Source organism: Pseudochaenichthys georgianus, chromosome 21 (genome assembly GCF_902827115.2).
Source record: "Pseudochaenichthys georgianus chromosome 21, fPseGeo1.2, whole genome shotgun sequence".
NCBI classification, from domain to species: Eukaryota; Metazoa; Chordata; class Actinopteri; order Perciformes; family Channichthyidae; genus Pseudochaenichthys; species Pseudochaenichthys georgianus.
In genome coordinates, this window is record NC_047523.1 from 4,095,718 (window position 1) to 4,165,155 (window position 69,438).

At 45.0% G+C, this 69,438-nt stretch overlaps 3 protein-coding genes across 5 annotated transcripts; all 3 read right to left on the reverse strand.

Annotated features, from left to right (window-relative positions):
* Positions 1–5,686: 5,686 nt before the first annotated feature.
* Positions 5,687–15,520, reverse strand: inhbb (inhibin subunit beta B). Its single transcript, XM_034109441.2, has 2 exons — positions 14,570–15,520; positions 5,687–7,986 (listed from the first exon to the last, which is right to left on the reverse strand). Exons 1-2 carry the CDS (start codon positions 14,955–14,957, stop codon positions 7,145–7,147), a joined length of 1,230 nt encoding a protein of 409 aa, XP_033965332.1. The 5' UTR covers positions 14,958–15,520; the 3' UTR covers positions 5,687–7,144.
* An 18,380-nt stretch (positions 15,521–33,900) lies between these two features.
* klhdc3l (kelch domain containing 3-like) lies at positions 33,901–60,549 on the reverse strand. Of its 3 annotated transcripts, XM_034110429.2 has the most exons (9): positions 60,482–60,530; positions 60,238–60,364; positions 51,974–52,164; positions 50,618–50,700; positions 50,405–50,513; positions 49,618–49,664; positions 47,920–48,031; positions 46,402–46,591; positions 33,901–36,673 (listed from the first exon to the last, which is right to left on the reverse strand). In XM_034110429.2, the coding sequence occupies exons 3-9, from the start codon at positions 52,140–52,142 to the stop codon at positions 36,070–36,072; spliced, it is 1,314 nt and encodes a 437-aa protein (XP_033966320.1). In that variant the 5' UTR covers positions 52,143–52,164; positions 60,238–60,364; positions 60,482–60,530; the 3' UTR covers positions 33,901–36,069. The 3 variants fall into 3 exon arrangements, with proteins under 3 accessions (XP_033966320.1, XP_033966322.1, XP_033966319.1); XM_034110431.2 differs by lacking the exon at positions 60,238–60,364 and having other exon boundaries at positions 50,405–50,483; positions 60,482–60,549; XM_034110428.2 differs by lacking the exon at positions 60,238–60,364 and having other exon boundaries at positions 60,482–60,549.
* A 5,069-nt stretch (positions 60,550–65,618) lies between these two features.
* slc10a2 (solute carrier family 10 member 2) lies at positions 65,619–68,488 on the reverse strand. The gene is made up of 6 exons (XM_034110722.1): positions 68,084–68,488; positions 67,488–67,606; positions 67,312–67,400; positions 67,026–67,201; positions 66,733–66,890; positions 65,619–65,880 (listed from the first exon to the last, which is right to left on the reverse strand). The coding sequence occupies exons 1-6, from the start codon at positions 68,473–68,475 to the stop codon at positions 65,687–65,689; spliced, it is 1,128 nt and encodes a 375-aa protein (XP_033966613.1). The 5' UTR covers positions 68,476–68,488; the 3' UTR covers positions 65,619–65,686.
* Positions 68,489–69,438: the final 950 nt, after the last annotated feature.

The following is a 69,438-nucleotide window of genomic DNA, read 5'->3' on the forward strand; positions in this document are numbered from 1 at the left end:
TGTTGTTATATTCCATGGAATGCTCTTAACATCCCGATAGCAATGAATATCTTAAGTGCTTTGACAAAAAATCCATAACAAATTTCATCTGTAGAAGCCTGTACTGTAAAAAGTACATCCAATCCGTTTAGCCGGCCCGGCTAAACGGATTGGATGGCCTACCTGCCTGTCAGCCTTCCATCGGGGCACAAACTTATCTCGTGCCCTCATTGGTCATGTGCGCGTTCGTGTGTGTTGGAGGAGGGGCTCTGTAAGGAAGTGGCAGATTTTCTCCGGTTGTGTATTATCAAATTATAGCGATCTCGAGCCGGTTTCTCAAACTTACCTACCCCACCTTTAAGCATGGTTTTGAATGAAAGATTTCACATTGAGTATTTCGTACTTACTGGGCATCTACACTGCATCTCCCAGTGTTCATCATTGGCTGGAGTTTGCTCAGTTGTCCGACACATGTATATGGACAAACTGTCTTCATCACAACTGAGCATGTCTACCTGCAGAGGAAGACTGAGTTATGGAAACTCTGGATGATGCTGGTCCTGTTTTCAAACTCAAGTTTGGAAGGACAACAATTAGTTTGCAGTTTATCAAGATTAAGTGTGGATGATGAGCAAATAATAAAAAGAAACAAGTGTCATGTTGTTGTTTCTGTTGGTTTGTCCGCAGGATTACAGAAAAAGCAACTGGCCTTTCAGAGCAGATCTGATCGTGGGACAGATTCAGGCATTTGTTTTCACGTCTGGAACTGGCGTTTAATAAGGTCTGTGCTCTATCGAAAGGACTCACTATCAGCTCTGAACACACGGGACGTCATTACTGAACTGGTTAGGATATATTGACTGATAGCATGTTGCTACATTTTTGTGGTGTTTTCTCTTCTTTTTATTTTGTTGACTGCATCACAACGGCTCCCTCATTAAAAAGCAATGGGACTTTATACTTTAGCTTTAGCAGAAAATTAAGCTCTGAGGCAAACACACGTCTGTGATACGTACACATGTTGATCTCCACATATAAACACCACTTTATGATTTTTGAAGTCAAAAGCTAATGTTATGCTATAGGAACGACGTCAGGTCACATGACTTCACATCATCACTGCTAAGCTGAAGGCAGCTAATGTTCGGGGTGTCTCATTTAGTCACTTGTTAGCAACTACAGTTTTTATGACAAATTGAAGCTTCAGACATGTACGGATGGGAGAACTGACATATTCAAAGTTGCAGAACAGAGTGTGTAAATCTCTTCACCTTGTGTTACCACACATCTTAGTTCAGGCTTCTAAGCAAAAACAGACTTAGAGATCAGGGAACCGGAAGTCATACAATGTTTAGGCGCTTCTGGGTTTTAGGACCCATTACTGCACCACTCTTTTTTAAATGTATATTTTTAAAATATTTAAAGAGTGCCAAATAAGTTAACCCTTGACTCTTCTGCACAAGCCTTGATTCAAATCAAGGTGCAGAAATGTGTCTGCAGAAAAGAACACAAAGTGACATTGAGCTTGCAGTCTAGAATCAGTAACAGGTTTACACACGAGGAGTTTGCTTTGGTGTATATGGTGCATACTTAAACACAGTACAATACAATACATTGCAACTGACTAAATAACCAAACAATAATCATAATAACAAAATCTATTAAAAAAAAACATCATATCTTTAATATATAGAGTCATATTTACATGAAATATAGATATACCAAAACACTACGCACTGTATAATATGACAAAAATAATAAAATAGAATATGTGCAGAATTATTGCAAAAAGTGGAAAGACACTGACAATACTTAAATGAAATAAATAAAAACAACATATTGTTCATATTGTGTGCATTAATGTAATGTCCATGGAGTGGCTGGGGGTCCATCATGGCCCCACCTTCACTGCCTCCTTCCACTCCCAGCACCCCCTGATGTAGGTGAACCTCATACCACACCAAACAACACAAATGAAGGCTTTGTGGCCCCTGAGTGTGCCTTCAGTGCTTTGGGAGCCATGGGGTCAGCATGGTGGAAAGTGGGGTGAGGAGGTGGGAGGTTTAGGGGCTGAGGGGGAGACATGGTTTGGGGGGCGGGGGGTTTGGTGACAAGGCTTCAGTTGTGTTGCTAAAACGGGATGAACAACCCTGACATTATGACATTGTGGACTCACAAAAATACACACACACACCATCCAGTGTGGCCCGCTGACCCCCTCACCTCCACAGCTACGACATGCGGAGAGAGGAAATATAATTACTGATCTGCTAAGAGCATTTAGGGCCAGTGTCAATGGTGTTTTCTCAAAGCTGGACATATGTACAGGTCTGGTGTCAGTCAGCTCCAATGCTGCTGAGAATGATCTGCAGAACATGTTCAGTGTCCCTGTTGTCAGTGGAATTGTATTGACAGACAGAGGTAGAAGAAGTATTCAGAGGCTTCACTTGAGTAAAAGTACCAATGCATTATTGTCAAAATACTTCATTACATGTAAAAGTCCTACATTCAAAATGGTACTTAAGTAACAGTACCAAAGTATTATCAGCAAAATGTACTTCAAATATAAAAATGTAAAGTAATCATTGTTCAGAGAAAATGGCCTTTATGTGTACATATTACGTAATACTATTGCTTTCAACTAACCTAATACAGTTATATACATTTGTTGACTTAATACATTTCATTTAAGTCAACGTTTCAGTTTTTTCAGTGTAGCATTTGACTTTTACTGATTTACTTTTTGTATAATAATGAAATTGTTTTACTCTTTTATGACTTAAAGAGTTTGTCTAGTTTAAGTTTTAAAGATGAATGTTGGTAAAAGTAGCTAAAGCTGTTAAATGAATGTAGTACATTAGTTCCCTTAAAATGTTGTTGAGAAGAAGTATTAAGTTAAACGGAAATACTCAAGTAAAGTTCAAGTATCTCAGAATTGTACTTAAGTACACTTGAGTAAGTACTTAGTTACTTCCCACCTCTGCTGACGAACACGATTCCTGTGTGCAGAAGTCAATAACAAAGCGGCAGCAGCATCATTAACCTGGCACTGATTACAGAGTCTGTGTGGTGAAACACACCCAGTATATGTTCTGATGCCGTCTATTAAAACGAAACAAGAAAGCAGAGAGGAAATGCAGCAACACTGAGCGCAGCCATTAAGAATGATTGGATTAATGACGTTTTTTCTCATTAGTGCTCACAAATATGCTTTCAAGTTGCAAAGCCCCTTTTACTCCTGCAGTAATCCGCCCGTGAGAGAGAGCTTGCAGGCACCTCAGTCCGAGTTGCTCCAAAGGTCAAAATGTCACTTTAGGTTGTAGGGAGAAGTAAACAGGGGTGGAATAAGCCTCCTGTCTTAGGGGCCCACACCATAAATCCTTAGAATAAGAGTGCCTTTACATGGTCTCTAGGGCTGAAACAAAGGGTCACGCTTTAATCGCCGGTAATCGAAAATCCTGTTGTGTTAGCTCAGTGAACTTTAGCAACGGGCTGCGGTCATAGGTTAGGGGGGGGGATCTTTGATCGAGTCAGAAAATGAAAAATAAATCCCTAGAATTCCATTGGTGGAGGATAAGCAAAAAAAACATCAACACACGCGTCACATTTCTCCACGGAGCCAAACGCCAGCGAAGAGGAGGAATGCCTGGCCCCGGGCGACGAAGAGTCATACATTCATTAAGTAAATGTGGACCGGGCTGGTTTTGGAAGAATGAATGCTATTGCATTGATAAACCAGGTTGACCCCATCAACTTGGCAGCTGTCATGACCTCAACCTGTGGCGGGATTAGATGAGTGAGGGCAGAAGGACAATATTTGTTTAAGCTGATAACTAGGGGTTGTGGAGGTTGTGTGTGCGTGTTTAGTGTTTGATTCCTAGTGCATATGTGTGACTTTGGGAAAAGGCCCGTGACAGTGCGTGATAAAGTGTGCTCAGCGGTGGATCCGTAGTGATTATTGATAGAATGCATGCAAGTGTGTGGCCCTGAGTGCAGAGCATGCTTAATGGCCTTCAGCTTTTTGCTCAGCGTCATTAACATTCCAGCTGTGGAGATGTTGGCGTGCATTAGGCAGCGTGACGAGACAGCTACACGTCTCTCTCCCGCTCCCAGCACAGACTGTCATCTGTGTGCAGGCTCCACCAGAGGAGCCTCCAGATCAGCTCTGACAGCACATCTATCTTCCTGTCAGTCACGTGCACCGCCACACTGATTTGTGTTCTGCATCTGAGAGGAACGTGTGGCTCCTCCAGCCAAGTACGGGGGAAGAGGTGTTCACTCGGATGCCTCCCTAACATGCTATTCACCCCGCAGCCGAACACATCTCGTTGCACTCCTTGGCAGATCCCACAGATATATTTAGAGTAATTATCCGACTGATTTCACAGACTCGTGGAGCCCTGCAGAAACACTCCATGGATCCAACCCGTTGGGAGGTGTCGGCACAGGCAGACGTTCAGCCGGGCAAGCCTCGTGCTGTTACACAAAGTGTTGACACTCACGGCAACTTTAAAGCTACCTTGGGAAACACAAACATGGTGACTGTTGATGGGGCGAACCACTCTGATGAAACACACAACAACAGACACTGTTACACTACTGTCTGCACGAATGGTGGTGCAAGTAACTACGTAACCTTACGCAAGTACTGTACTCAAGTATAAAGTCAAGAAACGGGTTCTTTCTTTCTCTGGAGATTAGATTAGATCAACTTTAGCCATTGCACAGAGAACAACGAAGAGCTGTGTGCATCCAACCAGTGTGCGCACAGCAATACACTCACTAACAAACAATGTGTAGTAATGTACAGAAAAGTATAGACAGGAAGAAATACATTTGGATAAGGTGCAGATTTGGAAACAAATGTACTACATTTATCTGACCACTTAAATGTATTGTTTTTTATGATTATAGTTTGTAATCACCTTCCTGTCCAGTAGGAGCCGTGTATGTCCTAATTTGAGTGATAATGGATAAAATGCTTCTTAATGTCTTGATAGTCTCCTAATTCTTCAGTGATAGATACAGGCTTTAAAGGGCCTGGACAACGCATCATTACAAAGCAAGCTTTGGAGAGACAGCGACATGTGAAGATCTCATCACATGTGACCCATTGCTGTCGGTTCATCTAGTATACACTTAATATGTTTAGCAGCACAACTCTAAACAGCCTCAGCAGCAACATGCAACGAGGAGGCAGTATTTTTTTTTTTTTTTAAATATACTTTCAGTTTTAAAAGCAGGATTTGACATGTAGTGTTTTCTGTGAGGTTTTAGAACTTTAGAATCAAGGATCTGAGGACTTCTTCCCAGTGATGCGAACACACGTCAGATAGGAGTCAGCAGGTATGTGAGGCTCTGCAGGCTGGCAGCTGAGGATGCCAGGGAGCTGTTAATCATGGTTGTAATTACTGCTCTACAGCTCAAAGAGACACTCCTGACAGACAGACGTTTTATGTTTCAACCAGTACAGACGAGGACCGCGTGTGTGACGGGCGGTACCCAACTATTTCTGCCTCGCCTTCTTGTGTATTGAGCTACACGCCCATAACATCAGGATTACAATACAGGCCCGACCTCATCAGGAGAAGAAACCACACACAGGACACAGGAAAGAATGTAAGGTTACAAAATATTTAAGAAAACATTTTATTTTACATAAACTGTACAGATGACATTTATTTGACTAAATGATTCTTAGACGGGAACTAAAATAACTGTCTTATTAAATAGAAAACTGAAACAAAAATAGAATTAAAGATGAAAAAATGAAGTGTTGCTTATTGTACAAAACAGAGAATGGAAATAGAGCTAAGAGATGAAGTCATACATCGTACCCTGATACAGTGGTAAGCCTATTGCAAAATGATTAAACAGTATTGTACACAGTAACTCAATGGCCTCGCCATCTTAGTACAATAGCTCAAATATTGGCCTCTTTGGTTCCTTTAATTAGGTAAAATACATTTGAAACTAAATTCAATTTACTTCTATAAAAATAACTTTTCAATGGCAGTTTGTGTGTCACTAATCCCGCAACTTTTCAGTGCAAACGTCACAACAATCATTCGCTTAGGAAAGGAAGCGATAGATTACATTTCAAGTATTGATAAAGAGTCGAGGATTGAAGCGAGAGAGAAGGAGAGAAGAGGGTTCAGTCTAATAGAGCAGGCTGGTATGGGGATAGGTTACTATACATTGCATAGCTCATGTGGCACTTATTAAGCGATAGGACAGGACACTCAGTACCCTTGGAAGGCATGTCTTTATACAAGTGCTATCAGGGTGTGCATTTCAGCTTCTAGAAGTGCTGCACTGCACTGTGGGGGGGGGGGGATCCTACTGAGCCTAAGCGGGCTGTTCTCTCTCCGTCGCTGCAAGTGCTCAAGTGAAGTGCACTTATGAGGTCTACCTTCACCTGGTTGTCATGGTAGCAGGGCCTGCACCTCTCTGGACAAGCAGGAAGTGGAGGCCCTTAGTCAGCAGGAGGGCAGCAGCTCTGTGGAGGACTTTCTTCTGCCTTTCTCTGGAGGTATAATCCTGCAAGGCATTAAGCGCTGCCCGTCTGACTCCACCAGTGGGACTGTGTCTGTGGGCAGAGTGGGAAGTGCTGGTGTTCTGAAGTGGAGAAACTGATGAATTGTCAGTGCTTTATAAAAAACTAAAGTTTGTCATGTGCTTAAATTACTTAAGAGGGTCCGAGGAGCGGGGTCTGGAGTGTTGGGGCGACGCCAGTAATGTCCTCGGCGATGGCTGATCCTGTCACTTTCCTTAAGCGCTTGTTATCGTCATTCAAGAGGAGATGATGAGCCATTCTTTTTGACTAGAAATGGCAAACTAGGGCAAAGTATCATTTGGTGATATAATCGTTCCCTTCTCGACCCATCACTGACCAGTCGTCGCTGAGCGGACAAAACACGGACGGCAAGCATGTCACTCAGTCTGATAAATACACACACTCGCACGAACACCTGCAAACACACACATGCACACGTGGACACTGGACTGCGCTGGCGCTTGCATGTGCGAGGCGTGCCAGTGTGCGTGTTGCTCGCACACACGGTAGGTTTAGATATATTGTATATGTGTACCGTACAATAACGTCCTGTTTGTACAAAAGGCCATTCTGACTGTTCCGAGTTCAACAACAGTGAAGGGAGCGGACTCAAGCACAGCCACACTCCTCCACGATCATGTTGGGCACGTCCCTCTTCACGATGTTGTACTCATCGTCGAAGTAGAGCATGGACATAGTACTGAGCTTGGTGGGGATGCAGCAGGAGTTCACCGAGCCCGGGCTCATCCCTCTCATGCGGTACTGGTTCACCACGGCGGTGTGGAAGGATGAAGCCGAGCCCGGCACACCCGCCATGTAGGCCGGGCAGCTGCCCTCGCAGTAGTTGCCGTAGTAACCAGCTGGTGCAATGATCCAGTCATTCCAGCCAATCAGGCGGAAGTCTATGTAAAACTGTTGTCGGCAGCAGAGGCCCCCGACGGAGCCGTCACACTCCAGCCCCCTCTTGCGGATGCGATGCTTTCCGTCCACCTGTCGTGCTCGCACCACCAGGAAGGGCCGGTGGGAGGGGTCCAGGGGGTCCACCAGCACCGGGACCACACCGGACGTCTCACAGCCCTCACACTGGACCTCCAGGTCCTGCCGCCGGTTGCCTTTCCCGAAAACAGCTCGTATTGCCTCCGAGAGGGGGAAGGTGTGCCAGCCGCTGCGCTTCAGATCCACGCGCTTCTCCACCAGGGCCCAGCGACCGGTCCCTCCCCCTCCTCCCCCGGGGCCTCCCCCTCCTCCCCTGGGGCCTCCCTCTGCACTGCTGGTGGTCCCGGCCTCCTGGTAATGAATCTTGACCGTCACCTTCCTCCGGAGGCCCTTCTCAGGACCGCCTGGCAGCACGCGGAAGTAGAGCCACAGGTTGGCCTGGGACACGTACAGGTTCTGGTTCCCCTCGTTGGAGACCACGAAGTACAGGGTGGACTTGGCAGATAAGCGATCATCTGTTGGAGACAATAAAAACAGGAATGGTTCATTCTCTATCTGGCATCCATCCAACATAACGATACAACATCAAGTTCAAAAGCTTTATTGTCCTATGCACAGCTACAGTGTAGTTATCTAAATCTTAACTCTCAGGCTCCTCCAATAATAACACATACATATTTATAAGACGTAAACAAAGGAAAACACTATAAAAAGAGTGCAAAAAGACACACTAGAAATAAAATAGTGCAAGGCAATGTTAGGCTAATATGCAAGTGAGGATAAGATGAGCCAAAGAGTAGAATGCTGCACAGTGAAATAAAATACTGCTTATGGTAATAATAGATAAATATGTGAGATGCAAACAGAACGTATAGATAGCATGTTTCAAATGATTTATACACAATAGTGAGTTCTTGTGACTTTAGAAATAGTGATTTGACAAAGAACACTCATTCTAACAGCTGATCTGAGGACAGGTGAGGATGAGCTCTGACCTCACGTTTCCAAAAGTCTTTACTTGATTAAACTTCAACCATCACCATGAAAACTGAGCAAACCGTATCTGCTGTTGAGGGCCATAAGAAAGCTTGGGTTCATTTCCAGTAAATGCACGTGCATGTGGGCACATGCACGTGCATGTGCCCACATGCACGTGCATGTGCCCACATGGAAAGCAAAAGAAACTCCCAAGAAGTGAACAGCTCTGGCTCTAAAGGGCTGGTTTCCCCTTGCTTTCTCTGTTAGCCCTCAATCACTATCAGGTGACCTCGTGGCTACTCCTGATAGGCCAGCTGTGACGGGCCGGTTCTGGGATCAGGCCCAGTTGGCCCCAGGTCCAGCTTTGTAAGTGACGGGGGCCAAAAAGACAGAGAGCGAAAGAGGGATAAAGAGGAACAGAGGAGAAGACGAAGGACAGCAGGAAGGATGCAAGTGGGAAAGGTGGGAGGGTGGCGGACATGGCCAAGGCCCCCAGGGGGTTCATTGAGTTCGCTGTTAGTACCCCCCCGCCGAACCCCACTACCACCCTACCCCGCCCCTTCCCCCTTCCCCCTTCCCCCTTCCCCCTTCCCTCCAGTGTGAGTACCCTGAGAGTGACAGCACAAAGCGGGCTGTGAGGCACGGGGAGACAGCCGCGCTGCAGCCGCCTTTCAAGCGCGTGGCTTTCCAGCAAAAAGCATGATGAAGCAAAAATAAAAGCCATTTACATGACACTGGCTACATTCTACAGCCGCACAATGAAGAGATCCCGGGAGTCTTAAGGTGGCCATGGGCTCTCCCTGGCAGTATTTTTTTTCTAAGCCTAATGATGTCTTCCAAATTCCCCCGAGGTAACTTGAAAGGTTTCCATTTCAGGAGATTTGGTACAATGTGCTCAAGCGGAGCAGCGCCTTTGAAAGCAGCTAAATGACTTTGTTTGCCGACTGATTAGTGTGTGTCAGTGTCAACAGGTGGCCACCAAAGACGGGGCCCCCCCTCTCCAAGGCGCCTCACGCCTCTTCCTCCTGTAAACCGCGGCTTTACATTCAGGCAGGGACCTGTTGAGACCGGCTCTCCACTATGTAGCATGTCAGCTGGGAGCTCAAGCACTTCACACACATTTGCACCCAGCCATGAACACACTCCCAACCCTACGGTTAGCAATACATCAACCATCAGCCTTCTCAATACCCAGCCTTTGGGCAATGTATCAAGTGCACAGTGGGAACGTATTGAAATGCATCTGAAGTGAGCGATATAAAGGAATCAGCGGAGCAGCAGCTTCCACGGCGTAAAGGCGCCTCAGGGCTACGAGTAACTAACCTCACCTAATTTAGCACCGTGCCTTCCTACTTGCCTCGACAGCTCCGAGCTCCAACACCGCTCATACAGCTGGGGGGTAAACTGATGCACGGTTAACAGTTGCTCGCGGTGTGAAGGAAACCTTCAGACCTTTATGTCGTTAATCAATCCACCATTTAAAGAAAGTATTCATTAAATGTCATAAAATAGTGCAACAATGCCAATCAACAATACATAGAGTCTTCACTAGATACGTTTTTCTGACTGACTGAATACGACTACATCTTAAAACCTCATGACATCAATTATACCATCATATAGGCTAGGACAATGCATTACATTAGTCCCGCAACATTCTCTTGCCCTTTTTGTTGTATTGTTTTGTGTCATATATTTATGTGCATTGTTAGAGGAGCCTGGTTCTTAAGATGTTCATTGCCATACCTACACTGTAGCTACTGCATATGACGAGGAAGCCTAAGTCTTTCAGCGTGTTGATTAAATGATAGGAATCACTGCTGGAAAAGGACGGGTAAACAGTTGTGTTATCCCCATATGACAGCCCTTTGTGGACCAAACAGTTATCAAAAGAATCATCGAACAACACCCAGTGCTGATGCTTGGTACCAGAAACCAAGACTACAGGTATGAACGCTTTACCTCCACAGCAACAGAACAGTCAATCTCAGTGTTTAGGATAAGACTACTGCAGCAACTATGAGCTGCAGCCAGGCCAGCCTCGTCACAGGACGCTTCAGTCGGGGCTCTGCAGCACACGGACTTGAATCAGAATGAAGTGACTCAGTTTAAATATCTACAATCCCAAGACGAGGGACCAAAGACGTGATGAAGGTCACGTGGTCAAAGGCTACTAAAACAGACGTTGAGGAGTCAGCTGAGGAGAGCTGACATGTTTTAGTCTCCGTCAGAACCAAAACAATCTTGATCTTTCGGCTCCATTTGTATCGACAGCACGCACACACACACACCCAGGGTGGGAGGGTTACTTTGTAAATGTAGTTAGTTACTGAATACTGAACACATGGCTCTGAAAGTAATCCGAATACAGTTACGTGTCTTAAAAAAGTATTCAGATGACTTTTAGAATACTTTGAACAGGAGACACGTATTTTACTGTTTTAATGGCTTATCAAGAGCTCAACTCAAACACGACATCTTGGTGTCCTTCTGGACAGCCCTCTCATCTGCACCCACATAACAGACATCCCCCGGACTGCATTCTTTGTCCTGTCTTCAACCTTTCCTTAGGATATGTTATGAATTGTAAGGTGCTTTGAAAGGCGCGTCTAAATAGAATGAATCATCATTATTATTTATTATTATTATCTGAAACGATGTAATAACTTTGTTTTACTGTTTCCAGTCACTTGCCCCATCATTCAGCAGCAGCAGGCTTCACTTTGATTCATCCCGTTATAAATGTCATCATTTCAACAATAAAGAAATGCTACATAAACATTATCTTGAACATCTTATCGAACCATCTCCGTTTCTAACTTTCAATATATTTAAAAATAGATCTCTCTCTCATCTGGGTGCGGGGGCGGGGCCTCACAGACACGCTGCAGCTCTCTCTCTCTCTCTCACCTGTCTCTCTCTCTCTCTCTCTCTCATCTGGGTGCGGGGGCGGGGCCTCACGGACACGCTGCAGCTCTCTCTCTCTCTCTCTCACCTGTCTCTCTCTCTCTCTCTCATCTGGGTGCGGGGGCGGGGCCTCACAGACATGCTGCAGCTCTCTCTCTCTCTCTCAACTCTCTCTCTCTCTCTCTCTCTCTCTCTCGCTCTCTCTCTCTCTCTCACCTGTCTCTCTCTCACCTGTCTCTCTCTCTCTCTCTCTCTCTCTCTCTCTCTCTCTCTCTCTCTCTCTCTCTCTCTCTCTCTCTCTCGCTCACAGACACGCTGCAGCGCGGTGCACACAGATCTGCCGGTAATGACAACATTTTGTGAGGAAACTTTTCCACCAATAATTATTTAAGTATAAGTATTCCAAAATGTATTCACTTCAGGTTTACTCGTTCTTTAAATGTAACGCAAGCTGAATACAGTTTGCCTACTTGATGTTTGTATTCTGATGACCTAACACCGTTACATTCCGTTACAACCCAACCCTGAACATACCACAAGACTTTCTCCACTGAGGTCCTTTGAAGGAACAAATTGTTCTTTGCGTGCAGTGTTACAAACAATTTCGAGCTGCCCGGACACGCCTCGCCTGACCCCGCAGTGGAGAAGTTCCTAGTGAGTATCAGCAGGCAGGACACCTGGGTGGGCTTGTGTGGAGGATAACGAGCTGCTTCAGCATGTCCCCACCTGTGCCACCAAGTCAGGGAGGAGGCCATGGAGGCAGGCCGCCCCACAGTCATTAGTCAAAGCTGCTGTCGACAAGACCACACGCCGTGGAAGGACCAGGGTGCAGCGTGAAGCATGCAGGGCTGGACCATGAGCAGACGAGTGCTCCTGTCCAGCACTCCAGGAATTCCACATAGGGCGAGGGGGTGAGGGGGTGAGGGGATGGAGAGGCAAGGATGCGTAGGTGACGAGAGGTTGAGGCCTCCGCAGCAGCACTGGCTCTGTTGTTGTCAAAGCTTTTTGAGGGGCATTTTTAATAACGTTGCATACATCATTTATTGTATCACAATCTATAGAGAGGCAGCCAGGCCCAGTGAGGACTGAAACACACACTTGAGGGTGAATGTGGAAAATGTCTGGACCAGGTCCAGCAGGACCCTGACTGACAGCTCCTCATGAATGAGTGGTGTCCTGAAGTAAACCTGGCCAACCCGAGTCCTCTGGAGGAACCGGGCCGGAGTTAATGACCTTCCATAATGAAGTCAGCGTCTTGGACCGCTCACCGCGAGTTCACTGGGTCCGAACGGCAATAGTGAGCAATCAAGAAGTGCCGATCTGAGCTTCTCCATCGACCCCTCTCTCTTTCGTCCTCCCCTCCACTCCTGACTGTGCTCCCCGCTCCGCTCCCGTGGATACGGGACACCAAATCCCTCAGCGAGGACCCACGGGACCATGTCAGGAGAGAAAGGCGATTGGCATCGTCTCCCTCACCTGCCCGGGGCCGCTTGGCAGACCTCTCCCCTCTGTGCTGCCGCAACCAGAGATAAGAGGCTGCCTGGCTGACAAGCAGGCAGTTAACCCTGTGCTGAGGGGGGGCCAGCTGACCCACACATACACACCTATCCACATCCCTTCACTGGCTACTGTTGGCTATACATGTGCCAACCTCACCCCCCAACCCGCCTGGGACAACAACAATGCAGGCTCCCTTATGCTTTGGGGGGACAAGCTCCCCTGGCTGCAGAGTTTTCTGGAGACCTTTCCTCTGAGCCGTGCCCCGGCTGGCAGCATCCGATCTGGGGGGCGTGAGCCAGCTGGCCAGGAGGCAGACGGGGTCCAGGGAGCCCAGCCAGCTCCATGCTACAATGCCACACAAAGGCTCAAAGGTGTGAGGAAGAATGGAACCAGAAAAAAAAACACAGAAGTAGAAGAAGTAGAAGAAGAAGAAGAAGAAGAAGCAAAGGAGCCCAGCGAACCTTTAGAACGACAAAAGCATTCTTTACAACACTGCAATATGGGCACACAATATCCCCCCCCTTCCACCATCAACCAACACCATCCACCCACACTCCCCCGATCCAACCCTACAAACTCAAATGTCTCATGCATTATTCTGAGCAGTCTCTTTTGTTTTCCTTGCTTTCCCTCTGTTCCATGTTGACATGTTGGGTTCACAGGAACACACAGTGCTCTTATAATAATAGCCCGGCTTGTGTTCCCTTGTCATGAAGAGCTCAGATCATTCCCATCGCAAGGTGGGACCAAGCAGCCCATTCAGGCAGGGCCAATGGGAAACTACAGGATGGGTTTACGTGTGTGTGTGTGTGTGTGTGTGTGTGTGTGTGTGTGTGTGTGTGTGTGTGTGTGTGTGTGTGTGTGTGTGTGTGTGTGTGTGTGTGTGTGTGTGTGTGTGCGTGCGTGCGTGCGTGCGTGCGTGCGTGTGCGTGCGTGCGTGCGTGTGTGTGTGTGTGAGATATCCTATTTGGTGTATTTAATTGTATGTTTTCTTTTTGTTAAACTAACAGTTTGTGTTGGTTCTTCTCACACTGCTAACTGACAATTATTGGATTCTGTCAAGCGCAGATGATTTTAGTGTGTGTGTGTGTGTGTGTGTGTGTGTGTGCGTGCGTGCGTGCGTGCGTGCGTGTGTGTGTGTGTGTGTGCGTGTGGGGGTGTGCGTGTGTGCGTGCGTGTGAGAGGAAAGGGTGTTCTCTTTGGACTTGTGAGAATTAGTTAGATACACATTCTTAGAGCGAGGGATAAATGGCCAATTGAGGGACTTTGTCCGTCTTTAAAAGAGGGCTTTATACATTGGAGTATTGAGTGTGAGCACAGCTTTAGTGATGAAATTGGATTCAGAGGCTCTTTTTATCCCCTAGACAACACATGGTGGTAATTTAAGGACTATGTCTTTAGTTTGATTCCTTTTTGAAATGCCAGTGGGCTAAAACAGGAGGATTGAACACAGCCCAGGCAGGGCTGAATCGCGATGCAATAAGAAGATGAACAAATGATGAGAGGATCCATTAGTTGATGGCTTGTGTGTTCATCTCATCTCTGCTGCTCAGTCATTGCAGCATGATAAGCTCTGCAGAATGACATTTCATCTGAGTGATGTTCAGTTATTAACTCACCTGCTTCCCGCGGCTACCTGTTACATCAACCCAAAAGGTGAGTGGGTTCACCGAATGGTCGTTTCAGTGTGTGTGATGAATGATTGATGATTACCTGATTCTGCGAAGCTGATGATCTCCGAGTTCTCCGCCTGAACCTCGTTGTTGTACGCAGCCTGTCCGTCAAAGCTGGGGATCTCCACCCGGCCGTCCTCGCGCACTTTCCCGGCGTGCAGCCTCCTCAGAGCCGTCACCATCGCAGCCTTCGGGATGGGGTGCGTGATGTTGGGTCTGTCTCTCATCTGCAGCCGGTTTAGGATGTGCCTCTTGACCGCCTCCAAAAAGTCTATATTTACCCGCTCCGCCTGATCCGGAGCCCTGAGGCCGCAGGACGCGCACGATTCCAGGGGAGAGCTCTGAGCCTCCACCCCGGCCACCGAGCTGCAGCGCACGGACAGAACGCACGCCACCAAACAGGACAAAGTCACACCGTAGATGCTCATTTTCCCTAGTTTACAGTCCGAATTCAATACAACAACAAAAGAAGGGGGGGGGGGGGGATATTACACTCTTAAGTTAAAGCTGTTCTTGTTTCTTTTCAAGTTCCGGGGAGAACATCCACTTCCAAAACAGAGATATCCAGAGAAGCCAATGAAATATTCCCAGAGTGCTGCTGAAACTTTGGGCTAATTAACTCCAGGCAGTCATTGTGCATTCAGGATCCAGCAATGCGGCTTTTCTCTGCACACAAGCAACGTTTCATCCCTCTCAGTGACACAAGTTTGGATAGTCGACGCGCTTCTGTCATAACACGCTCCCGTCAGACGCGTAATCTACCAAAACAAAGCAGATAAGACTAAATAGAAACAAGAACCAAAAGTCCAAAGGTGCTCAGTCCGCTCTCTCCCATTCAAACGTGCACAGCTGCAGCTCCACGGAGAACAACAAATCTCACGGAGTCCCGTGCCTTTTGTGTACGCGCCTGGCTTGGGTACCGTGTCCGGTGCGCAGCTGTATGTGCAGCTCCGTGCTTCCTGCGGGATGCTGCTCACTGAGACCCTCTGCTCCTTTGAGATCGCGACAACGGGGGCTCCGCACATCCAAAGTTTTTATACAGGAGTCGTAGACCACGTGGGGATTTCCACCAACTGGACGCAGGGGATTATTCACTACTACGCCTCAGAGCCACGACGCACTGATGGAACAAGGTTGTGTTATGGTGACACGCCGGCTGTAACGCAAACCTCTTTGAATCAAGTGATGTCGTCATGCAACTTTAGGATCCTTTAAGCTATGGTTGTGTCTCTGTGACTCATGTAAGATCACTGTTCCTACACTCAACGAAATATAACTTCTGAAACAAATTAAAACACTTTTTATATCATTAATTCAGAATATTCAAACAAAGTTCAAAAATTATAATAATTACAATAATGAAAATAATAAAGAACAATTTGAATTAAGTTAATGTTTATAAAAACTATAGTTTACAATAAAAAAAAGAAGAAAATTACAAAAAAAAGCTTGAAGGAGTATGCTGCTGATTAATACATGCATGGCGCCATCTACCGATGTAAACGTGTCATTACACACTGACAGGGCGATGGATAGAAAAGTTAAGTTATCAGAGCCATCACTATGAATTACTACAGTACACGATTAAATACTACACTATGAATTACTACACTATGAAGTACTACACTATGAATTACTACACTATGAAGTACTACACTACTACACTATGGACTACACTATGAAGTACTATACTATGGAGTACTACACTATGAACAGGGGTGCACATAACTTTTTTGCCCTGGTTCTCAAAGGAGCACCTGGAGATGTTGCTTGGTGCTCATCCTTAAAATGAAATAAACCGTAACTTTTGAGGGGTTCTTGACTTTATTTGCCAGACACACGGCACTGAACACACATGCAGAGGTGAACACAGAACACACATGCAGAGGTGAACACAGAACACACATGCAGAGGTGAACACAGAACACACATGCAGAGGTGAACACAGAACACACATGCAGAGGTGAACACAGAACACACATGCAGAGGTGAACACAAGACAACATTAGCACGACCAGTAATCATACAAGCTGTCATCACTACCCTCCTGACTGTTCTCCTCACTGTCTTCCTCTCTGTCAGACATGGTAGCTGATGATGTAGGCCTACTACTTTCTCTCTGGGTGAGTCTGTGATTAGCTGCTTGCATCCACAAGTCAACAGCTGGGTTTGGGTCGAAAGTCTCTGTTGTGATCTTAGCCAAGTGGATGTAATCAAATAAGCATGTGAACATAACCAATAACCTACCATAGCCAATAACAAATTAATGTAACTTATTTTATTTGTGTTGTTCATTCATATCTTATTTTACCTTAACATTTATTTATTTATGCATTTTTTTTTTTTTTATCTCTCCAGTTTTAAAGGATATTTTTGGTCACTGTCCTCTAGTATACATTGGAATGATTTAAAACCTGTTTATCCCAATTATTATAAAGGAGTGCCTTATGTGTTTACATAAATTGTGACCAAACTGTTTGAACTTAGACTAAAGTGAACTATCTCAACACTCAGAGTCCTTTACCTCACTGAGCTGTAGTATCAGCCTCTCAGTCTGACTGGAGAGGACTCTCCCTCCACATTATTGTAGAAACATCTTCTTCTTATATCCGTTAGAGCAGCTAGCACCAGATTCTAATAACAACACCGGGCGGTGCGCCCCTCTCTCTCCCTCGCTCACTCGCATTTTGGCTGTGAGCTGCGGTTGCCAGATAAGCCAACATCCCCCATTTTCATCACTTACAGCGCCCATCGTACAGGGCAAATGAAACGTGTAACCGGGATGAAAAGGGTGTTACATTTACTTAATTATGAATATTGTTACATCAAGGCCGAAAATTAGGATGAGCACCAATGGTCAAAACTGTTTGTTTCCCTCCCAGAACTGCCAGTGCAGCGTCTCCCCAGATCTGGCGCCCTTTCGGCGAACATCAATAACGCCAGTGCTACGGGCCGACCCTGAGTTCATAATGCAACTCGCAAATATCTTTCTCTCTCTCTCTCCTCTCTCCTCTATTTTCTCTTCTCCCTCTCCCTCTCCCTCTCCCTCTCTCAATTTTGGTACGTAAATGCGCCTTTTTTCAAATGCAGGCGGAGGTGCGCATGCGCACCTGCGCACCAGTTATGTGCAGCCCTGACTATGAAGTACACTATGAATAACTACAATATTAATTACCAGTGGCGGCGCTAGGGGGTGGCTACTTGGGCTCAAGCCCCGGATGTTTTCTGAAAAGCCCCGGATGTTTCACTTAAAGGTCCCATGTCATGCTTTTCCAAATTGACCAATCCACGGACTTCCTCACACACTCAGTGCATGCAGCTCTGATGATTTCTCCTCCCTGGCTGCAGGCTGATAACAGACAGTTGGGATCGCGGCGAAATTCTATCTGCTGACCCATTGTCCCAGCGTTTATCAACCTTTTTCTTACTCAATATCAAGCCACACTCATTGTTTTTACTTCGGCTGTGACTTTGTGTGTGCTCAGGGTGAGTTTGGCTGTGTTTGGCTGTGTATCGCTAAACAAGGAAATCGCACCTCCACGGAGCTCAGCGCGATTCACAACGTCCCGACTGGTCCCGACCAATCGGAGCACACTGGGCTCACAGGGAGGGGGGGGGGGCAAGAGCTGCAACGAGCCGTTTAGTGGAGAGAGTGAATAAACATACTTTACAGAGATGCTGTATGCGAAACCAATGTGAGTTTGGAAAATTGCACAGTATAAATCTATTCTAGTAGACCTCAACAATGGAATTATGATCAGTGGAAATGGCCATGACATGGGACCTTTAAAAATAAATAAAAAAAGTAAAAAACACCAGAGTCCACCAGAGAGGCAGCCACTGTGGGACATTAGCCTGCGTACTGCGTAGCCTGCCCTGAAGAAGAAGTGATCCTTCCTAGTGCCTGACGAGTTTTAAGCTAATAGCCTATACAGTTATGGATATTAGAAAGTTATTGTCATATTGTCAGGTTCCACAAGCTGCAGCAGCAGCAGTATCAGCAGCAGCAGTATCAGCAGCTGACAACAATGTCATCACCAGCAGTCAAGAAATGGATGATATTTCAGGTTTGTGAATCTAATGGTGATATATGCACTCTGGCTGACTGAGTATGAAGTAAAAAAGAGTGATGTAACGTTAATGTTATAGCTCGTAAACATGGAGTAACCACACTAAGTATACCCTTATATGTTAGTATGTATACAGAACATGACTAAACATTATCCTAAGATGTAACGTTAACCCTTCATACCTCAGTCTACTTTTAAGACACTAAAATAACGTATTCCAATTTGTAATTTGTTTTCGCGCGTGGAATTATACCGGTTCTCGTTTCAGTACACATAACAACAGAACTGACAGGCAACCCTCTGAATCAGACTCCGATTGGCTGTGACTGCATCCACTCAGAGTGTCCGATTCAGAAACGTGACTCTTACACTCTTTACGTCACAAACAAAGATGGTGGATGAGAATAGATCTATAAAACGATAAGCAATGCGCCAGAATCAAGGTGAGACTATCCTTTAAAACTCTACGCACATTCGTTTCACCTTAATAAGTAAACGACTATTTGAGTGAGTTAAGGCATTAGTTTGCTTCATTAAAGGGGGTTAATGAGTGTTCTCCAGTGCCTTTTGTCCGCTTTAAGGACAAAAGGTAGGGTTAATGTTGCTCTCAAACTGCACCAGATTGATGCTTTCAACTTCAATATTTAAAACAAAATCTTCCCAGGGGAGCATGCCCCCGGACCCCCCGAGAGGAGGCGACGACCCCCCCTAAAGGATGTTCGGTCCACCCCCCACTTATAAAAAAATAGCACTGTACCCCTGCACCCCCCCCCCCCCCCCCCCAACCCAACAACTCCTGGGCTAAGCCCCGGAACTCCTACAATCCTAAATCTGCCACTGTTAATTACTACACTGTGAAGTACAATTACTACACTATGAAGTACTATACTATGAATTATAAGGGTATTATTTATATGTGGTATTGTCCACAGTGTTTAATGTATTACATGTCTGCTATATGTAATATAATATAATGTAAAAAAACTAAATAAATATAATGAATTATTATAATAAAAGCAATCATTTGTAAAACATACTCAGTCACAAGACCTACATTAAAAAAAGTAGTACTCAATATGTGTAATGGACCATTCCATGATTATATCATTTTGATGAACGGATTATGATTATTGATGCATTAATCGCAGCTGGTAAAGATGGAGCTTATTTGAATGACTTTGATGGATATCTTATACTGTATGTATACTGTATATCATAGTTAATTTAAAGTTGATTTATATTTCTGTTGGCTGGTAATTGGAATTAAGTAAATGAAGCTACTGTAAAGTAATACATCTATTGCAATAAAAAGTACAATACCGGCTTTGAAATTGGGGTGGAGTATAAGTATCATATCATAAAATGTAAATACTCAGGAAAAATACCACAGTTAAGTACTTGTACTAAAGTACTTGTAGAGAACATGTATTTTGTTACAATCTCTACCATAGGATAATTGCATATGTTGTAAAGCAGGGTGCAGGGTTGGCTTGCATAATTACAGATCTGTTTAATACAGGGGTAGATGTACTGTATGCTAAATCATTATATATTATTTAAAAGTAGTATAATTGAGAATCAGAGTTAGTGTGTGCACAGACAGGAATTTAAAAGATATACAAAAAGATTATTTTTAATACAAATTGTAAACATACATACACAGTGTGCAAATGCTGGATACATATGACATAACAACGCAACATGTTTAACAAATGATGGAGAGCATGTGAAGGCAAACCTTCATGTTGCACATGCAGCTTTGAGCGGTTTCTGTGAGAAGGCCATAACAAAAAGAAAGAAAAGAAAAAACACATATCCCACTACTTGGAAAAACACCAGAAGAAATTGATGAATAAATACATTTACTGATTCCTAGGGACCAAAGTTTCAACACATTACATTGGTTAACCCTCCTGTTGTCTTCAGGTCAAATCTGACCGATTTACTTCTTTCATCAATCATAACTTTTTTGTTTTACATTCGATTGCATTAAGGCTTCATGATATCCTTCACAGTAGACATTTGAACATATACAATTGCTGATCACCACTTTCATTGAATTTTGGATGATTTAGTCAACTTTGTAGCACCCATGGTGTGACCGCCATAAAGAAAAGGAATTAGTAACCATCCGGATCAGATAAAACACAACACACACACACACACACACACACACACACACACACACACACACACACACACACACACACACACACACACACACACACACACACACACACACACACACACACACACACACACACACACACACACACACACACACACACACACACACACACAGAACAATTTGACACATTTCCCACTCTTATGTGCCCATCCCCCCACATGGATCACACCTGGCACACACAATATTACATTACATTACATTGCATTTAGCTGACGCTTTTATCCAAAGCGACTTACAATAAGTGCGTTCGACCAACAAAATACAAACTTGAAGAAAACAGAATCATATAAGTACATCAGGTTTCATAGAGCTAAAACATTTCAAGAGCTACTCAACTGGCTTCTTTAGATAAGCCAGTCCTTTATTGGTATATAAGTGCTCTGTTAATAGTTCTTGTTGTATATATAAGACTATGGACTACGACATTTAGGTTGACCGTTTATTAAACACGTTGTTGCATACGCTTCCATGACAACACCACAACAACTCAACTGTATCCGGTTCACACATCCCAAAACTCCCGGTGCCATCTTAAAGGCACAGTCACACCTGATCTGACACATACATAACATTTACCCCTCCCTACAAGGAACCCAATTAACTTTTAGATATCTACTCTAGATGAACTGGGTAGACTGCCAGTCACCAGCATAGCCATGTGGATTATTCTGCCACGCAACAGACTATGCTCTGAACATTACCCCTGAGAGTCACAAGCTCACAATATAGTCTTCCAAGTATCTTGGTCTGACCCGGACACGGGCCGGATGAGCTTCAAAACGAACCACTGGCTCAACCGGCTCAGCTGGGAACCCGGCTGGACCCTGCAACTGCTCATCAGGAAAAACAAAGTCCCTGTCCTCCCTGGGCCCTGGGTCCACGATGGGGGGCGGTGCCACCTTCCGAAGCCGGCTTGCATGCCACCGTGATCCGTCGGCCAAACGAAAGGTGGCTGACCCCAGTTGAGCGGTGACCTTCATCGGCGCCGTCCAGAAGGATAGCAGCTTGTGGTCCCGGTTAGGACGGTGAATCCTGACCCAGTCCCCACTGTGAAGGGAGGCGCTCTCACCCTCCGTCTCTTGTCGAACCGCTGCTTCATGCGACGCTGAGCCTCTGCAACCCTGGCACTCTGGCAGGGTGTGGCTGTTGGCGTGACGGCCGCCGGGGCCCGTAGCCGATCCAAAGGGAGCTGCAGCTCACGGCCCATCATCAAGAGGGCTGGGGAGCTGCCGGTAGTTGAATGCGGCGTCGCCCGGTAGTGAAGCAAGGTGCGAAGCAGCGTGGCTGAGAATGGAAGACCATCTGCCAGGTGTGCTCTGATCCCGTTCTTTAGGGTTTGGTTGAACCTTTCCACCCCCCCATTTGCTTGCGGGTGGTAGAAAGCTGTACGGATGTGTTTAATCCCCCTCTCTTCCACAAAGGTGGCGAACTCAGAGGAGACAAATTGTGGGCCGTTATCCGTAGTGATGGCGTTAGGACTGCCCCACCGAGCAAACAGAGAGGAGAGGAAGTCTGTGACCACCCGAGCCGTTACGGACCCTGTGGCGACCACCTCTGGCCATTTCGAATGGAGGTCGTAGGCCACCAGGAGGAAGCGTTGGTGGTGCGGGACGCCATGCAGCTCCCCACAGATGTCCAGCTGCATGTGCTCCCAAGGCGCGTGTGGCCACTGCAAGGGCTACAGGGGCGGTGGGAGTGGCGGGCCAGTTTTGCCACTGACCAGGCAGGCCGTGCACTCCTTCACCATTGTCTCTATACCTCGATCTATGACCGGCCACCACACCAAATCCCTGCAGCGCTGTTTTACCTTCACGATACCCAGGTGGCCCTCGTGCGCCATAGACAATACCCGTCCCTGAGGTCGATGGGAACGAACGTGCGGAGTCCCCGAGCCACGCAGACACCGTTCCAGCAGGTCAGCTCGTCCTTGACCCGATGAAAAGACGCCAGCTCCTCCGGGAACTTCGCAGGCCATCCCTCCCGGATGTAAGTGCGGAGCCGGGAGAGCGTGGGGTCCTCCTCCGACGCGAGCCGAAGGTCATCCAGGGAAACCGCGGCCTGAAGCGGGGCGTGGAGCATGAGTATGAGCTCTGACTCTGTTGCGTCCGGGCCCTCGCCGGGCACTGGGGTGGGGGTGGCGCGGGAGAGCAGGTCAGCCACCACATTCTCCCTGCTGGGAGTAAACACTGTAGTGAAGTCATACGGCAGGAGTCTCTCTGACCAGCGGTAGATCCACAGCGGTTTGTGCCCCGACCCCATGTAGCAAGCAGGGCTGTAAGAGCCTGATGGTCAGTATGCAACGTAAAATGCCGCCCATACACGTACATGTGCCACCGCTCGCACGCCCAGAGGAGACAGAGGAGGCCAGCACCTCCCGCTCCCCCACTGAGTATTTCTGTTCGGCCGAGTTGAGGGACCGAGAGGCGAACGCCACCGGGCGTTCTGTGCCCCCCTGGATCTGGGACAGCACCGCTCCTATTGGACGCGTCACAGGTCACAAACGTGGGGCTCTTCAGGTCAAAGAATGCGAGCACCGGCGTTGAGGTGTTTTTCTTGAGCTGGTGAATAGCGGCAGAGCAGGCCGGGGTCCACTCCCAGACCGCGTCCTGTTTCAGGAGTTCACGTAGTGGGGAGGTTGTCGAGGAGTACTGAGGAAGGAAGCGCAGGTAGTAGGCCGTCATCCCCAGAAACGAAGAGATCTGAGCCGGACAGGACGGCTCAGGCAGGCGCAGCACCGCCTCTACGTTGGAGTGTAACGGGCTGAGGCCATCGGCGGTCAGGCGGAACCCCACAAACTCGATGGCTGGAACAGCGAAGGTGCACTTTTCCCCATTGAGTGTGAGGTTGTGACTGGCGAGGACGTCCAGCACCCTCGCCAGGCATTCGTCATGAACGGCTGGTGTAGCACCATGAACCACTATGTCGTCCAGGAAGACGACCACGCCCGGGATGCCGGCGAAGATGGTGGACATGATTTTTTGAAAACAGCTGGGGGCCGAGCTGAGGCCAAAAGGCATGCGGGTGTAGCGAAACACTCCGACATGAGTCACGAAAGCTGTAAGGCTGCGGCTGTCAGGGTGCAGCGGAACCTGCAGGTAGCCTTGACGAAGGTCTAGTTTCGTGAACATGCAAGAGCCGTAGAATTGTGCGGCTAGCTCCTCCACTGTGGGCAGCGGATACCTGTCGGGTATCACGGCCTTGTTCACCGGCCTGAGGTCGATGCACGGGCGCAGGCCCCCTGACTTCTTCTTCACCACCACCAGGTTTGAAATACACGGGGAAGCATCAATGCGTTCGATGATGCCCGCGTCCAAGAGTTTTTGCAGCTCGGCGGTGACGTCGTCACGCAGGGCGAGAGGCAGGCGGCGTATGGGCTGAATCACGGGGTGTACCTCAGGCTTGAGGAGGGGCTGGTGGTCAAAGGCGGTGAGGCAGCCCACACCACTGAACAGGGCAGGCCAGCGCTGATGCCACGGCGAGCCAACAGACAAGATAGCGGCCCCAGAATTGTCCACAAGGGTGAAACTCAACTCACAAAACAAATCAAAACCCATGAGGTTGGCCCCCTGGTGAGACACTTGAAAGGTGAATGCGGGGAGAGTCTTAGTCCCGTAACGCACAGCCAAGGTGATTGTGCCCGCCATTCCAATTTTAGTCCATACCCGTACAAATCCTCGGCGTCGGCGGTGATTGTTCGGAGCGGAAAGAGACGCCGGACCGTGGAAACATTCAGGAGGGACTTGGAGGCCCCCGTATCCAGCAGCAGCGGGAGGCAGACCCCGTGCAGCACTTTAGCCGTCGGGAGATGGAGCCCACGGAGTGGATGGTCGTCGGTGCCTGTGGCCCAGGCGTACGTGGAGGTGGGCCGTCGGCTGCAGGAACAGAGCGACAGACCCGTGCAAAATGGTTCTGTCTGCCACAGCGTTGACACCTCTGTCCATTGGCAGGGCAGTTCGGAGCTCGACTCTGGTGCGATGATGAGCCACAATTACCACAGGGCCGGCGTGCTGCCGTACCCTGGCGTGCTGCAAAGTTCACATCAAAGTTGTCCTCAGGGAAAACCTCCCCGTGAGGCTTCATGGGTAGCGCCACCGTTTGAGTTAGTAGCATGGGTCTGTGGGGAAAAGAACCGGAGGAGGGAGCTAGCTGGGATGCTAAGGCTGCTGCTGACTCAAGCTGGAAAGCTACCTCCACTGCTCTTGTTAAAGTGAGCTTGTCTGTCATCTTTTCTCTGAGAGTCGAGCTGTTAGTGTGCTCAGCCAGCTGATCCCGTATGCTGTATTAGTTAATCCTCCAGCGCCCCGAATTTACAGATCAGCCACGTAATGGTGGACGGACTCACCCGCCTTTTGCCGGCGTTGCTGAAAAACAATCCGCCGGAGCATAACATTTTGTGGGGCAGCAAAGTGTCCAGTGAGCAGTGTAACACAGTCCGCATATTTCTGAGCGAGTCCGAGAGTCTGAAAAATCCGCTGTCCCTCGCTGCCCAGTGAGTGTATCAGCAGGGCTTTCTTCCTGTCGTCGTTAGCTTCAGCTAGCCCCGTGGCTACTATGAACGTTTCGAAGGACTCAAGCCAGCGAACCCACGGAATCGGCGGTTCGCCCGGCAGTGCGAGGAACGGGGAGATCAGGTGAGAGTAGAGAATCCATAATCCTCATCGCCAATGTTGTATATATAAGACTATGGACTACGACATTTAGGTTGACCGTTTATTAAACACGTTGTTGCATACGCTTCCATGACAACACCACAACAACACAACTGTATCCGGTTCACACATCCCAAAACTCCCGGTGCCATCTTAAAGGCACAGTCACACCTGATGTGACACATACAGAACAGTTCTATCGCTCGAAGTGGAGTCGAAAGAGATGTGTTTTCAGTCTGCGCCGGAAGGTGTGTAAGCTTTCTGCTGTCCTGACTTCAATGGGGAGCTCATTCCACCATTTTGGAGCCAGGATAGCAAACCCACGTGTTTTTGCTGATGGGAGCGGAGTGCACGTGCTGGGGGGGTGCTAGTGGATCGCCGGAGCTGTTAGATTAACATTAACATGCTTATTGTAGCAGCCTGTCTCACCATCCTTGATGGAGCATATGTGTGGGCTGGACCTGTACAGGAAAGGAGTGAGTTGTCGATTCTTGTTCTGTTTTCTGTGACTATCTGCCTCACCCTCTTTAGACTATCAGTTGCGCACGCTGCTAACGAGACGCGCTACCATGGAAACCAAACAATGGTGTAGCTGTATTAAAGTCCGAGTGGAAACAGTCGTGAGTAAATCTGATTTTGTCAGAAATCGGGAGAAATGCGGGAGAAATTTGACCCCGGGAGGAAACCGGGAGAGGACTATGAAATCGGGAGTCTCCCGCGAAAATCGGGAGGGTTGGCAAGTATGGTGTACGGTTTAACCATGTCCTGGATGTAGGAAGGGCCAGATTCATTCGCAGCATGGTATGCAAGTACCGTTGTCTTGAAGTGGATTCTAGCAGTTACCGGAAGCCAGTGAAAGGAGCAGAGGAGCGGCGTGGTGTGGGAGAATTTAGGAAGGTTGAAGACCAGACGAGCAGCTGCATTCTGGATGAGCTGCAGAGGTCGGATGGCACATGCAGGTAGACCAGCCAGGAGGGAGTTGCAGTACTCTAGGCGTAAGATGACGAGAGCCTGGACCAGAACCTGCGTGGCTTTCTGGGTCAGCTGGGGACGTATCCTCCTGATGTTGTAAAGCGTGTATCTGCAGCAGCGGGTTGTAGCAGCGATGTTTGCAGTGAAGGACAGTTTGTTATCTAGGGTCACACCCAGATTCCTTGCAGTCTGAGTCGGGGAAACAATAGAGGTGCCGATGTTGATTGTTAGGTCAAGAGTGGGAAAATCTTTTCCCAGAAGGAAAAGCAGTTCTGTCTTGTCAAGGTTGAGCTTGAGGTGGTGAGCAGACATCGACTGAGAGATGTCAGCTAGACAAGTAGAGATGCGTGCGACGACTTGGGTCTCTGAGCGGGGAAAGGACAGAATTAATTGGGTGTCGTCAGCGTAGCAGTGGTATGAAAAACCATGCGGGCTAATGACAGATCAGAGCGAGTTTGTGTACAAGGAGAAGAGGAGGGGACCAAGAACAGAGCCCTGAGGGACCCCTGTAGTTAATTGACAAGGGTTGGACTCCGACCCTCTCTAAGTGACCCTGTATGTGCGGTCTTTGAGGTATGAGGTGATGAGGGAAAGTGCAGAGCCTGAAACTCCAAGTTCTTGGAGAGTGCGAAGGAGGATCTGATGATTCACCGTGTTGAATGCAGCAGACAGGTCCAGAAGGATGATGACAGAGGAGAGGGATGCTGCTTTAGCCGTGTGCAGTTCCTCAGAGACAGCAAGGAGGGCAGTTTCTGTGGAGTGACCTGCCTTGAAACCAGACTGGTGCGGATCCAGAAGGTTGTTCTCATGGAGATAGCAGGAGAGTTGTTTAAAGACAGCGCGTTCAAGTGTTTTAGACAGGAACGGGAGGAGAGAGACAGGCCTGTAGTTTATAACATCAGACGGGTTGAGAGTGGGTTTCTTTAGGAGAGGGTTTACTCTTGCCTCCTTGAGACTGTTTGGAAAGTGACCAGAAGTTAGAGAAGTGTTGATGAAATGGGTGAGAAACGGTAGAATATCAGGAGCGATAGTCTGAAGGAGGTTTGAAGGGATAGGGTCCAGAGGACAGGTGGTAGGGCGGGCAGAGGTAATGAGGGTAAGAACCTCACTTGGAGAGAGAGGGGGAAAGGAGGTTAGTGTGCGGGTGGAAGGAGGGTCTGGTGACCCAGCGGTGAGTAAAAGTGAGTCAGAAAAAGAAGAGCGAATATCATCAACCTTTTTTTCAAAGTGGTTAACAAAGTCGCTTGACAGAAGTGAGGAGGGGCAAGGAGCTCTGGAGGGTCCAAGAGGGTGGAGAAGATGGAAAATAGTTTTTTGGGATTGGAATAGGAAGATTGGATCTTGTCTTGAAAGAAAGTGCTTTTGCCTGAGAGATCGAAGCAGAGAAAGAGGAGAGGAGAGCCTGATAGGTTAGGAGGTCGTCATGGTGTTTGGATTTCCACCGTTTCCGCTCTGCTGCCCTAAGGATGGTTCTATTAGCACGCAGTGCATCATTTAGCCAGGGAGCAGGAGGGGACTGACGAGCCTGCCGAGATGTGAGAGGACAGAGAGAGTCCAGAGAGGATGAGAGAGTAGAGAGGAGAGTTTCTGCAGCAGAGTTTGGAGGCAGGAGTTGGAAGGAGTCAGAGGAAGGGAGGGCTGAGAGCACCGATGAGGCAAGGGTAGAGGGGGAGAGGGAACGGAGGTTACGGCGGACAGGTGCAGGATGAGAAGAGATTAGTTTGTTATGTTTGGAAAGGGGTAGAGAGAATGAAATGAAGAAGTGATCGGATGTGTGGAGCGGGTTTACAGAGAGGTTAGAAGTAGAGCCGTTCCTTGAGAATATGAGATCAAGGACATTGCCAGCTTTATGAGTTGGTGGGGACGGAGACAGTGAGAGCAATACATGTTCTGTGTCTATTCTTTGTATATTTACTGCAGTTTTTCATGTATACCAGTAGTCTGTTACAATATGTACAGTTTGAAAGGGTGTTAAATGACATTTCGTGATGATTAATGGTTTTGGTGTTAATGTAATAGACAATAGGAGGGTTAATAGAAAAACTCATAAACTATAAAAGGAAGGATCTCGTAAATGAAGTATATGGAATGGAAAGAACAACATGAGAAATTCAGTTCAGATCTGTGACGATGGATGGGAACAATGACACAACACACACATTAAAAATGAGCCTATGGTGAGATGATGAAAGGTATATATTATATATATATATATATATATATCTGTTAAATGAATCCTGTAAATCATCTATCTGTTTTCCCTCTTTTCTGATGTGTGGATTGTTATTTCATGTTGTTGTGTATGCCTTAATCATTTCTTAAAATGAAAATAAAAGAAGTAGATAATGCAACATGTTGCTTTATGCATGAAGTAGATGAATAAGGCAGTGTATATAATAATACACAGTGTATTTTAACATGAGAGCAGTGGGTATTTCAACTATGCAATATGGTGATGTTACCTCTACTACTTTTTCCGCAGTACCTTGTTATTTTCTATGGATAATAGAATAATATGAATAAATACTGAATGTTTTGCACCTCTTGAGCAGATTGAAATGATTCATATTATAATGGTATGACTGGTGGTGTCAACACCAATTCCACGACCTGTGAAAAGAAGAAGGGTCAACAAAAGGTAAAGAGTTCCACTGATACAGTACTGAAATATTAATGAAGCTGATATTACACACAGAATATGACGCACAGAGCAGTGGGTAACACTTTATGGTAAGGGTACATGAATCATCATCTAACTATCAGTAATGTACAGGTATTAAGGGTATCTCATGCATGACTTAATGCAGGAACAATACCTTCATTAATGCATCAACTAAGGTACCTCAATCATCATGACTTATGAGTTATTAATGATGTTCATGTCTTCTTCATATAGATCTGCAGTTAAAGTGACAGGCCAAAAAACTGACCAGTAACAGCAAAGTGTTGTAATCATGAGGAACTAAGCATGTTGTCATTACTTCATCATGTTTGTGCCCCTTCAAATAAAGTGGTGACACGGTCTGTCCGTCACAGCAGTGCATGTATTGTGTTGAATTCAAAGTGTGGTAATCATGATTAACTCACTGACTTCAGATATGAAGAAGATGGACGTTTCAAGATATGCCTCACATCTATTATCATTACATATGAGTTAGGAGTTTTTTGTAAAAACAAAATCACTCCCCTTTCAAACTGTATTCTTGTTTTACTGCCATATAGTATTTCATAACTGTTTTTCATGTATTCTCTCGTTTTTTTTATAACGATAATGATCATATGAAGGTGTGCAGCGGATATAATCTTTTGAATAATTCGTGACCAAACCGTTTGAGACCCACTGAGATAACTTAGACTAAAGTGAACTATCTAAACACTCAGAGAGTCAGCTCCTTATATACGTTAGTGCAGCTAGCTAACCAGATGCTAACAATACGGTCCCTGCTGCTGCTGCTGCTTCTCTCTCGCTCGTATCCTCTCTCTGCTCTCTTCTCGATCTCATAGAGTAGTCGAGGAGATTAGAGAGAGAGATAGCTAGCTCTATCTCTACTCTATCTCTCTCTCTCTCTCTCTCTCTCTCTCTCTCTCTCTCTCTCTCTCTCTCTCTCTCTCCACACACAGAGCCGAGCTTGAATGACACAAGCACACGTTTATATGATGGGGCAAGTGACTGGAAAAAGTTTTAAAAGTTATTACATCGTTTCAGATAATAATACATTCTATTTAGGGGCGCCTTTCAAAGCACCCAAGGACACCTTACAATTCATAACATATTCAAAGGAAAGGTTTTAAGACAGTACAAAGAATGCAGTCCGGGTGATGTTTTGTATGTGTGGTGCAGATGAGAGAGCTGTCCAGAATGACACCAAGATGTTGTGTTTGTTCTCTTGATAAGCCATGAAAACAGTACAATACGTGTCTCCTGTGCACCAAAACATACCCATCCGTTATGGAAAAAGAAAGTATTCTAAAAGTAATCTGCCACCGGTACCGGTGGGGATTGTTGTTAGCTGAAGAAAAAATCTGGCCCACCCTATTTTTTACAGGCCCACCCTAAAGTACATTTCTGCCTACCTACTGGTTCAGAGTGTAATAATCAACATTCCTCAATAGACTAAACAGCTGAGGACACGGAATCACAGTTGTTGTCGCTTATGGCTCGGGGTCATCTACACCCCGAGAAGGATGTGTTCATGTCCCACAACAATAACTATCTCTGACAAACAGTTGCCTGGGCATAAACTGGCAACATCAACAATATGCTAGGGCAGCCCCTCCTTATGGCAGATAGCGGCTGCTCAAGGTTGGTCAGCTGTGTCAGAGGGCGAAAGGTAAACATCTATGGAAATTATTCCCTGACAATAAGAATAGTAATTATTAAACAAGTACAAGAAATTGGTTAAAAGATAATAACTGAATTAACTCACGATGGAAGAATATAGTGAATGAGATGGAAGGGAGAAATGAACCATGAGAAGCAGCCACCAGGTTCATATATCTGATGAGAGATGGGTCAAATGTGTAAATGATAGACCACACAACATTAATGAAGACCAGGTGGATAGGATCTGACAGTTAATGTATGTATGCATCTTAATGTTTTATCCATTATGTGTAAACTTATAAGTTCATTTACATTTGCGTTTTTTCTTTTTTCCTGACTTGTCGTTTGTTATGTAGATGATGTATCTGTCTGTGATGTATGCCTTGTAATGAAATACTTTCTTAAAATGTAAAAAAAGAACTACAAGGTAACTGTTACGTTCCCTGGTAGATCTAGGGGTACCAAGGGAAGTAGCGACACATAAGATAGCTGGACGAGAGAAAAAGGAGAGGAAACTCAATGCTGAAGGAGTTTAAGTGGGGTTTTAATAAGAACATAAGTGAGGCGGCTCACCAGCCAAATTACAACACAAGTTTACAATAGACAGCACACCACTAGGCTGGGTCTCACACAGAGACACATGCAGCCAGACGAGAAGGAGAGGAAGAAGGGGCCTCACTGCCGTCCTCCTCCGGTCCTATATGGAAGTCCTGATTGTCGATTAGGATCACCTGGGGAGAGGCTGCACCTGGGGACAATCAGAGGGAGAGAGGAAAACACACACACACGACTACACACACTACGGCACGTAACACTTCCCCCCATAAAACACACCTTATACTGCTCACCAGCAGCCAACACCGGAGCAACACACAACACACACACCACTCACTGAACACAGATCCACATCGCTCTGAGCTAGGTCCACACCCACCGCTTCAGAGACGGAAACACCCACACCCACAGCACCGTCACAGACGGATGCAGAACTTAACTGCACCTCACCACTCTGTCGCATCGCAACCGGGTGCCGGTCTTTTGGCTTCTCCAGAGCAGCTGCCACCTGCTCCTTCCGAGCTACACACTCTGCCTCTAGATGACCAGGATCAAGACAAAAGAAACAATTTCTTTTTCTTGGGTCCTGGAAGAGAAGCAGAATGAGCATGTGTGGCACGCCTGTTACGAGCTTTCCGGAAACCAAAACGATGAGGAGAATCGCTCTGAGCCAAAACACCACTGTGTGATAGCTCAAGCCCTTCCTCATCCGCCATAGTGGTGGCCTGCTTCCTCTTCCAAGCTGCACAGTCTGCTATCATATGACCTGGGTCAAGACAAAAATAACACGCTCTGTCTGTCCTGGGACCTAACAATGGAACACTGGCACAGGGAACATCATTAGCAGGAGCTCTCCGATAAGTGTCCCGCTGAGGAGGATCCCGCTGAAACAAAATGCTCCTGTGTATCAGCGCAAACTCGTCTGCCAGAGTGGCAGCCTGCTGAAGGGTAGTCACTCTCTGCTCATTCAGGTAGACTACCGTACGCTCCGGTACACAGTTTTTGAACTCCTCTAACAGCATCAGCTCACATACTGAAGCGATGTCATCCGCTTTACATACTCTACACCACCTGTCAAAGAGGACTTTCTTCTCCCTCGCGAAGTCCACATATGTTTGGCCAGCAGCTTTCTTCATGCCGCGAAAACGCTGCCTGTAGGCCTCAGGCACAAGCTTGTATGCCCTGAGAATAGCACCTTTCACCTTGTCATACTCCAAACTATCCTCAACAGAAAGAGAAGAGCAAGCCTCCTGAGCCTTGCCGACTAGCTTGCACTGTACAAGTATGGCCCACACGTCTTCTGGCCAGAGCAGAGCAGCAGCAATGCGCTCAAATGCACTAAAGAACATCTCCACTTCCGACTCAAGAAAGACAGGGACCAGCTGAATGTTGCTACCAACATCAAAAGCAGCAGCCGAACCTGAAGGTGTAATGGCAGAATCACCCACCACAGCTGCTTGGAGCTCTAGCTGACGCATCCGGACAGCAGTGTCTGCCTCCAACTTCCTGATCTCCAGCTTCCTGATCTCCAGCTCATGCTTCCTGATCTCCAGCTCCTGCTTCCTGATCTGCAGCTCCCTCCTGAGCTGAAACTCTCGCTCACGCTCCTCCCTCTCACACTGGAGACGAGCCATACGCACTTTTACCCTGGCATCTAATTTAGACCCCATAGCAACGGCTACTTACAAATATTATTATTTATTTATTTATTTACAAACTTCCCCAGATCCTGCCTACCAAACTTTACCCAACTATCTTCTGGAGCGTGCCGGGCTCGAGGCGACTTTAAAGGCAAACATCAGAGGCCGAAACCCTGAATCGCCTGCCCCCAACAGGGAATGAATCCCCACCCAGGATTACCCCAAAAATAAAAAAGGCAAAATAAAAAATGAGTGCCTGAAGGAAGGACTGATTCAGTCCAGCTAGACACTCCCCTGTCTAAACTGAGGAAGCTGTTCAACAGGAAGACACTTCACAGCCAATTCTACACCTATATACACTACTGCTCACCACACACAATATCAACACTAACCAACAACCAAATACTCACTCTTTGTCTCAAAGATTGGACGAGCCCCCATGTTACGTTCCCTGGTAGATCTAGGGGTACCAAGGGAAGTAGCGACACATAAGATAGCTGGACGAGAGAAAAAGGAGAGGAAACTCAATGCTGAAGGAGTTTAAGTGGGGTTTTAATAAGAACATAAGTGAGGCGGCTCACCAGCCAAATTACAACACAAGTTTACAATAGACAGCACACCACTAGGCTGGGTCTCACACAGAGACACATGCAGCCAGACGAGAAGGAGAGGAAGAAGGGGCCTCACTGCCGTCCTCCTCCGGTCCTATATGGAAGTCCTGATTGTCGATTAGGATCACCTGGGGACAATCAGAGGGAGAGAGGAAAACACGACCACACACACACTACGGCACGTAACAGTAACATTTGACCCTTAAACTGGCTGATGAAGAGACTGCTGGAGGGCTGAGACACACAGATGATTGACAGCTGTGTGTCAATCATTGACAGTCCCGATTGATTTTAAATCTATCGGTTTACAATTATGTTCTATATAACGTATCTGAGTCTAAAGACAAGCACACATCACCTGAGAATGTTTATGATTTAGTTTATTTGCACAATTAAACAAAGCCAAAGAAGCACAACAAAAAAGAAAATAAGCCAGATGTCCTCGAACCTCCAGACTCAGGCTACTGAATGAAATCTTACCTTAAATAACTCATTATACCCTGCTGTCCTACTAGGGCATTGCGTTCCAAGAATGCAGGGTTGTTGGTTGTTCCTAGAGTCTCTAAAAGTACAATGGGAGCCAGAGCCTTTTCTTATCAAGCTCCACATTTGTGGAATCAGCTTCCAGTTTGTGTTCGGGCGGCAGACACCCTATCCGTTTTTAAGAGTGCGCTTAAGACCTTCCTTTTTGATAAAGCTTATAGTTAGGGCTGATTAGATTCAGCCCCTAGTTTTGCTGATATAGGCTTAGTGTGTCGGGGGACATCTTACTTCTTCCTTCTCTCTGTCTATACCTGTGTCCTCTCATGTTCCCATTAACCCAGCTTCCCCACATGTCTTTCTCTTTGGTGTCTCTATACGCTGGGATCCGGAGTCATGGATGATCCTGCGGTCCTGTGTCCTGGATCGCGAGCGCTGGATCTTGAGTCGTGGCTGTGGTCCTGGATCATAGGTCCTGGATGGATATCCTCGTGGATTCATCTTCCTATTATACACACATGCATTTCCAAACATTTGGACTACCTATGTTGCAAATGTATTATCTTTTCAATTTACACACGGCATCTATTGCACGTCTGTCCGTCCTGGGAGAGGGATCCCTCCTCTGCTGCTCTCCCTGAGGTTTCTCCCATGTTTCCCTTTAAACTGTGGGTTTTCTCCGGAAGTATTTCCTTGTACGATGTGAGGGTCTGAGGACAGAGGGTGTCGTATTGTCATACTGATATTCTGTACACACTGTGAAGACCACTGAGACAAATGTAACATTTCTGATATTGGGCTATATAAATACACATTGTTTGATTAATTGAAAGGAGGAGACAACAACTGAAAATAATATGAAATGAAATCATATTTGGCAAACATACGATTTCTTAAGAGTCTCTCACTAACTTGCACGCACGAACGTATGTACGTAGATGCCATGGAAACAGCTCGTTGAGCCTGTAAACTTTGGGATAGAGACCATTCAGATGTTTCACTTCACACATCGACTTGACACAAGTTGACTTGACTCCTTGAGTTGAACCTGCAGCACCTGGCAACTACACACCATGGACAACAACAATTTCTTTAACTTTATTTTAGCGTTTGAAATGTGTCCCTGTAAACCACACACAGCTGCATCAGTTGAGAAATAAGTGAAGCTTTTTGAGTTTAAAGGTGGACACTTGATAGACTGTTTGCAGGCCTGATGGTCAGACTCAGATTTGGTGAAAGCAGCAAATCATTGCACGATTTTCCGTGTAAAATGAATGTTTGTTCAGAAAAGGTTTCTGAAATATAGCTGGACGAGTGCAATGTAATAACAATGAGTGTAGTGATTTGAAAGCACTGTTCATTTGATTTTAGGCCAACAAATTGTGGACATGTGATATCAAAATGCAGCGACATGTTACCTCTAATCCAGGGGAGTCCGGCTCATTTCAGTTCCAGGGCCACATAACGCCACATTGGATCTCAGGGGCCGGACCAGTACAATCATAGAATAACAATAACCACAACTCCAAATTGTTCCTTTTGATTTAGTGCACAAATACACACAATATTAAGCTGTTGTAATTATTCGAATTTGCATGTAATCACTCTATTCTTTAAATAATGTTTGCAACTTAAAAAGGTATTACATCAACACATTCTTTGGAGATCTATAAATTGAGCTCTGACGCCATCGTGTGTAATCCAGGTGTTATTGCATTATTATCAGCTCCATGTTTGCAGTTTCTAATGCATTGTGCAGTATGTCTAACGGCCTGTGGGGATCAGGTCGTGAAAGATAACACTGACACTGTGCGCTGCGTTCCTTCACTATCGTACTAATGCTCTTTGTTCAACTGAAATATTGTGATGCTTTTCTTTAAATTTCATTTGATTACTGCATAAAGGAAAGTCGCAAAATATTGAAACTCACAACGATAATATTATGAAAATATATATGTCCTTATTCACAGCATGTGAGCTGACGCCTGATATAACACTGGTGTTGTTGATCGTACAGCCGACATGTTTGTACACACTAGTTTGTATGTTAGTTACGAGTCAGTGAGAGTCATATGCCATACGGAGATAGGACTGGCCCTGGAGCAGGGTCTCCCCCCCAGCACCAGCAGCAAGTCAGGCAGATGCTGAGCTACACCCTCCTCCTCGGTGCGGCTCCACTGTTTCCTCGCAGCCTTGTTCTCAAAGGTCAGACAGTTTTGGATGAGCGGGGGCTCAGTGACCGTGAAGCTCTCTCTGATGTAGTCCTGTTTGGAGCATTGTGCCGTGCCCCTGTAGCAGCTGAAGGTCTCCAGCTCGATGGCCCCCTCCGACCCCAGGAAGGTGAGCTGTGCAGGGACGCACTTGTTCTTGAAGGGCCTCAGTTTCCCGTCCAGCAGCCCGGGCTGGAGCTCTGAGCTGGGGGGAGGGCTGCTGCTGTCAGACCTGTAGCTGGCCCCCAGCCCGGTGCAGCAGTGGTGAATCTTGTGGGGGGGGTTGGAGCCTGGGAGCGTGGCTACCTGCCCCCAGGACTGGCTGCTGAAGTGGTACCTCCAGAGGCAGTTCTGTGGAGAGTTCTGGCTCTCGCCCCCCCCGAACAGAAGCATGCTGTCCCTGTAGGCCACCGCGGAGTGGCCCCTCAGTCTGGAGGGGCCGGACCTGGGGGAGTGAAGCAGAGGTAGGAACACAATTAGAATCAGCTGTATTTCCCCTGGTGTATATGGTGCACACATAAACACAGTTAAAGAAGATAAAGTGTAAGAAAAACAACCAACAAATTAAAACTATTATAAAAAACCTTTACAATTAAATGATGATAATTTTTCATTTAATAATGAATTGTTATGAAAAAAGAGAAGCTGTGCAGATTTAAGGTAGGTTGTCCTCTGTGTTTGTAAGGCCACGTTTAAGGTTAATGTGTTTCTATTTATTATGAGGTATTTCTGAAGTATTATTGGTGGTGGGCGTGCACTGGGGTTTGGGGTGGGGTAAGAGGTTGTTTAACCTGGCTGCACTCACCTGCTCAGAGTGCTTTTGTATGGAGAGAGAGGGGGTGAGTCGGGGGGGGAGGGAAACGTTCTGTTTACCACAAATACATACTGAAATCCTGCAACATTTTTCCACCGCAATATCCCTAACCATCAGTGGCATGGCAATGGTTATCGGCGCTTCTGTTTCTCCTGCAATACAAGTTTAAACAGAACGGAAGGAGTGGAGCATTTGTGTCTCAAAGTGTTTATCTTCCCGTGTGTAGCCCCTTGCTGGCCGCTTTTATTGGACTGCCTATAAAGCCGCAACAATGTCAACAGAAAACATGTCAACTGCAGCGTTGGTCTATGGACATTGGATGCTTATAGGGGATTCCTTGGATCGGTCTGGAACGCTGTGGATCTTAAAGGTGGGGTAGGTAATTTTGGAGAAACCAGCTCGAGTGTGCTAGAATTTGAAAAATACACAGCCGGAAGAAATCTGCCACTTCCTTCCAGAGCCCCTCCTCCAACACACACAAACGCGCACATGACCAATGAGGGCACGAGATAAGTTCTATTTCGTATATGGCTTCGCCCTCTAATCGCTATTGGGTTATCCCTCTGCGCCCCCGCGCAGCACTGAAACACTTGTAGTCCACGCCCACCCGCTAGGTGGGCCCCACCCTCGGGCCTCCTTCCGGTATAAATAGGAAGGAGGCCCAGCAATCTGCAATCTGCTCCCTCTTTTCTTCAGCAACCAGCAGTTACTGAAGCACAGAAAACAGTATGCGAATCCTGCCTGGGGTCAGAGCACGCGTACGCGGCTCTAAACCAGCAGGTAGCATGCACACACTAGCGCTCGTCTCCCCTCGGGCGACAGGAAGCGGAGAGCGGAGAGCGGACGCTCTTGCTGCTGTGGCCGAGGATTACGATTGGCCCGTCCAGGCTTACGAGCCCACGGACGGGGCCGAGTGTCCCTGGGGCCGAGTGTCCCTGGGGCCGAGTGCCGGGCAGGAGTCCGAAGAAAAACAACTCCTGTCCCGCCTCCCTCCACGGTTCACCGTTCGATTTCCGCGTGGGTGACACAGATCCAGTGCCACCTCGGGCTGAAATAGGCGTCTGTTACGGAGATGGCCAGAAAAGTGCTACTGGACGCTCCAATCAGCCCGGACGGGCTGCTCGGACCCCAGTCCCACGCCATGGTGGAGTCCATGAAGACGGCCGCGGAACAGGGGACGACATTCGCCAGCATGTACAGCTGGCTCCAGCCGGTTGAGCTGCCACAGCGGCATCAACGCCCGCAGCAGCCGTGGCGTCAGCGCCCTTCGGCGGCTGCAGGGGCTCCGTCCCACGTCTCCGCTCCCACGCCACCCCAGAGACAGGGTCTCCCGGCGGCGAGTCAAAGGGGAGGGAGGCTCCCCCGCTCCTGGTCTACTCCGCGAGAGCCTCCGAGGACGCAGAGCCGATAATTAAGCCGGCTGCCACTAATCTGTTGATTAAGTACGGCAGGGCTCCCTGCAGAAGCCTGCTGGTTTTAACCTATCGGTTAATAACCTGCAGAGCTCGCAGCATTCCTCTGTCCGAGATACGCCTCCTACACACGGTCATAATAACCCATGAGCGCCGTTTTAACGCCTCATGTGGACAACACTGCGCACACCTCCACTCATCCCCTGAGCGTGTACGCGCCTCATGATGAGAGTCGGAGTGAGACGCAGCGTGTGGAGGCCCCGCGCAGCCCTTTCGCCCCACGGGCAGTGGCGGCGAGGGCAATGGCGTCACGACCATTACAGCACATCACAGAGAAGCCAGAAAAGGGGAAGGAGCAGTATTCCAGGCTGAGTGCCCCAGCGGCAGCGCCACGGCGTCAGGGCTCGCTGCAGAATTCTGCTAGTTTTAACCTATCGGTTAATAAACTGCAGAGCTCGCTAATTAAGCCGGCTGCCATTAATCTGTTGATTAAGTAGACCGCAGGGCTCGCTGCAGACGCCTGCCGGTTTTAACCCGTGTTAATAACCTGCAGAGCTCGCAGCATTCCTCTGTCCGAGATACGCCTCGTACACACGGCCTTAATAAACCCATGAGCGCCGTTATAACGCTTCATGTGGGCAGCACTGCACACACCTCCATCCATCCCCTGAGCGTGTACGCGCCTCATGATGAGAGTCGGAGTGAGACGCAGCGTGTGGAGGCCCCCGCGCAGCCCTTTCGGTCCAAGCTCACCTGGGGTTGCCTCACGGGCAGGGGCGGCAGGGGCTCTGGCGTGGCTCATCACCATGACGACCAAAAACACATCTCGAGCACGTGCGCCCGCTCTCAGCGTTTTTCTCAGGGTGGCAGCGTGTGGGTCTGATGGACAGATGGATGAGCAGGCTGATCAGCAGAGGATACGTCCCACAGTTCAATGGGATACAGGAAACACTCCTGTCCTCCCAGAAGCTATGTCTTGCGCTCCAATCCGAGCCGCTGGAACTCCTGTTGAAACAGGATATCTCCAGGGTTCCTCAAAGGGAGGAAAATCAGGGGTTTTCACTCCCGTTATTTTTCTAATCCCGAAAAAGACTGGGGCAATGAGACATCCTCGATCTGTCAGTATTCCACATGCTGACGATCAAACAGGTGCTGGAATGTGTTCACCAGGACGACTGGTTCACTTCCACCTGAAGGATGCATACTTCCACCTGAAGGATGCATACTTCCACGTACCCCTCATCCCGAAACACAGGAAATTCCTGCGTTTCTCATTTCAGGGAATATCAGACCGGACAATCGTCTGCCGTTCGGATATTTCCTGGCTCCATGTTTGTGTAGAGAAGGCTGGAGCCACTACACAGAGGAGGGATGAGAGTGTGGTTTCCTCTGGACGACCTGCTATTTGCTGGCTCGCTCCAGGGAGGAAGTCGCTTTCCAGACGGTACATCTCGTATCGCATCTGTCAAAGCCTGGGTTTCATAAGAAATTGGAAGAAGATAAACTCAGCCAGCAGAGCGCGGCTCTCGCGGCAGCGAGTGGAGGAACTGACAGCTCTCCTCCAGCATGTCACAACCCACACAGCCCTCTCCGTGACGCAGCTGCTCGGCGTTGGCGTCAGCTGGTCACGTGGTGATCCCCCGGGGTCTCTTCCAACAGGGGGACACACCAGAGGTGGTTCATTCGCTGCAGAAGCCTGCTGCTTTAAACCTATTGGTTTATAAACTGCAGAGCTCGCGGCATTCCTCTGTCCCAGATATGTCTCCTACACACGGTCATAATAAATCCACGGTAGGGCTGTGCAATTAATCGTATTTTAATCGCGATTACGATTATGGCTTGCGACGATTATGAAAACAGCATAATTGACAAAATACAATTATTTTGCTGGGTGCGCTTTCGCCCCTCCCTAAAAGCCCACTCGGCCACGTGGGAGTGACGTGTTGTGAGTGTTCAGCGCGAGCGAAGATGTCAGAACAAGAGCAGCAACTCGTTAAAAAGAAGGGTAAAACTATTTCCACTATTTGCAAGTACTTTGCCATTACATTTCACATCGCTAAAGATATGTGCCCAGTTAGCACTGTTAGCAACCAGGGCTTTAAGCAACTTGTCAACACGTTGGACAAGCGTTACGCGATGCCGTCTCGGTATTATTTCAGCAGGTCTGCGCTGCCTGCACTATATGACAAATGCCGTGGGGAAGTTGAGAGAGATGTGGCTTCAGCTGACTACCTTGCTACCACAACAGACCTATGGTCTAGCCGAGGGGTGCCCAACCAGTCGATCGCGAGATGTGTCTAAAAATAGAACAACAATATTCTGTTTTATGGTTAATGTCCTGTAACATAATCTTCCTGTGCCAGAATAATGCACTTGAACGCATCAAAGCTTTGTGATTGGCTGGCGTCACCCCATGTGTCGGGGCGTGGCTGGGGGTCTTCAGCACAGGTGGCTTGTCACCTGCCTGCGCTCATCTCTGAAACCAGACCATGTCAACAGGCTGGTGTTTCTTGCAAAACATCTTTAAGAGATGACATGAGCAGCCCAACCAGCATTTGCCACGGTGGCCTAAACATTTTTATTTGGTCTTAAATTGTAGTTCAACATTTATTTCCTGTTACTTCTGGACCATGACGGTTGGCCAGCCTTCAACGTTTAACTGAGTGGAATAATGAATATGTTTTACCAAAATGTTGGCTATATGTTAAGGAGTTTTCAGTATGTTGTGACAGTGCACTGCATCATATTTGATTTAATTTATTTTGGTCTAATTTATTTTTATTTATCATATTAATATGTTTAGTATGGTTTTGGAAGTGCGCTCCAACATATGTGTTGATCTTGTTTATTGGTAAAATATTATTTGTTTTAAAGTTCAATAAATGGTCAATGAATAATCGTCAAAATAATCGTGATATCAATTATTGACCCAAATAATCGTGATTATGATTTTTGCCATAATCGCACAGCCCTAATCCACGGGCACCGTTATAATGCCTCGTGTGGACAGCATACACACACCTCTCATCCTCTGGGCGTGTACGTGCCGCATGATGAGAGACGGAGTGAAATGGTGTCACGATTCTCATGTCATGTCACATTTCTATGTCTAGGTTTGGGTGTTTTTGCTGCCCTGGGCTGTCAGCCAAGGCCCGTCCTCCGGACCCCCTCCACCCACCCTGCTGGACGTTGTTGGATTTTTGTTTTGGTGTTTAGGGACGTCTATAATCCGTCCCTTGATGAGGGGGTTCTGTCACGATTCTCATGTCATGTCACATTTCTATGTCTAGGTTTGGGTGTTTTTGCTGTTCTCTCCGTCATGTTTTCCTCCTGGGTTATTGTCTGGTCCTTTTCCCTGTGTTTTTCCACCTGTCGTTAGTTTCCCTGGTGTGTCTGATTACCCAATTGTGTTCACCTGTGGCCCCTGTGTTTTCTCCTCCCTCCTCACCTGTGTCTTGTTTGTGTGATTAGTCTTGTGTGTATTTAAGTTCTGGTTTTTCTGTCGGTCTTTGTCGGTTCGTCTTGTGTATTGGGTTGTCCTCTGTGAGTGTTCTGTTCTGTCATTGTAATTTTAGCCTTGAAATAAAGGAATTTGACGTTAATCTGCATTTGGGTCCTGCCTGCTTCACACATCGTAACAAATGCAGCGTGTGGAAACTCCCTCGCAGCCCTTTTGCCTAAAAGTGCACAGACAACAGGCCACCGCTATGGAGGCAGCCTACCTCAATCGCCAGGGAGGAGTACGATCTGCGCAGTTTCTGAACGCAGCCAGGCGGCTGCTGTTCTGGGCGCGCACACACGTTGCTCTCCATCAGAGCAATGTATATTCCCGGCGAATTGAACCGAGGGGCTCGCAGAGCGCAGCAGCCGTTGTGTGCGAGGAGTATGGAGACTCACACACTGGCGCCTCAGTGGGCTTGGGTGTTACGCGCACTGAAGCAAAGCCCCATTTGAACCAGATCAGGTTCCCCTTAAACTGTGTTCAGCCAAAGTAGTACTGCTTTTGGCTCTATCAGAGAAAAGGGTGAGTGATTTGTCTGCTCTCTCGGTGGCTCCGTCAGCTCTCCGGATCCAAGGAGACGGCAGTTCAGCCTGGCGCCGTTCTCAGCGCCTGTTTGTGCACTATAGAGAGTGCTCGATCAGGCAACCTCTGTCTGCACAACGGCTGTCACACTGGCTGTGTGAGGCTGTGTCGCAGGCATATGTCTCCTCTGGGGTGGAGCCCCCGGAGAACATTAATGCACACTCCACCAGAGGAATTCCTCCTCCACGGCTTTGCATGGAGGAATGTCAGTGGAAGATATTTGCACTGCTGCATCTTGGTCTTCCCCCTGTTGATGTATTCATTTTTATTTGAGTGACGTCAGGGAGCCAGCTGTGCGCCTCTCTCCTGCCTCTCGGCACACGGAGAGCGGCCCTTTTCCCCTCGTATGAGAGGGATGTTCTTTTTACTCTGACACACTTCGTACGGAGTGCCTGATCAGAGTGAGTGACGTCAGGGATCCAGCTGAGCGCTCTCCTACCTGTCTGACACGCAGAGAGCAGCTGTTCCCCCTCTATGATCGCAGGACAAGGTGGGACCTTCGTCTCTACTTTCTCACAGCGGCCGGTATGTATTGTTCCCAGCCTTCACCGCGCCGGGAAGATAGGCATGTTTTGCTATGTTCCAGAGACGGTGAGGCGCCATTACGTATGGCACAACAGGCAGGGGGTGTTATTGAGCAGGTGTGTCTGTGCTTCTAGTGCCGGGCGGACCCAGCGGGGCGCAGACTACATCATGCCTAGCCCTTAACCCAATAGCGATAGCCTTAGAGGGCGAAGCCATATACGAAATAGAACTGGGGCCCGAGGGTGGGCCCCAACCTCGGGCCTCCTTCCGGTATAAATAGGAAGGTGGCCCGGCAATCTGCTCCCATACAATATAACTTTTCTTCAGCTATTCGTAGAGCCAGTGGGGCCCAGCGCTTAGAGGGCTATTACTCATAGAAGCTGGGTTACAGTAGGTAACCTCAGTTTGTGCACAGATGGAAGGCTGACAGGCAGGCAGGCCATCCAGTTACTTTAGTGCTCCATTTTTTGTATGGATTTATTGTCAAAGCATTTCATATATTCATTGCTATCGGGATGTTAAGAGCATTCCATGGAATATAACAAAGTGTTTCTGAAGTGAATTACCTTCCCCACCTTTAAAGGAACCATTCAAACGCAAAGATCACCGTTTTATACGACGCTGAAGTTGGCTTCCGATTCAGAGCATCCGATTCGGCAGTTAAGGGGAAAGTTAAGGGACATTTAATTTACAGCGCTGAGCGAACGATCCTCCGTGTTTGAACCTCTTAAATCGCTGCATAGCCGATTTATTTGGACTGGATTATCCCAGAGGGTCTAGAGATTCTTTAGAACACAGTTTCAGATTTGTGAAACCTTTATTCTATTTGTGAAAATACAGAAAAGGGAGATTTCAGTGCTTTTTTTACATGTAGACCACATTAGACCAGGTCCTGATCTGAAACCACTAGACCTAGACTCATCAAATCTGGACAGTTGCAGTTACAGGCAAAACATTTCAACAGGAAATTAAATATAGTCTATAACTAGCATTGTTCAAGTTTACTTTAAGCAACAAGCTTTGTTTGCCTAATTACAGTATGTCCTCTTGAGTACTGCTTGGAATGTGAAAAACATTACAAGATTAGAAAATAACACTTTGGTAACAATGGTATGAGAAAGTTGGTTCATTGTAATCCTGTCTTCTCTCTCAGAAAAATAATTGCTATTCATATGTTGCTTTAGGACAAAGCAGCAGAAGCTGTTCAAAGTGGATGAAAGACTGAAGGTTAGCCTTCTTCTTTATCTCATGAACCTGAATTCCTTTAACATCTCTTTCATTTTGTTGTTTGCTATGAAACAGTATTTAAGATACGAAAACTTTCATTTAGGTGAATTATCACCTAAATGAGGAGCATACACTTATTTTTATTTATTTATTCATGTGTTTAACAGGACAGTGCACATTAATTAACATTCCTGTAAATGTGCCAGAGTTAGCCAAGAGACTATTTTTCATCTGTTGTCCCTGGACAGATTTTATAAGTGAACCTAAAACAAATTTCATTTAAACAAGTAAATACAATCAAATTAAAATACTGGAATACTTAAATACAAAGACAGAACAATAAAACATGTTGTGACGACCCCTCCCCCTTCGGCCTGTCTGTGCTCCCTGCCTTGCTGTCCTCTGGCAGGTACTGGGAGTGTCGTCCTGTTTGTGCCCTGCTTGCCCAGCTGGGAGGTTCACTCTCTGATCCTGGCCTGCTGCAGCAACCTCAGCCTTCCACCTGTGTTTGTATTTTCACAAATAAAATAAAGATTTCACAAATCTGAAACTGTGTTATAAAGAATCTTCAGACCCTCTGGGATAATCCAGTCCAGATTTGATGAGTGTAGGTCTAGTGGTTTCAGATCAGGACCTGGTCTAATGTGGTGAAGATGTGAAAAAAGCACTGAAATCTCCCTTGTTTGTATTTTCACAAATAGAATAAAGGTTTCACAAATCTGAAACTGGGTTATAAAGAATCTTTAGCCTCTCTGGGATAATCCAGTCCAAATAAATCGGCTATGCAGCGATTTAAGAGGTTCAAACACGGAGGATCGTTCGCTCAGCGCTGTAAATTAAATGTCCCTTAACTTTCCCCTTAACTGCCGAATCGGATGCTCTGAATCGGAAGCCAACTTCAGCGTCGTCCGTTTTATTGGATTAGGGCACAAGAAAGCAGAGGCCTGCTGCTACGAGGTGAAGCCAGATAGCCATCGACACGGACGGCAAGTTCCCATCGGGGACTCGTTGCTTGCTTGTGTTGGTTTTGCGGCTCGCGGTTTATCTATTGCTTGTAGTTATTCTATTTAGAGCAGTAAATAGTTGTATCGACTTGGCTGCGTGGATTGGAATATTTTTGGTATGCTCACTTAATGGAAAATGCCAAATGCGAATGAAAATCTAACTCTGAGGTCAATGTGTCAAACATTGATGGACAAAAGAGAGGAATCAAGTCGCTGGTTAAGGCATTGGGAAATCAAATGGAAAGGCTCCAGAAAGAGCGTCAATCAAAGCTTCTCAAAATGAAAAGTGTGATCAAGGCAATGAAGGGTCTGATGCAAAAGGATGAAAATGCCCCACAATTAAAAAAACTCAACAGGGGGATTTCATTGAAATGGGTGAAGAAACCACAAAGTTGCATGAGTCTATAATCCCTTTACTTCTTATGGAGGAACAGAAAAAACAAAATACATGGTTTACCAACGTACTTAAATGCAACAATGGATCTAATGAGGACGTTAAGCAATGGCTTTCTAAAACTATGAGACAACTAAGCCATACCATTGCACATGATGCTAATAAACACCACGATACTATGTCTCATGTCTCCAAACACTCTGGGCAAAATGTGGAAGCCTCTGTCAAACAAGACTATATCAAAATAAGTAAAGACCTTGCTACGAGAGCATTTTGAGAACCCACAACAAATAGTTTCTGCTTACATGGACAAAGCTCTTACATGTCCACCTATAGAATAAAACATGTATTGCATTTTTTTAAATTGTAGATCTTTGTCTATATACACCGGCGGCTGTGGCTCAGTGGATAGTGTGCTGGACTTCGAATCAGGGGGTAGCAAGTTCGAGTCCCACTGCAGTCAGCATGTCGTTGTGTCCCTGGGACACTTCACCCCAGATTGCTCTTGTGGGGATTCTCTACAGTACTGAATGTATGTAAGTCGCTTTGGATAAAAGCGTCTAACAAAGGACATGTATGTACCGTAAGTACATTATAAGCACAAACATTAAAATATTTGTTTTTAAAACTAACTCTGTATATTTGATTAAACACAGTACAAGTGTTTTGCGCCCCCTGTAGAGGACAGACTGACGGATCATGTGACTTCTCACTTGTTTCTGAGGGGACTCCACATGTGGCTGCAGGAGTCCCACTTCCAGAAGTCTCTCTGCTCCCGCAGGCCCTTCAGGCCCCCGAACAGGTACATGCAGCCTTGGTGGGCCACGGCTGAGTGACTGTGTCGGGGGCCGGGGCCCAGTGAGGCCTGCTGGGAGCCGCTCAGCAGGGACCAGGCCATGGAGTCTGTCATGAGGAACAAGTAAACACATACATGTTACTGTCACAATATGAAAGGTCTGTGTGCAGGACACTGTTTGGTGTGATGAGCGCAATGAGAAGCTCCTTCCACCCATGTTACACTTCATTCATTGTACAATAACTGGCAATCATCTTCACAATGGAAACTTGAAATATCTGAAGGCATTTGCAAATGACAACATGAAAAGTTTCAGTTTTACCTCTTCCATTCAACTGTTCAAAAAACTAACATTTCAAATCAAACATTACTACACTGAACAAAAATATAAACGCAACACTTTTGTTTTTGCTCCCATTTTAAAACATTTTCTATTTACACAAAATAACCATTTCTCTCAAATATTGTTCACAAATCTGAAAAGATCTGTGATCGTGAGCACTTCTCCTTTGCCGAGATGATCCATCCCACCTCACAGGTGTGGCATATCAAGATGCTGATCAGACAGCATTATTATTGCACAGGTGTGCCTTAGGCTGGCCACAATAAAAGGCCACTCTGAAACGTGCAGTTTTGCTTTATTGGGGGGTCTGGGGGGGTCCGAAAACCAGGCAGTATCTGGTGTGAGGGGTAGGGGTAGGGTTAGGGTAATGTTGTGAATCGAGTGGCCTGTGTTCGTCGTCCATAACATATGCCTGCCCCTACCATAACCCCACCACCACCATGGGCCACTCGATTCACAACATTACCCTAACCCTACCCCTACCCCTCACACCAGATACTGCCTGGTTTTCGGACCCCACCAGATATTATATTATATTATATTTTTGTTCAGTGTATGTATTATGTCAATTGTATTATGTCAACAGAATTCACATAACTGTATAAGGTTAGTTGGAAGCAATAATAATACATTTAATTAGGTTCAACTTCATATTATTGCTTTCAAGTAACCTCATACAGTTGTGTGAAATGTGTTGACTTAATACATTTAATTAAAGTCAACGTTTCAGTTTTTTCAGTGTACTATGCTTTTCTAAAATATTTAGTCAAAGATGATATATTAGAGTAAACCAAAAGTGTATCTTCCGATGTATCGGGAATATAATACAGTGTATTAAAGAACATTATTCTTCTTTGCTGTATGTCTGCCATACCCTTTTCTCAGAGAACAGAACATGTAGTAATTACATCAAATCACATTTTTGACATCTCAGGCGACTGTTTTAGGTGAGGCTCAGGCTGAAAATCAGGAGGCTTGGTCCCTGTTGTCGTGTAAATGTGTCTGACAACTTGGGTTCGCATTATGCTGCAAACATGGCTGCATCTATGAGTGTGTCCTCCTCTTGTGGGAATAAAGAAACGTCAAACTCACCAAAATCCAGACTCCAGAAGTCCTGTGAGGTCCCCTTCATGTCGATGAGTCCTCCGTACAGCAGCATGGAGGAGCCCAGCATCACGGCACTGTGGCCCTTCCTGTTGGTGGGCTGGCTCCACACACACACACACACACACACACACACACACACACACACACACACACACACACACACACACACACACACACACACACACACACACACACACACACACACACTTTTGTTTACGACTACCACACCTTTCTTCCTTGGTGACAATGAGTTTTATCTTTGTTAGTTGCTACTGCTGAAGACATGACGGCCGTTTTTCTGCTACTTGTTCAAAGAAACTGCTGCTGAAGAGGAAAGAGGCTGTGGCTCAGGGGGTTGAGCAGTTTTACCCTCAGCCCCTGCAGTTAACATGTCAATGTGTCCCTGGGCAAGATACCCAACTCCAAATGGCTCCTGATGGCTAACAGTGTGTGAGTGTTTTTGGATCTTAGTAATGTATGAATTCTATAGTTGAATATGTAAATGCCCTTTGAGGGGTTGCAAATAATGAAAAAGCTACATTATAAATCCACCTCATTTAGCATTTAAAACAGGCCAACTTCCACGGAGGAACTACTTTACCATGGTGCTGTTCACCATCATTTTATTTACATTTGCAAATCCATTCTCTAATGCAGCCGTTTTCAAAGTGTGAGGCGCGCCCCCCGGGGGCGCCAGAGAGCTAACGAGAAGCAGTGAAATCTAGCTAGTTAACTTCAGCTAACTGTGTGCGAGCCGCAACATGGATCGATTGTTAGTGAAGCTACCTGAAGTGAGAGAGGAGACAGCGTCTGGCAGAAAACGTCACTTGCACACTTTTGGCTGTCTGTGGAGACCGAGTTCCCCCACCTCGCCAACAAGGCTGTCAAAGTGCTCATTCCCTTCACCTCCGCCCACCTGTGTGAGTGCGGGTTTTCCACATTGACTTTGATCAAAAGCAAGTGCCTGTCAAGGCTGCAGCCAGAGGATCTGCGTTTACATTGCATCCCGCATCATCCGCCTGTGCGCATCAAAGACGGACTCATTGTTGCCACTAAAGTAGGGCTGAGTGTAATGAGGAAGCAAAGATGACGTTCAGTGTGTTTCCGGGAGCATGGAAGGATTTATCCACCATGTTGGAAATGTAAAAAAAAAAAAAGATGAAAAGTTTAAAAAAGTTATTGTTTCATGTTTTAAGGAGGTGACGCTACTCAGCCAATCAAATCGGTGCAGCCAGTGAGTCAGCACGATAGATCCAAACACACAGAGAGACGAGACAAGAGGGGAGAAACAGTCGGAGTAACTTCAAATGGCGTGCTCAAAAAAGAGAAAGGTAGAGAGCGAAAACAGAGCTTTAAATGACATGTTCTCTCACTGGACCTCTTTGAAATGCAATTGAATACCCCTGCATTATAACAACAACAACAACAACAATAATAATAATAATAATAATGGGGGGCTGTTCTTATGTTCTCTGAGGGGAGGCTCACCTTCCCACACTTTGAAAACCCCTGCTCTAATGTATCATAAGGTGAAAAACATGTCATTCTATCATTTGTTGTCATGATTTATATGCAGTGTATCATCACTTCGAAAGGGGATCGAACCGGTTACATTCTGTTGTCGGTAAGGATGCTAAAAAAAGAAACGTTTGAAAGAGTTTCCCCATGACAGGCGCTGTGTACCTGAGGGGAGCACTTCTTGCTCTGCCAGTGCACCCACTTCTGCTGAGCTGAAACACAACACAGGAAAACAGTTAGTTAGTTCAACAAAAGCTCAACAATATGCAACCTTATCCAAACAAGTGGAAAATGGAATGTGAAAAATCACCTAAATAAACACGTTTGCACGCTGTACACATATTTACAATTACTATTGTACAAATACCCTTGGTTTTAATAAGCAGAACATCATATGAAACAATGTGAGAGTCCATACATGAGTATTTTAATAATGCAATTGTGTACACATCTGCTACATATACTGTACTGTATACTGTATCTGACATCACAAGCCAATCTCAAGTACAATACACGAGCTGTTGCAAAACAGATGCGAAAATATAACTGTTCTCACACACACACACACACACACACACACACACACACACACACACACACACACACACACACACACACAGGAACCAACAGGCTGTGGTATTTGTACAGCAGGAAGCATGTCCTGTTATCGAGTCACAGCTGAATCACAGTGTAGCTAATCCACAGCAGAAACCACTGTTTACATGGTTAGCATTTCTCAGCATACATTTCATTTTTATGTTGTTTAATAATATTATGACTTTTTGTTCCAGAAAAATATACATTTTCATCTATAATTCTGAACTCTCGCGCTGCAGTAATATTATCAGTGGGGGTTGGAGGCGTGGGGTGGACCTGACAGGCAGCAACAGGCTTTTGGTAAAGCCAATAGTAAATGTGTTATATCATGCACCACCTCCCCAGTGAAACTCACCAATGTCAAACACCCAGAGGGGACATCTCCTCTTGGTGTATGCAGAATCCAGCAGTCCTCCAAACACGTACAGGAAGCCCTGAGGACGTCCCAGCGTAATGTTCACACACTGACACATCAGGGATATCAGCAGAGATACACGCAACATAAGATCCTTTATGCTTGTTATGGCAATACAAGTAATACATACAAATCCACTTGATGAGTTTGTACCTCATGAGCCACCATAGAATGTTCCTCTAGTTCTTCTGGTGCAGCGTCACTGGTGCAGGTTAACTCTGTCCACTCGTCACAAACTGAAATGTTGCAAAATGAGTTTGATAAATCGGGGATCTTGCAACACTACCCATCTTTCCTGTCCTTTGTACTTAGGGTTGCAAAGGGGCGGATATTTCCGGTACATTTCCATGGGAAGTTAAGCTGGGGAATTTTGGAACTATTCCATATTTTTTATTAATTAATTAAAGTTTTCCGCACTCTCGTGGGAATATCTCAGCAATGGAGCGAGCTTAAGTTTCACTCAACACTTTCGATTGCATGATATAGCCCCGCGCAACACTTCCGTCACACATGTTGCCACTTGTTTGTACCATTTTCAGGCGATGTGTAATCTGTTCTAGAAAAACGATGTGTTTTTGGATATTTGGGGAGTTAGGTGGTCCGCGAGTGTTTTTTTTATTGGTTAAGTGGTCCTTGGCATGAAAAAGTTTGAGAAACACTGTACTAGATGAATACATGTGTATGTGATATTTGCAATTTAAACATTAAATAAATATATATTACCACATAATATCATCACTTCACTTTGTGTAGTCCACGGGGTCAAATGTGTAGCTTCATTTGTCTTGTGCTTTGGGCTCAAAAGTGTGGTCCTGTATTCTAGAAATCATTTTTTTTATTCCCTTAAATTCCCGTTTATTTCCTTAAATTCCCGTTAATTCCTTTAAATTCCTGTTTATTCCCTTAAATTCCCGTTAATTCCCTTAAATTCCTGTTTATTCCCTTAAATTCCCGTTAATTCCCATGGAAAGTTTCCATCTTTGAAAATTCCCGGAATTTTGCAACCCTATTATACTATTATACAAATCCATTTTCTACATAGTATATAATGCATAAAATAAAATGCTTCCTCACATCTGTATTACATTCATATTTTGGTTTTGATTTGATTTTTTTAGAACGTACCAAATGAAATTCGATTGAGTTTTTTCGAACGACGCAAATCTCTGTCCTCGTATTTGATGACGTCATTTATGCTGTATTGATGCTTAGACCACCACGTTAATACAGGTGCGTGTCTTCCTTTGAGTGCAGCACGGCGGAGAGCACACTAATGTAAATTGAAGCTGAATACGTTGTTGAAAAAAACATGTTTTGAAAACGATTACATCTATCTCTTTTCTATTAACGTTGACTTTACAATGGTCTTGAGTAATTGGAATTTATAAAAAACAATATATTTAGCTTCAAAGTATTCGGTACAGTCCTGTATTATTTTTGTCATCCAGTAGTAAAATCCTCCTTGAGGGCACTAAGGTAAAGTGGACAGTAGCTGTGTGTAGCCCTTACCCACGCTGTACCTCCAGAAGTCTCTCAGACTGCTGTTGTCTCGTCCTCCCAGGATGTAGACATGTCCACCAGAGCTGCAGCATGCGTGCTTGTAGCGGTCACAGGGGGTCCGGCTGCTGTGGGGGAGCCGCGTCCACAGGCAGGGACCACTCTCACTCATGTCCTGCATCCTCTGCGCTCATGACCATTTTCTAAATGAAGGAATATTTGAGAAAAGAAGTTAGCATCACAGCAGGGCTCCCTCTACTACACGCAATGGGATTCTTACAGTGGATTTCAGAATATTGCAGAAAATGAGCTCTGTGGCAAACACACGTTTATGATACCTTCATGTATTAACACCACAACAGATGAAGCTTAAATGCAATCACTGGAAGTAAAAAGCTAACTCTATAAACTGACTATATCATGGTCACATGACATCACCACCGCTAAGCTTGCAGCGTGATGACGTTTAGTAGTTTAATTTAGTCACTTGTTAACTGTTGTTTTTACCAGTGGTGTATGTACTGATGTATTTGACGTCATCAGAGAAATCGTGAACATCTCTTAAACCTGTGGTAACCACATATTATACACTTTATATCAGGCCTCTCCCCAAAAACACAATCAAAAATGAAACAAGTTATTTCCACATGTCTGGACTCACTCCTGCACCACTTCATTAGTTTACTAGGCTGACTGTAGGTCAGTTTGGTTGGGCGACCGTGGCTCAGTCTGTGGAGATAGGGTTCACGTCCCGATTGGACCAATAAAAGCACAGAGTGGACTGGAGGTGCCAGTTCACTTCCTGGGCCCTGCCGAGGCACCGAACCCCTAACTGCTCCCTGGCGCAGGTACCGACTGGCTGCCTTTCCGCTCTGGACCTCTACAAAATGCATGTGAAATGCATGTGTGTGCACCTGTGTGTATTTGTACTGTGTCTTGTATAACAAAACATGCATGTTCATGTGCACCTATATACTTGTACTGTGTGTTTGAAACACTGTGTTGAAACTGAATGTACTACTAGGGGAGATAGATAAAGATTCATGACTGACTTGTTCTTCTTTTTCTACAAATAACAACCAACACACAACTTTAAAAATTACATTTCGAAGTTGGGAAAAGTAGTATCACACAGCCCTCCCGGTCATTTCTAGTGGTGATGTGTAACAACAAAAACACAACAGAAGCAGTGGATTAGTGGGTTAGTGTCTGACACACTGTGCTGCAGGAGTGAGTCCTCCACTTCCTGGTTAGCCAACAAAACCACATCATCCCTGTAGGACTTTATAGCGTGGGAATCGCGTTGGAGCAAGTCAAAATATTGCCCAGCTGCACTCTCAATATGTCATCTGTGTTTGCATCAGTGACCTTGATCACAGTGTTGTGCTAAAGAAGAGCCGAGAACAGATCCACCAAACAAACGTCCTGCTTCAGCAAACCACCATCATGCTGAGAAAAGGAGCGTCAGGTCCACTGAATTAACTGAAACGTTGACTTTCATTAAATGTATTATGACAACAGATCTCACATAACTGTATGAGGCTAGTAGAAAGCAATAATATGGTTTTATTAGGTTCAACTTAATAGTATTGCTTTCACCTAATACAGTTATGTGACATTTGTTGACATAATACATTTAATTAATCAAATCAAGTTTTATTTATATAGCACATTTTTAAACGAGCCAAAGTGCTGTACATATAATAATTACCTTACAGTAAGGACACTATACAGTAAATACAACAAAACAGTTTGTTCAGAATATCAGTATAACAATACGACACCCTCTGTCCTTAGACCCTCTGTCCTTAGACCCTCTGTCCTTAAGGCTTAGACCCTCACATCGTACAAGGAAAAACTTCCGGAGAAAACCCACAGTTTAAAGGGAACATGGGAGAAACCTCAGGGAGAGCAACAGAGGAGGGATCCCTCTCCCAGGACGGACAGACGTGCAATAGATGCCGTGTGTAAATTGAAGAGATAATACATTTGCAACATAGGTAGTCCAGATGTTTGGAAATGCATGTGTGTATAATAGGAAGATGAATCCACGAATCTCAATGAACTACATCTCCCATCCCGCACCACACACCAAGACGGCCGTCACGTTGGAACATTTCACTTCTTTCTTTCAGAATGAGGCGGAAAGTATTAAAAGAGGTGGAAATCACTCCAAGTCTGGGCGTGTTGAGAGCTGTGCATACACACAAGGGGAGTTAGTTGGTTCCTAAGAGCCAGCATGCGGGACCGGGATTCTGGGATTTGTAGTCTTTCTAGTTGCTTATTTTTCATAGTCTTATATTTCAACAGTTTTATGACAAACTGTGACTTTTTTGACTTGGAAATGATTTGTTAAGATTGACAAACATCATATGTGTAATTCATGGCACAATTCAAATGGGATCGAAAGATAATCTTTCTCTCTCCATTGACTTCAATACATTATTTTTCCCAAATAAGGTCCCATGGACCGGAAGTAGATGGGCGGGACTTCGCCTCTCTATTAGTGTTGCACGGTGTACCGATACTTGAAAGGTACCGCGATACCCTGCCGTTAAAAACGGTACGATTCCTCCGTTTCATTAGTATCGGTACTTTAAGAATGACGGGGAAAAGTACTCCGGTGAGAAAGCGCCGTTTTAATAAGAGCCGTGTGTGTTCAGCGCTCTGCTTCCACTCCCTGCACTGCAGCCGTGCCTGCAGTCCCGCCCCTCTCAAGCACGCTCTAAGTCCCTCCCCTCTCACGCACGCTCTAAGTCCCTCCCCTCTCAAGCACGCTCTAAGTCCCGCCCCTCTCAAGCACGCTCTAAGTCCCGCCCCTCTCAAGCATGCTCTAAGTCCCTCCCCTCTCAAGCACGTTATAAGTCCTGCCCCTCTCAAGCATGCTCTAAGTCCCGCCCCTCTCAAGCACGCTCTAAGTCCCTCCCCTCTCAAGCACGCTCTAAGTCCCTCCCTCTCAATCACGCTCTAAGTCCCTCCCCTCTCAAGCACGCTCTAAGTCCCTCCCCTCTCAAGCACGCTCTAAGTCCCTCCCCTCTCAAGCACGCTCTAAGTCCCGCCCCTCTCAAGCACGCTCTAAGTCCCTCCCTCTCAATCACGCTCTAAGTCCCTCCCCTCTCAAGCACGCTCTAAGTCCCTCCCCTCTCAAGCACGCTCTAAGTCCCTCCCCTCTCAAGCACGCTCTAAGTCCCTCCCCTCTCAAGCACGCTCTATGTCCCTCCCCTCTCAAGCACGCTCTAAGTCCCGCCCCTCTCAAGCACGCTCTAAGTCCCTCCCCTCTCTCGTGCACGCGCTAGCTGCCAGAGCATGTGAGAAAACGAGAAGCATGGCTGCAAGTGGGAGTGCAACTGCCGCTGGCCTCGCCTTGTTGACAAAAAAGACGCCAGAAGCGAAATGTGGAAGTATTTGAGCTATATCTCTGACAGTGAGGGCCAGCCTATGGACACCACGAGGCCTGTCTGTAAGAAATGTATTAATTGTATTTAAGACGAATTCTTGTCATTTATTTTATTTATTGTTCTCATTGTTTAAAAGTTTGTGTTATGGTTATGGTTCTGGTGTGAAATAAAGCACAATAATTACATTTAAGACTGTTTCCCTTTTTTTAAGTAAAGTATCGAAAAAGAATCGGAATCGCAATTCTTGACTTGGTATCGGTATCGAAACCAAAATGTTGGTATCGTGACAACACTACTCTCTATAGAATCCAAGTATTTTTGTACCAGAGTCAGGCCATTTTTGCTTCTTGTGCCACTGGGCAACTTTCATAGGAATGAATGAGCCCATGGATGATACCTGATCACCTGTATTTAACTACTGTAGCTCCTACACTGGCAGACTGCCACACGGCACGAGGAGCTGTTGTGTGTTACAGTACAGGGTCAGTTGTTAAGGCTGTACCAGGCTGGGACCTGGTGTCGGGGGGGTAACACACACACACACACACACACACACACACACACACACACACACACACACACCGTGAAGCCTGGCTCTGGGGAGAAGCTCTCCTGTGGCTAAATGTTTTGTGCAGTAAAGAGTGCCAGTCATGATTATTCATTATTGTGGTTTTATTTGATAACTTAGTTGATATAATGTATTTAAAATATGTTTGGCAATCAGAGCAACACTGAGACAGATGTCAACGTTCTTGAGATAAAAAATAATGATTTTATATAATTTGTTGTGGATAAAATGGTTACATTTAGTAGTAGTTACATTATAAAATGGAGTGTTCTAGGTCATGACACCCTCAGTATAGAGCCAAAATCTACCAAAACACAGCTGTACCTGCAACACGGTTATTGTATAACTGTGCCAAAGGAAATCATTATTTGAAAAATTATTGATTCTAAAATAATATGATACAGTACAGTACAAGTACGTCTGGGTCTCTGTGTTTCATTCAAGCTCGGCTCTGTGTGTGTGTGTGTGTGTGTGTGTGTGTGTGTGTGTGTGTGTGTGTGTGTGTGTGTGTGTATGTGTGTGTGTGTGTGTGTGCGTGTGCGTGTGTGTGTGTGTGTGTGTGTGTGTGGAACGAGCCATTTTTTGTGAGTGCGCGAGAGAGAGCGCACCGGTACCGGAGATCGTTGTTGTTAGCTTCTGGTGCTAGTGAGCTACGCTAACGGATATAAGGAGCTTTTTCCACAACAAGGTGGAGGAGAGTCCTCTCCTGTCAGACTGAGAGACTCAGTGAGCTAAAGGACTCTGTCAGTGTTTAGATAGTTCACTTTAGTCTAAGTTATCTCAGTGGGTCTCAAACGGTTTGGTCACCGTTAATGGAAACAATTATTTCCGAGGCACACATTTATATGATCATTATAGTTATAAAAAAATAAGAGAATAAATGAAAAACAGGTATAAAATACTATATGACAGTAAAACAAGAATAAAGTTTAAAAGGGGAGTGATTTGTAAAATATCCATAAAGAAAAAGTAAATCTGTTTACAGTTCTGTTTCAAACGGGTGTTGAGAGATGTATCCATAGATCTCTTAATGTTGCTCTCAAAGTGCATCAGATTGATGCTTTTAACTTCAATATTTAAAAAATAATCTTCCCGGGGGAGCATGCCCCCGGACCCTCCTATGTGAGGGCCACTCCCCATACAAAAATAGCACTTTACCCCTGCTAACGCCTATATGCCTCGAGCCTTCATTGTGACAGTCGCGGGTACACTGTGTATTTGTGTGGGGAGTGTTGCAGTAGAACATTCCACTGTAGCGCCCGGTACATTAATGGGAAACCCTACATGTTCGAGCACCCTCTATGAAACGTCAAGCTACCCCACAGCACCCCCAAAAGAAATCTCTGGCACCGCCACTGAGCCTGCAACCTCGTTTTGAAGAAATGTGCGGTGCCAAACAGGCTCATTGCAGCCACTAATGCTGTGATAAGAAGACACACTTTGCCAAATATCAGCATTTTCTTTCTTTTCATTTTTTCGCACGGATTTCAAAGTGGCAAAGTATTATAACTTATTGTTCGAGCAAAGGGATTGCACAATTGTATTATGTTTTTGTTTTTTAGCACACAGACTTATGGAGCATTGTTTTATTATCACTGTTCTAGCAAAGTGATTTTTTTATTTTTTTGAAAGGAATGCTCACGTTCATATTGATGTATTTTAATAAATGTTAACTTGGCCCATTACGTGACTACTTGTGTTGGGGGGGCCCGACTTTTTTTTTTAAAATGAAAGTGAGTATGGTGTTGAATAGAAAACATATATATATATAAATCTTTAATGATTTCTCCACCCTCTTGAAAAAGTTTGAGAACCACTGCATTAAGTCATGTGACTGTGACGTTGTTTGTTTATAAAGCTAGCTTTTGACTTCAGCACATTTGCGCTTCATGAATGATTAAGAATCATTAAAAAAAAACTTGACATTTCATAGATATGAGTTTGCAAAAGATCGTATTTTCTGCAATATTTCAAAATTCAAGTGAAAACTCCCATTGCTTTTTGTTGAAGGAACCCTTGCAATGCTTACTTCCAGGTTGGCCTGGCAAAATGTAAAAGTAGAAAAGTATTATCATCAAAATATAGTGAAAGTAGCGACAGTAAAAGTAGTCATTGTGCAGATTGGTCCATTTCAGAATAATATATATGATATGTTTTATAATGATTGATCATGAAAGTGTTCTCAAAGCCGGTGAAGGTGCAGCTAGTTTGAATGGCTTTGTAGACTGCAGGGTAGCTGGTGGATTTACTCCAGGTGGAACTAAAGTCTGATTTAACACTTGATTATATTTCACATCATGAATCAGAATCTATAAAGTAACTAAAGTTTGAAAGAAGAATACAATCCAGCTGCTCCATGTTGCTGCATTTGACCTTTGAAAACAAGAAAGCCACAACTTTTTGACGAGGATTGCATTCAGGAAGCGGCCCATGACTCACTTTAACAAGCTTTTACAATATTAATGAAGAAACACTTCATGTTAGGCGTGGTTTCACATTTCTGCTTTTTGAGTGACAGTTATTTCCCACATGCTGGTGCAATGCTCTCCTCTCTATTCTCCAGGACAACATGGTGGTTTCTCTAATTCATCTTATCACCCGGTCACGTGAGCAAACAGCTCGGAGGTCATGACCAAACACCTCGCTCTGCCTTGTTCAAACACCTGAGTGTTAATTGTGTAAAGAGCAATGTGGTCAGTTAAATAAACAAAACCAAAGGCAAAAAGTCACATAACTGTGAAGCAATGTGTTTATAACCCATTGGAAATAAAAGCTGGTGAGATAAGAAAGGAACAAATTAAGAATATCAAATATACATTGCCCTCGGTCATTGGAAGAGTGACTAGCATTCAAATACATTATTATAATGTTCTATTGATTCTGTATTGTTATCTTCAGTGTAACTGCGTGAATTGAGGTTGGAATAATAAACATATTAAGACCACTAATCATTTAAATTAAATAAATAAATACAAAACATCCTTTCAAATGTTTAACCACATTTCTGAGGATGTATTTTTTTTGTCGTTTTATTAGAATGCATTATATTGCCATTTATAATATTATAATTATAATATTATTATTACTAGGCTATTTACTTGTAATATATTTCTACTATTGAATATGTATTTATGAGTATATTGTAATTTCACTTGATACTCTTAGGGTATAAAACAGGCCTACCTTTCAAGACAAGTATTTATTTCACACAGACAAAATAGTCTTATATAGGGATGTCCCGATCACCTTTTTTTGCTCCCGATCCGATTCCGATCATTTGATTTTGACAATCTGCCGATACCGATTTTTCCCGATCCGACCTTTATGCAATGCATTAAGAGAAAAAAACTCTCAAAAGCTTTCAATTTTATAATACTTCCAAACTCCTGACATTTTCTCTGTCCCGACTCCCGAGTCACCAGCTGAACGTAGCCTCTCGTTAGCTTACTGCTACTATTAGACACTGCGCCCACTCTGTTGCCAGATTTCAGAGAAATAAGCAACCAGGTCTATGAAAACAAGCCCAAATAAAGCAACACATACATGATGTTGTGTAATTTGAAACCAAAACTAAGTCCTCAGGATGACTTTAAGACGTGAACATGGTCATTTTTGTTTTGTAACATTAAATTAAAAAAAGAAAAATTTATAAAAAAAAAAAAATAATCCCGATCCCCGATTTTTTTCTCCCGATCCCCGATCTTTTGAAAATCACGTGATCGGCTCCGATCCCCGATCGGATCGGGACATCTCTAGTCTTATAGTACCATTTGCTTATTTCATATTTCAACAAATGGGAAAGTGCATATAAAAGATAGGAAAATAAAATAGGCAGATTATCATATTAAATAAAGAGGCTTGTGTTATTTTTAAATTGTATTAACTTAAGTAAACATCCAAGGTATTCAAAGAAGTAGCAGCGTTATAGGCTAACTGGTTAACTGACTGTGTTCACTTAAAGCGTATACGTTGATGGTCCCTTTTAGTATTCTTGCATTAGTTCAGGGGGCGGACATTGACGAAGTTGGGTCGGCTTCTATCTTACCAACGTAAAATGACCTAAAGTGTCATTGACTTTTTAGATGAACCATGCCATCTGAATTATTATCCCCACCCAGTGTGTTAACATGCTGCCGAGATGTGTTTACGACGCTTCGCTAGCTGTTAACGTCACTAACGTTAGACAACCGCAGAACAAGCACTGAGAGGAATGAGAGCCGTTCATTTAGGGCTCAGTTACCAGGGGAACACCACCAACTACCTATATTTAGAAGCTTACTTGATACAAAATATTGTTCGTTTTAACTTACTGTACTGTCCCTGTATTGTCCTGACTCCTGTCCATTGTCAGCATTAATAACGGTAAAGTTGAAGAAGAGGAAATAAGGAGGTGAACTTTTTTAGAGCTTCTTTGCGGGTAGCAGATGGTATCCGATGCTAAAAAAGATGGGACATCGTAATGTACAATCCGTATTACATTGTATACTTGTAAAATAGTCTGACAGGCATTCCGTGTATGAATACACTTACTGTAAAGAGGATGTTGTTACTTACCAGATGTCCAAACTGCTCCTCTACGTCTGATTTCTGTCTCCCTGTAAACGTACATTTGCTGCATTCAGGGTCTGCTCGTAATCCGCAGTATCTCAATTAAAAAGTCTTGAAAATAACAACTTGAAGTTATCCAAAATAAATCTCCTAAAGGAAGAAAATTAATGTGACAGCAATACCAACAATGACATTTATATTACAGATAATATACAACATTTAGGTACTTGTTCTTTACTTGAGTATGTTCACATTATACGACTTGTACTTTTATTCCATTACATTGTGTAGGCAAGTATTATTATTACCTCAGTAAATTGATCTGACAGCTTTAGTGACTTTGCTGATTTTGGTTATTAATGAAAAATCTAAATCAACTAATACACTATACATTATTATCTGTTAAGATACTCAATAGTACATTAAAAAGAGTATCTCAGATTCACCCTATCTTTACCAAATGCAACATTAAAATGATGAACACATGTATGCGTCAATAATTAATATTATAGGTGGAGTAGGTACGTTTGAGAAACCAGCTCGAGATACACTTTTTGTTGTTTGTAATAATAATAAAATACAATCATTTAATATGTGTTATTTAAATGTTCCTCCCTGCATAATGAGTACTTTCACATTTGAAAATGTAGTAATGCTACTTTTTCTAAGGTAAATAATTGGAATACTTCTTCCACCGCTGGTATTGTGAAATTGGGAAGATATGTCATTTTTTGCAATCTTTGTCATGTGGAATTGTGAGAATCCCCAGTATTTCCATCAGTAAGTGAAGGCAGCTGCAGTGAGGGGGAGGAGCCTGTGAAGATGGATCACTGAGGATCATCTGTGGCTCAGCAGCTAGAGTCAGTACAGTCACACAGGCAGGGGCGCCGTAAGGGGGTGAAAAGTTAGGACGATTCTAAGGGCCCCCAAAATGTTCAGAACATTAAGAAAACATATTAAATACCTTTCATCAATCCTCAATAATTAACATTAATAGAACGTTATATTGATAAATAACTCACTAAACTTACGATTCATTTAACTTATTTTATTCCAAAAGTTAATTACCCAAAGCCTCTGTACACCCCCTTCTATTTACGTGTAATGGTTTGGTCCTGCCTCCAAACGAGGTGCGGCACCGGCAGAGAGTGAAAGCATGTGAGGAGGGATGCTAGTACTTAGCATACATACTGTGTTGTACCATGTTTCAATGACCAACAAAGTCAGGCTCTAAGAAAAGAAGAGAAAGGAGAGAAAGACAAGAGAGAGGGACTAAAGGGCGACAGTATGTCACCCAGTTTTTCACAAGAAAAGGTGGGTGTGGTCCATGAGTAGTGGAAATTAGTCTGTTAGCTAATGTTTTTTTGTTTACTAAGCTGACATTAAGTACTGTTAATATCTTTACAGCAAATTCACTGCTCTTCACTGCTCTTTTAGCTGACATTTAAAGGTATGGTAGGTAATTCACTTCAGAAGCAATTGTTGTTATATTCCATGGAATGCTCTTAACATCCCGATAGCAATGAATATATTAAATGCTTTGACAATAAATACATACAAAAAATTCATCTCTGGAAGCCGTGGCGCTGTAAAAAGCACGACCAATCATCTGAGCCGGCCCGGCTAAAATAACTGGATGGCCTACCTGCCTGTCAGCCTTCCATCTGTGCACAAACTTATCTCGTGCCCTCATTGGTCATGTGCGCATTTGTGTGTGTTGGAGGAGGGGCTCTGTAAGGAACTCTGAAGGAAGGGGCAGATTTTTTTCGGTTGTGTACTTTCAAATTCTAGCACACTCGAGCTGGTTTCTGCATTCTTACCTACCCTACCTTTAATAAATGCAGGCACATTTTTAGAGCCTATTCATACTAAATCAGTTGCCCCTCCCCCTGGTGCCAGGTCCAACAGATCCATCTTTAGGCTCAGCAGCCCTATAAGGCTGAACCTGAACCAGCTTTTCTCCAAACTGAAGGAGGTGAGCAGCATTGTGTTGAATGCCACTTAACATATCTGAAGGGAGACTGGAATACAATATATATATATTAGAGCCGGGACTCGATTAAAAAAATGTATCTAATTAATTAGAGGCTTTGTAATGAATTAATCGAAATTAATCGCATTTTTAATCAAATATACATATTTGACCTGAGAACAGTGAGAAGCAATTTTCACATGGATTTTACTCCAAGTGGTCTACAGTCCAAGTGCATGACATTAAGGATTTTGGGAGATGGCCCTGTGGGCCATCTAAGCTAATTTACAGATGGCCGTGAGCCCAATAGAGATTGCCCTGAAAAATGCACGCGGACGAAATGGCACGAAGGGTTTGGGGGGCTTCCGTCCCCCTAGACAATTTTGATTTTTGCAGGTCTTAGATGCTGTCTGGTGCATTCTCTAGACTGAATTATAAGATGAACCACCACAATATTATATTGTACAATTTCAATTGTATTCTTCATTTCACTTGTTTGTTTGTTCTTGTTTGTGTTTGCTCGCTTGCATGCCCTGCATAGCTTTAAGAAATACTTAAGTTGTTGGTCAAAACACTTTCCATCTGATGAAGGCAAATGCCTTCCCAGATGGAAAAAAGTAGAAAACATTACATTCAGTTATAACTGCCAAAACAAACATTATTTACACTATTATGGCCCCTGTTAAAAAATGTTGTAATGTTAACTACTGTAAGTTGGTCGAACGAATGCCTCCTCATCCGGAAGCTGACCGAGCAGACCCGAGCAGCAGTCGAGAGGAGCCGAGCGCATCCGCGAAGCACACGTCAGAGTTCCCGTTAGCCGGCAAATCTAAATATCTTCGGTCAAAATAATTTCCCTTTAGAGCAATACCGCTTCAGTTGCGCCACTTATGTGACAGACAAGAAGAGTATGTGACAGACAAGAATAGTCAACTCTAATGTCTAACACTTAATGTGGAGAAACAGATGTCCTGTATGGGTTGATTGTGCGTTGATCTGTTGGTAATGCCTCGGGGTTCCGGTGGGCATGTAAACAAATGCATAATGCTGCGCTATACTTTGTGGCCTCATCCAGTTGCATAGCGACACTTATTGTGTAGTTGTCTTTTAATAAGCAGGTAGTCCTATCATTAGCTAGAACTAGCTGGATCTGATCGATATGGACATAAACGCAAGTGAAGTCTAATCTGACGGGAGAGAGAGATCAGCTGCTGCTGACGAGTCGAGACTCGACACGCAGCTCTGCATAACCATATGCAGCGGTGAGCGGAACAAAACACACACTTCAGGTTAGAATATCACACGTAGCTATTTTAATTACCTCTCAAACTACCTAAACTAGTTATAGATATGTTTAGTTTTACTGTCGGGTCACTCATTACTGGATCCGCGAGCTGCATGATACTGGCATAATAGATTGCCCGATCGGGCAACCAGCAGGTGAGGCTTCATTGCCCGAGCTAAATACTAGATGCCATCGTGCAGTCCTTAATGTCGAGCCCAGTGACAATCCAGTGAGCCAGGGAATTGGTTATTTTCTCAGACGTGGACTTACTTATCCTGGCCCTGAAACCAGTCATCTGGTTGAGTGTGGGTTGGGTCAGGGTGTGGTTCCTTGCACTCGGAGTCGGGCTAACGTCCACGCTAGCTGCTACATGCTTTGCATTTAGGTGATACTTTAGGCTTGATGTGCTGCGGTGATATGCAAATAATTTTTTGCATAATTTGCACACAACCATGCTCTTATCGACGCTTCCATCCGTCCGTTTTTTAAAACAAAATTTCCCATCCACGGGGCCGACCAAAGCGGTCTCATCAGCTTGTTCGTTCATGTTTGCACACAGGTGAGCAGCACGTCTGGAGTCACATGACAGCACTTAGATCTGAGACAGAGTGCTTTAGCTGCCACAGCTTGGACTTTGAACAACTTTAAACAACATTTTAATTGGATTATTTTATGGTTGGAGAGTTATGTTTAAGACCTTGTACATGTGGCCTATGTACATCAAATACTTTTAAAGAGCCCGTTTGTCTAAATGGCATAGATGTCATTGACGTTTGAACTTTGGTTCCTTTTAATTACAACATTTTAAAGAAATGCTTATATTCTCCAAATGTTCACTTCTAGTAAATACACAACATTGGGGCTAAGTTAACACATTAATATGTTTATTGATTTGGATAACAAAACTCACATGCACATCAAACCATTCATTATTACAGCAAACATGTTTGTTTTTTTTAATGAAAAATAAACATAATTTCAGAAGGCATATTTCCCAACATAGTGGTAAATAGGAAATACAAAATACTATATTATTGATATATTATTATTTTACATCCATGGAAATATATATTCATAGTTTTTTCTCATTGCACATTTATACAGAGGACTCATAAATTAGCAAATATGTCTCAGAATGATATCAGCATTCCAGTATACTCCTGTTGTTCCATCTTGGAAGGATATGTTAAACCATACAAATGACCGGTTGGGATGAGAAGGGAAAGTAGAGTGATAACTGAGGATACAACGATTTCACAACATCATGTTTCAAAATTCAAAAATTCCGCTGTGCCCCATTACCCCTACTGTACTTCTATTTAGAAATGAAAACACAACAGGAGTTTGTGCTGCGGCCCCAGTTCCAAACATGGTTTGTAGTTACCACTGATTTCACCAGAATCAAGTATTAAAAAAAACATACATAACTATCTTTCAAACAAAAAAGCAGTAGGCTCTTTTAGTAGGTTTTAGGACATGGAAAGGTTGTCTCTCAGCAGTGTTCATAATTCTCCTCATCTTGACACAATAATGTGTCTTATCAGATCAATTATGAATGTCACACACAATTAATTCCATCATTCAAAAACACGACTGTAGCTAAATATCTACAATTGATCAAGGAACATGCGCATAACGTGCATTCCAAAGAATGTAAGTGGTTGCACATGTTAATATATGAATACATTAATGTAAAGGAAGGCATATCAATACAAGGCCTAATATGATACAGTGTGAGAGTCAGTTATTTGCCATACTAGGGAAGACGTTTGGGAACCCGTGTTCTTGTGAAGTATTTTCCAAAGTCGAACAGAACGGCACGTGTAGTGCACACCTCCGGCCTGCAGAGTTCACTGTGTGCTCACAGTGTGGACTTCAGATGTCTTCAGAGGGTCTGTGGCCCCGAGTGGTTTTACTGAAAGTCCAATGTCTGGGATTAGCAGGTTCTTTAAACTCACAGCTGGGTGGCGTTCTTTACGTCCCTATTCTTCTCTTCGCTCTTGCTAATGTCGTCAAACTCAAAGCCACCTTTTTCCACAGCATGTATGTTCTTTTTTGCTGATTCACCGTCACCAGCTTCCAGGACTGGAGAATCACTGTCGGCATCATCTGAGCCAGGTTTTCGATACCTCTTATACAACTGGTAGCCTGAAGAGGGAAAAAACATGGGTTCAGAAACACTGAGCGGTCATTTTGAGGCTTTTTTAAAGAGCTTTGAAATGTTTTGGGCTTCAGTGAATGATTTTATTTTCCAACATTTGTCCTGACAATGATAGATTATCCTTTTTTTGTTCTTCAAATGATCTCTTTAAACCAGGAACAATGCAATGAATGAAGGCAGAGGTCAACACACACAAGCTGATTTGTTGTTTGTGTTATACTGCAAACAAAGTGTGGTCAGACAAATGTCTAATGAATTACAGCTTTCTGGTTGTTTGTTTTTACTTCAGAAGCACAAACAATGACACCACCTGAAAACTATTGGAAAGTCGCCTGTTAACACTTTAACTTTGATAACATTCCTTGATCTCAGTCCAGCCAATCACCTTTCCTTGCCGTTGTTTTTAATGTGGTTGATGCAAGAGGAGCCATTTTGGATTAGTTACGGGTAAAGGAGCAAGACAACATTCAACATGCCATCATGCAGCCTGTGTGCCGGGAGAAGCGTTTTGAGCACAGTCAGAACATGGGACGTGACAAACCGTCACTCACAGTTTACCTTACAGCATCTCTGTTTGGATCAGCCATGAAAACGTTTGAACTCAGACGTGGTTGAAACCTGTACAAAGCCATTTGTTCTCGTAAAACCTGCCAGTAAAACCCATAAAGGCTTTGTTTAACATTGTTGCCTTATGGAGGAGCCAGACAACTTTGTTCACCTTCATTATTTTAGTGGTAGAAGACCAACCAAAACTCCATGACCATCCCGTTTTCTAGAAAATGCTAGTGTGGTTACCATCCTTTACTAAGTAAGTAAGTATCTGCCTGCTAAACTCTCACCTCCAACGGATATGACGGACACCAGCAACTGGAAGATGCTGTAGATGAGGGGGAATGAAAACATGACCTCCAGCTCAGCAGGGCTGAAGGACAGCTGGATGATGGTGCTGCACAGCTGGGAGTTCTGAAGACCCGTCTCCAACCCGATGGTTCGACACCTGAAGAGAGCAGGCAATGACCAACGACCTTGTAAATGAGTTTTTTCTATGGATAGATGATTAATACAACTGAATATGACTCTATCCCAATCCAGAAGCTTTGTGCAACAAATGCAAACATCGCCGTCCTCCTACCTGTGCCAGGGTTGCCCCGCAAAGCGAGCGAAGAAGAACCCCAAGCTGAAACCAATGAAGGGGTAGATAGTTCCAATAATCCATAAGGATGGATCAATGTCCCAGGAGGACTGGTAGAGAATTCCTCCAACCACAGCTATGATGAGAACAAGAGCAAAGCCTACACAGGACCCCACCTGCGCACAGCAGACACACATGACATTTCATTGGATGAAGACTTACATGGAAATGAAAAGTCACAACAAATATCCTAATCAAATAGCAGACAATATTTCACATTTCTTACCTTAAGGATTTGTTTTGCATAGTGGGGCCACTTCCGTTTAACAAGCATTCCCAGACCGGTTGGGACGAGAAGAGAAACTAGAGTGATACCTGAGGATACAACGATTTCACAACATCATTGTAATAAACCTGTACAGTGCACATGGGTTAGCAATCAACTAAGAGTTTCTTCCTTACCAATACTGCCGTATGGGATCTGGATGCTTCCCGTGGAGGTCCAGGTGGCGGTGTATATGGTCAGACAGAGAGGCATCATCCCCAAGGCCAGGATGGAGGAGCAAGCGGTCATACTGATACTGAAGAGGGGAGAATGCCGTCAGGGTCTATCAAGCTTCTTTAATAACGGATGGAGATTATAAGCATGGAATAAGTTGAGTCATGATGAACTCATATCTCACTATGGGATTTGCTCATTGGGACCATGATGGCTCAGTCATTCTTCCATACTGTTCACAGTATGGTGAGGACACATAAAAGGGCCCTGAGAATGATTTCTAAATGTACGGTAGCAATGTACACTGTACACTGAAACGTTGACTTAATTTAAATGTCAGCAAATTACACAGATTGATTTAGGTTGTTTGAAGGCAATCAGTTTAAATGAAATTATTAGGTTCAACGTAATATTATTGCTTTCAACTAACTAATACAATTATCAGTTGACATAACAAATGTAAATAAACTCAACATTTTAGTTTTTGCAGTGTGAAAAGATGTTCAATGAATCTGCTGATTATTGTCTCGATTTATCGTTTTGTGAATGAAATGAAAACCTCAGGTCCATGTCTCCATCCAGCCAGTAGCAGATGACGTTGGAGCCGGAGCCCCCGGGACAGCAGCCCATGATGATGATGACGATGGCCTGCACAGGCAGCACGTTGAAGGCCGTGGATAAGGCGAAGGCTGTGAAAGGCATGATGCCAAACTGGCAGAGGAAGCCGATGAAGATGCCCCAGGGTCTCTTGATGTGGCCCCACAGCTTGGAGGCGTCCACAGTGCAGCCCATGGAGAACATGACCATGGAGAGCATCACGGTGAGCACGATGCTCATCGCCAGGCTCAGCTTCTCATTGAAGCTTCCGAGAGGAACGAGGCAGTTTGCCCCTGAACACACCGCGGCCAGAGGCTCGCAGCCGGTGGGCGCTGCAGTTTGTAATACGGACATTGTGGACAATGCACGGCAGCACAAGAAGATAAGCAGTGGCTCCCAATCTGAAAATAGAAAACGAGCTTGTAACTCTTAGAATCCACAAGACTTCTTCAGTTTCTCCGTCTCCAATATCCAAGAAGATGGTGGCTTCAGTGACGAGAGCTCTCTGCTCTTTATACCCCGCTGCAGCCACATACTGTTGGGAGGGGAAATCAGCTGAAACTAAATAAAATATTAACCAATACTTGTGTTTTTATGGGGTCAGTGTTCAGTAGCCTATGCATATAAAAAGAGAATCATTCTGAAATGTGAAATGTCATTGCAACACAGTTCCAACTTTGACTGCCCTTTGCCCTCTGTAAACTTTATTGGGCAGCTATGCAGCATCATCACGCTGCGGTGCCAGTAAGGAAGATGCTGTTTCAGGGACACGACACACCCTGAGCCACAAGCTATTCCTCCCATAGGATCTATAAGACGGACCCAGCTTAGCCTCTGCAATGGGAAAATGGCTCAGATGTCAAATCTAGTTAAATCCAGTGGTTCAAGAATGACTCAGATATATTACTTTGGGAAAAGTACCAATACTAAATTGTATTGTACTAATGATCAAATAGCTTACATCTCTGAATCTTATGTTCACCCTAAATGTTGTAAAACAATAACACATAAAAAGATGGGCGTGAATCTGTTTTATAAGCACTTTACGTGCCCATGCCAACAATGGACACAATAAAATAGTTAAAGTGTGATACAAATCTTTTCATAATGTTCTGCAGCTGACACGTATTCACTGTGCTTTGCACAAAGTCAATGATTCAAATAAAACCACACAATATTAGCACGTTTACTGTACAGAAATGTTTTGCACTGTCAAGTTGTTCTTACCTTCTGAGGGTCTGACCGAAGAGTGTGAGCCTTTGCAGGACACAGGTAATGCTAAACTTTAAAGTTAAAGGACAACTTAAGAATGAGTTA

Bases quoted from the DNA above. Each gene is read 5' to 3' on its own strand.
- inhbb (XM_034109441.2), bottom strand. From the start codon at position 14,957: ATGAGCATCTACGGTGTGACTTTGTCCTGTTTGGTGGCGTGCGTTCTG. The intron at 7,987-14,569 runs GTAATCATCAAT...TGTCTCCAACAG, and splicing joins CATCAGCTTCGCAGAATCAG to ATGATCGCTTATCTGCCAAG.
- slc10a2 (XM_034110722.1), bottom strand. From the start codon at position 68,475: ATGTCCGTATTACAAACTGCAGCGCCCACCGGCTGCGAGCCTCTGGCC. The intron at 67,401-67,487 runs GTAAGGAAGAAA...TTGTATCCTCAG, and splicing joins GATCCCATACGGCAGTATTG to GTATCACTCTAGTTTCTCTT. The intron at 66,891-67,025 runs GTAGGAGGACGG...TGCTCTCTTCAG, and splicing joins GCGGGGCAACCCTGGCACAG to GTGTCGAACCATCGGGTTGG.
- klhdc3l (XM_034110428.2), bottom strand. From the start codon at position 52,142: ATGCAGGACATGAGTGAGAGTGGTCCCTGCCTGTGGACGCGGCTCCCC. The intron at 50,701-51,973 runs GTAAGGGCTACA...GCAACATTTCAG, and splicing joins CTTCTGGAGGTACAGCGTGG to TTTGTGACGAGTGGACAGAG. The intron at 36,674-46,401 runs GTGAGAAGTCAC...TCACTCCCCCAG, and splicing joins TGGAGTCCCCTCAGAAACAA to GTCCGGCCCCTCCAGACTGA.